Source organism: Mobula hypostoma, unplaced genomic scaffold (genome assembly GCF_963921235.1).
Source record: "Mobula hypostoma unplaced genomic scaffold, sMobHyp1.1 scaffold_42, whole genome shotgun sequence".
NCBI lineage: Eukaryota > Metazoa > Chordata > Chondrichthyes > Myliobatiformes > Myliobatidae > Mobula > Mobula hypostoma.
The window spans coordinates 1,027,735-1,090,058 of record NW_026948219.1 but is presented as its reverse complement, the minus strand read 5'-3'; the positions used below and the strand labels follow the sequence as shown (position 1 = coordinate 1,090,058).

General features: G+C 45.3%; 1 protein-coding gene and 2 pseudogenes across 1 annotated transcript; 2 read left to right on the top strand and 1 right to left on the bottom strand.

Annotated features, from left to right (window-relative positions):
- Positions 1-3,155: 3,155 nt before the first annotated feature.
- Positions 3,156-35,473, bottom strand: LOC134341936 (zinc finger protein 850-like; annotated as a pseudogene).
- A 12,274-nt stretch (positions 35,474-47,747) lies between these two features.
- Positions 47,748-58,630, top strand: LOC134341935 (zinc finger protein 585A-like). Its single transcript, XM_063039873.1, has 2 exons — positions 47,748-47,877; positions 55,275-58,630. Exon 2 carries the CDS (start codon positions 55,683-55,685, stop codon positions 57,222-57,224), a length of 1,542 nt encoding a protein of 513 aa, XP_062895943.1. The 5' UTR covers positions 47,748-47,877; positions 55,275-55,682; the 3' UTR covers positions 57,225-58,630.
- LOC134341928 (zinc finger protein 850-like) overlaps positions 47,841-62,324 on the top strand; it is a 64,284-nt pseudogene continuing 49,800 nt past the window's right edge.

Sequence of the window (62,324 nt, the reverse complement as noted above, 5' to 3'; positions counted from 1 at the left end):
GCTACCCCTGTGATAAGCTATCTTTTGGTGATAATCCATACGTGGATTCTGGTTGAGTGTCCTGCGGTCACCACTTTGGGATGACTTGTAGCTGAATTCGGGCGTGGTATTGTGGTAACCACCTGCGTCGAAAGGATATTCCGTGAAGATCACTGTAGGAGATATTTCGTGTGTGGATCTGGGAACGACAGAGATAAAACCTGCAGCTATTTTTATCCTGTTTATCATCGAGGAAAACAATGTAATTGCCTTCTCTCGACATTCACCTTTGGGTTACAAAGGTAGGGCTCTCAGTACCATTGACCTCTGTCTCGGGACTGCCGCAGGTGAAGTTTCGCCGAAGCCTTACTTGAAGTATGTGTCTGATATGAAGAAGGAGCTGCAAAGGGCTTATGATTTGGCTGGGGAGGCGGCCGCCAAGAAGAATCAGAGAAATAAGAAGAGGTGTGACCAGAAAGTGAAGTTCTCCCAACTCCTGCCGGCAGACCGAGTCCTCGTAAGGAATTTGGGATTTCCTGGGAAGCACAGATTGGCTGATCACTGGTCGGGCACACCCTATCTGGTGGAGAGTCAGTTGCTGACTTACCGGTTTCCAAGTGCGGCCCGAGGATGGGAAGGGGCCGGTCAAGATTCTCCATCGGAATCATCTGTCGCCCCTGGGGTGAGATGTACAGGTGGAGTGGGAGCCCCAGGTTCCGGCTACACCCAGTACGGGGACTCTGTGTCCACGCGGGGTGGAGGAAGAGCCCACACCGGGAGAGACGGGCCCGCTCAAAGGAGGATGATGACTCGGACAACTGGTGCATGTGGCTGTTCGCTGAGGCCCCCATGATGGAGGGGGAGGCTCCTGGCCCTTCCCCCACTGGGTTAGATGGGGTAAGGGTGGCTACTGATGGGCCGGCCAGGGTACCACAGGGCGTTGGAAAGGATGATGTGGGGTCCAAGTGAGAGATAGAGGGTTCTGAGGTGCAGAGGGGTTTGGGTGACCGCTCGCAGGAGGGTTCGCCTCATCGTTTCCATGAGTCTCCTGTAGTGCCCGAGGTGGAGGAGTTCGAGGAGGGAGTACACAGGTCACTGAGAAGTAAGGACCCCCCACATAGGTTGGCCTTGATAGCGCCCAGGGAACAGGGTGTGATCTCCACTGTTTCGGTGAGTTATGTCACTGCTTTCTGCACTTGGGTTGGGCTCTGTGTTTTGCATGAAGGGTTGGCAAATTATCTGAGCGTCATGAGGACATGACTGAATTCAGTGGGGGGAGAATGTAGGCTCTCAGTACCATTAACTGTGGTGTTAGCTGTTGAGGCTAACAGAATGGCTTCTCTGTAATGTTACTTAATGCTGTCATGGGTTTCTGTAGCCGAAATGTTTGAGTTAGATTATTTAGATTATGAGGACACTCAGTCCTCGTTTATTGTCATTTAGAAATACATGCATTAAGAAATGATACTATGTTCCTCCAGAGTGATATCACAAAAAAAAGGACAAACCAAAGACTAACACTGACAAGACCACATAGTTATAACATATAGTTACAGCAGTGCAAAGCAATACCATAATTTGATAATGAGCAGACCATGGGCACGGTAAAAAAAAGTCTCAGAGTTCCGATCGACTCCCAATAGCAGGCGGCAAAAGGGAGAAATTCTCCCTGCCGTAAACCTCCAGGTGCTGACAACAGCCGATGCATTGGAAGCATCCGACCACAGCCGATTCTGAGCCTGTCCGAAAACTTTGAGCCTCTGACCAGACCCTCCGATACAGCCTCCTGACCACCATCCTCTGCCGAGCGCTTCGACCTCGCCCACCGAGCAACAAGCAAAGCCGAGGACTCGGGGCCTTCTCCTCTGGAGATTCCAGATCACACGGTAGCAGCGGCAGTGAAGAAGGCATTTCAGAAGTTTCTCCAGATGTTCCTCCATGCTCTCACGTCTGTCTCCATCAAATCAGGATTGTGCACGGCACCCTACTTGACAGATTACAGATATCACCACCGGAGTGGCCGCTGTGCGCTGTGTCGCGCCGCCATCTTCTCCTCCTCCTGCCGATACGGGTGGAACTAATCAATGGAGAATTGTTATGTTATCTTGTATGTGCGAGCTGAGCGGGAGTTCGCCGTCTTTTCGGGAGGCGAGCGAGGAGGACGAACGTGTGAGGAGCGGATAGCGGTTCCAGGGTGGCGGATACTGGAAGTCGGCGGTTCGGACGGTGGCCGAGGGCTCGGAGTGTCGTTAGGGATGGAACCGGAGGTGTGAGCTCCAACGTATTAAAACATTATGTGCACAGACTGATAAACTTACTGATTTGGTTCCTTTATGTTATCTGTTTCTACTAACCCATCACTAAGAAATAACAAGTTGTAATTACTTACTCGCCTTTGGTGTATTGTCTGATATTTGTGTTGGGAGCGTTACACCGTATTTACACCGAAGTATTGCACTATTGGCAGGACGACGGCGGTTCACCCTAGGCGAACGGGGGTAAATTGGGGCACAGACGTTACACAAACATCTCTCATCAATTAACCTGAGGATTGAACTGAACTTCCTTACATAACATTGCTAACTTTTGATTTGCCTGGTTTAAGTTACTATATTAAGTAGTTACTAATAAATAGTGGTTTTTAACATTAACAACAGACTCCAGGTCTGCTCTATTGCTGCTGGTTCATTTAACCCATCACGGAGTACGTAACAAGCCTCTCCTTATCTAATGTCAGGGTGAGTTTGATCATATTAAGATCATTTGTCCCTATCGGTTCTTTGAACTTAAGTGACCTAATTAATTCTGGTTTATTACAATACCAATCCAGAATAGCTGATCCCCAAGTGGACTCAACCATGAGCTGCTCTAAAAAAGCATCTTGTAGGCATTCTAGAAATTCCTCCTCTTGAGACCAACATCATCCCAATTTTCCTAATCATCTGCATGACAATCCCCCATGATGACCGTAACATTGCCCTTTTGGCATGCATTTTCTATTTCTCATTTTAGTTTGTGGACAACATACTTACTACTGTTTGGGGGTTTCTATACAATTCCCATCAGCGTTTTTTTTTCACATTTGCTGTTCCTTAATTCTACCCACAGATTCTACACCTTCCAACCCTATGTCACCTCTTTCTAATGATTTTATTTAATATTTTACCAACAGAGCCACACAACCCCACTACCAGCTTGCTCTTTGAAGAAACATATAAGTTTCTGGGAAACAAGAGGACCTGCAGATGCTAGAAATCTAGAGAACTACACACAACGTGCTGGAGGAGCTCAGCATGTCAGGCAGCATCTATGGATGGGAATCAACATTTCGGGCCAAGACCCTTCATCGGGACGCTTGATACCCACCTATCTGGAATATCAACAAACAAAGACAATAGAAAGTAGTACGAAATGGGGAAAACCTATGACAAAATTTAGTTCAAGGCTTAAAAAAAACCTGCCAAACAGAGCTCAATAGTTAACAAATACAACAAAGGCAATAAACACTTTCATCAATACCAACATTGACATTTTTAATGAAAATATCTTGGTCCCATTTCAATCAGTAAAATTTACAAAGATAAACAAGAACTAAAATGACAACTTTAGAAAAGTCTATTTAGACTCAATCCCACTTGGATTAACACTACCATGGGCAGAAGGAGGAAGCTGAATAACACACATGAAAAGAAATCACATAACAGTCCGATAAAACTTCTAAATTCATATTTTCATCAAAACTGAACAGGATTCAATGCTCCATACGTGTATATGCAATTTTGATAAGAAATACAGACCAGAAAACTTAAATGAGAGGCCAACTCAGAAAAATGAACCATCACTATGGAAGAAAACATTAAGCAGTGGAATGAGTATGACCCTCCATGGGAGACATCCCAATGATCTGAGCAGACCAGATGGTGACAAGGAAGCATCGAGCACCTGACTGAGAGTTGGAGACCTCTTCCCAGAAACAGAAGGGTCCCTTTCAGAAATACAGGACAAGATGGTTAATAAAAATAAGAAAAAAATCAAAACTACATACAAACGTTGTACAATACAATCAAACAAGGCAATAAATGCAGGGAATAACAACAGAAACCAGACACAATCCAACACATTCCAGGATCCTGCAGCAGTTGAACTCAAATTGATTACAATCAAGTGGCAAATATCATTCACCAGAATCTTGCTTTAAAATACAAACTTATGAATGACCTTCATCACTTCATTAAGGCACCATAAATTCGAGTTTCAGATAGGACAATTCATGATAACCATCCAGATATAATATTACAGGATAAACAGGCAGGAACAACTCCCTCAATAGATAAAACCATTCCCACCACACACATGTGCCTCGACCAGTGGAGCACCTCACACCAGGTATTGTTTGTGTCATCAATGAGACGACTGAATTATTTTCTCTGCCAATTAGCTTCCAAATGTTGCTACTCTGTCATCCTTTGCCATGCACCACTGCTGATTCCCTTCTCCTCATCATACGTTCTTACCCCGACCATCGTCCAGAGCCCCAAACTCAGCCCTGTGCAGACCCGCCTCTGGTTTCTGACCCTGCTCTGTTGAACATCCAACTAATGGTTTCCCATTCTGCCTTCAGTCTTTAGAGGACAGTGGTGTTTTCTAACAACCCTTTAGAAGCAGGGAAAATGACCCATAATGTGGAAATGAGCCGTGAATAAGGAGGTTAACTCCCAGTGTCATTCTTCCTCAGCCCAGAGATTTGAGGAGCGAAGACCATCTCAGACAGAACTGCAGTCGGCTCGACTTCTTCAGTCTGCAGGAAATTCAAGGGAAACCTTTTCACCCACAGAGTGGTGACTGTTTGGAACCCTTCATCACAGGGAGAGCAAAAGGGGAACAGGGGAGGATTTAAAAGGACTGTCGTGGAACTGAATCACTGGCAGGGTCCAGCCAGCCTGAGTTGACCCTCTCCCGTATACTAGTTGTGTTATAAATTCACTAAGTACCAGAGACAGAGTTTCAGAACTGATTTATTTGCCTCAGATCCAGAATATTAAACTCCAGTCCCATTAAAGGTGAATATGCAGCAGAAGAAACTCCTCCCATGCCCAGTGACCAGGGTGTAGAACTGGGTGTGGTGAGCAGCAGCGATAATTTCAGAGTTCAGCACCAACAGTGACTCTCGAAATTGCATTCAGCAACGGTGATGCACAAATATCCAGCATGCAGCTTATTGAAACTTTCTCCCCGGTGTGAACACGGTAGTGTGTCACAAGTGTAACATGCTGTAAGGATTCACTGCTCATGTAATGGTTCTCTGTAATGTTTCACTGCTGAGGTAATGGGTTCTTTTTTTAAATTACTTTATTTACAATTTTCAATTTTACAAAGACAAAATGTATTGAAGATAAAACAATACCAAGGAAATACAGTACCAGGTGGATCACAGACAAAACAATTCAAAAACAGAAAACAAAAAGGCTGCCAGACAACTTACAAGATTACTTAAACTTTCAGAAAAAGAGTGGACACAATAGTAACATCACGGTTTCTCGGTAGCAGCAATGTTTAGGTTACGACTAGAGATAACAGGGTTTTGAATGCCAGGCCATCCAATGACAGAAATGTTCTCTCTTGTGAGTCTGGAAGGGAGATTTTCATGGTCTTTTGCTGGGGAGAGATGAGAAGACGTGAATGGAGAGAGTAGGCCCTTTTCCTTTTTTTCTTGTTTTCTTTACTAACCCTATAGTCAAAGTCAGAATTATAAAGCTCAATCGTTTAATCACATATTGTGTACTGTTTGTTATTTCAGGGTACTGATTTGTAACAGGGGAGACATCGCGCAGCATCCACCCAAACGAGATTTCTTAAGTTTGGTTGGGCTGGGGGGCTACCACCCCCTATATTAAGCTGCTAGCTGAAGCGATAGTTTTGTTAGGTAAGACGACTGAGAGAATCGCTTCCACATTCACAGCAGGTGAACAGCAACTCCCCAGTGTCAACCTGGTAATGTGTCATAAGGATAGATAACTGAATGAATCCTTTACCACATTCACAGCAGGTGAACGGCCTCTCCCCAGTGTGAACTCAATGAATGCAAATTTGGTTGATTTGGCTGAGAGAATCTCTTCCCAAAGTCTGAGCAGCTGATTGGCCTCTACCCAGTGTGAACTCGCTGGTGTCTCTGCAGCTGGGATGACTGAGTGAATCCCTTACCACACACTGAGCAGGTGAATGGCCACATCCCAGTGTGAACTGACCGGTGTGCTTGCAGGTGAGATGACCGAGTGAATCCCTTCCCACAGTCTGAGCAGGTGAATGGCCTCTCTCCGGTGTGAACTCGCTGATGTACCTTCAGTTGGGATGAGCAAGTGCATCCCTTCCCACAGACTGAGCAGGTGAATGGCCACTCCCCAGTGTGAACTGACTGGTGTCCCAGTAGCTGAGATGACAAAGTGAATCCCTTCCCACAATCCGAGCAGGTGAACGGCCTCTCCCCGGTGTGAACTCGCTGGTGTGCCATTAGGGTGGATAACTGAGTGAATCCTTTCCCACAGTCTGAGCAGGTGAACGGCCTCTCTCCAGTGTGAACTGACTTGTGTAACAGTAGGTCGGATGACTGAGTGAATCTCTTCCCACAGTCTGAGCAGGTGAATGGCCTCTCCCCAGTGTGAACTCGCTGATGTACCTTCAGTTGAGATGACCGAGTGAATCCCTTCCCACAGTCTGAGCAGGTGAATGGCCACTCCCCAGTGTGAACTCGCTGATGTACCTTCAGTTGAGATGACTGAGTGAATCCGTTACCACAGTCTGAGCAGGTGAATGGCCTCTCCCCAGTGTGAACTCTCTGATGTACCTTCAGTTGAGATGACCGAGTGAATCCCTTCCCACACTCTGAGCAGGTGAATGGCCTCTCCCCAGTGTGAACTCGCTGATGCACCTTCAGTTGAGATGAGCAAGTGAATCCCTTCCCGCAGTCTGAGCAGGTGAATGGTCTCTCCCCAGAGTGAACTGACTGGTGTGTCAGCAGATCGGTTGACCAAGTGAATCCCTTCCCACAGTCTGAGCAGATGAATGGCCTCTCCCCAGTGTGAACTCGCTGATGTACCTTCAGTGGGGATGAGCAAGTGAATCCCTTCCCGCAGTCTGAGCAGGTGAATGGTCTCTCCCCAGAGTGAACTGACTGGTGTGTCAGCAGATCGGTTGACCAAGTGAATCCCTTCCCACAGTCTGAGCAGATGAATGGCCTCTCCCCAGTGTGAACTCGCTGATGTACCTTCAGTGGGGATGAGCAAGTGAATCCCTTCCCACAGTCTGAGCAGGTGAACGGCCTCTCTCCGGTGTGAACTCGCTGATGTACCTTCAGTTGGGATGACCAAGTGAATCCCTTCCCACAGTCTGAGCAGATGAATGGCCACTCCCCAGTATGAACTGACTGGTGAGCCATTAGGTTAGATGATCGAGTGAATTCTTCCCCACAAATTCAGCAGATGACCAGCCTCCGCCCAGTGTGAACTGACTGGTGTGTCCACAGGTGGAAAGACCGACTGAATCCCTTCTCACACACGCAACAGGTGAATGGCCTTGTCCAGTCTGAACTTGCTAATGTACCTTCAGTTCAGAAGACCGACTGAATCCATTCCCTCTGTCTGATCGGATGAATGGGTTCCTCCCTGTGTAATTTGACGGGAATGCCAGTCGGTCTGATGATTGAGAGAATTCCTCCCTACAGTCTGAGCAGGAAGGATGATCGAGTGAATCCCTTGCTCCACTTCTTAAATATCTGGACAGAGACAGCAAAACTGGCGTGTTGTGTTCGAGATTCCAGTAGACAAATTCCTTGTCATTTTTAACCTGTAAAAGAAAGATTTACAAAATCCATCACACGGTGTTGGACAACCTTTCAGATGAGGTCACTTGAGTTGTCAAGGTTTGATCTGGCATCACACTGTTACAGTGAAGTTCAACACAAGTAGGAGAGCAAAATCATCTTCTAACAGGACACAGTACTGGTATCTGGAGTGACCATCAAATTCTCTGATGCTATTCCTGTCTCTATAAGAATGGAGCATTTCTGCCATCTCCAATCTGTGACCTGGCTCAGTTTGACTCTCTCCATTGGTATTATTCCCTGTTCCCACTGAGCTGCATGGGTTCCTGGCCCCACAGTAACTGAAACACTCTCACACAAATAGCCAGCAGTGTATTACACGCACCCACCATTCTCTGGGTAAAAAACTTACCCCTGACTTCCCCTCAGTATCTATTTCCAAGCACCTTAAAACTATGCCCCCTCGTGTTAGCCATTTCAGCCCTGGGAATAAACCTCTGGCGATCCACACGATCAATGCCCTCATCATCTTATACATCAAAAAAGTCTCCAAACATAATCAAGAAATTATACATTGCTTTGAGGATTTGGTAGAAGTATACAAAATTTTGAGGTTATAGATAGAGTAAATGCGAGCAGCTTTTTCCACTGAGGTTGGGTGGGATAACAACCAGAGGTCATGGGTAAGTGGGGAAGGATAAAATTTATCGGAAATATTTGGAAAAGCTATTTACTGAAATGGTCATGAGAGTATGGAATGCACAAGTGGTGAATATGAGCTCAGTTTCACCATTTAAAAGAAGTTTGGATGGGAGCCTGGATGGTAGGGGTATGGAGGGCGATGGTCCCGTTACTGGTAGTTTCATTAGACAGATTAAATGTTTCTTTCAGCGTTGACCAGATGGGCCAAATATCCTGTTTTCGTACTGAACTTCTCAATGTTTCTATCACAGATAAGATGACCAAACTTGTTTGGAAGGGAAAAATTGGGAGTGACAACGGAGCAGCAATGGCTGGAGTTTCTGGGAGCAATTCGGGAGCTGAGTGATCGACACATCCCAAAGAAGTGGAAACATTGGAAAGGCAGGAGGACATAACTGTGGATGAAATGAGAAGCCAAAGCCAAGATAAAAGCCAAGGAGAGGGCAAACAAAAAAGCAAAAAATATTGGGAAGCTTTTAGAAACCAACAGAAAATGACTAAAAAAAAATTGAATGACCTCGGGGGTGGAATTATGATATTGTAGTCATTTAACAGTCTTGGTTGCACCCAACAGTCTGAGGCATTTAGAGGAACAAAATATCTGGGGCCTCAGTATCTCTTGAAAACCAAGGTTCCCTGCACCAGTAACCTTTCAACTTTTATTTTGCAGTCACGTACAATCTCTGCACCATCAAAATTTCACTTCTGAAGGCCTCCCACTTACCAAGTACTCCTTTGCTAGAAAATATCTGTCCCAAACCACACTTGTCAGTTCCTTTCTGAAACCATTAAAATTGACCTTTCTCCAAGTTAGAATCTCAACCCATGGTCCAGACCACTCTTTTTCCAAATTTACTTTGAATCTCACAGCATTATGATCACTAATTTCTGTCACCAGCCCTGGATCATCAGCTCATTGCACACTTCTACGTCAGGAATTCTACGTACTGATTAAGGGCACATTTGACAAACTCTGCCCCAGCTAGTCCTTTTACAGTATGGGAGTCCCTGTTAATATATGGAAAGTTAAAATCACTTACTGAATCAACCTTTGTTTCTTGGCATGGTCTGCAATTTCTTTACAAATTTGTTCCTCTAAATCCCTCAGACTGTTGGGTGCAACCAAGTCCCAGTAATGGCTACAATATCATAATTCCCTGTCCTGAGCTCAGCTGGATTTCCTACGATGCTTCTTGCATTGTGATATACACAGCTCAGCACATTCATCTCACCATGCTCAACCATTTGATTGCTGACTCTATCTGAGGTCTGAACAACATCTGACTGGTGTCAAGAAAACAAACTCTCCCTCATTGTCACAAAAACAAAGGAGCCGATTGTGGACGACAGGAGGAATGGAGACAGGCTAAGCCCTATTGACATCAATGGATCTGGGTTTGAGAGGGTGAACAGCTTTAAGTTCCTCAGCATAAACATCACCGAGGATCTCACATGGTCTGTACATACCGGCTGTGTTGTGAAAAGAGCACAGCAGCACCTCTTTCACCAGAAGCTTGGGATGGGGCCCCACATCCAAAGAACTTTCTATTGGCACACACGTTCCAATAAATTTCCCACTACTGATGTCAGGCTCACAATGTATAATTTCCTATTTTATTTTTAGAGCCTTTCTTGAACGGTGGAACAACATTGTCTGTCTTCCAATCCTCTGGTACCTCACCTGTCACTCAGGATGATTTAAATATCTGTGCTTGTGCCTTGACAATTTATGCAGTTGTCTGCCGCAGAGTCCTAGGGAACAACTTGTAAGGCCCTGGGGATTTATCCACGCTAATTTGCCTTCAGACAGCAAACACCTCCATCTCTGTAATCTGTACAGGGTCCATGAAGTTGATGCTGCTTTGCCTCACTTCTATAGACTCTGTGTCCATCTCCTGAGCAAAAAAATAAAATCTCCCACATCTATTTTGTCTCCTCATATGGATTACCATTCTGATCTTGCAGAGTATTAATTTTTCCCTTGCAATCTTTTCACACTTAACATACCTGCAGAATCCATGAGCATTCTCCTTCACCTTGTCTGCTGGGGCAACCTCATGTCTGCTTTTATTTCTTTCATAAGTGTTCACTTAAATTTCCTGTATCTCGTAAGTACTCCATTTGTTCCTATCTGCCTGTACCTGGCATGCACCTCCTTTTTATTGATCTGGCAGATAAAAGCCAAAGGGGTGATAGAGCTGCTTGGTGTGGGGTGGGGGTAGGGGGAGATTAAACTAAAGTTGCAGGGGGAATGGGAGCCTGAACGAAGAACAGAGAGTGGAGAGGTTGTGGAGACAGATGTTGTTCAGTCCTCAGACAAATTCAGGAATGAAAAAGTTGAGCATGGTGCAGTGAATAAGCTGAGCCCTGTATATTTCAATACAAGGAGCAGCGTAGGAAAGGCGGATGTGTTCAGGGCATGGATCAACACCTGGAATTAAGATACTAGGATCTGGCAACTGTGGACTGGGACAGGCTGCTTTATGGAAAAGGGGTGCTTGGTAAATGGGAGGCCTTCAAAGCGAAGTTTTCAAAATAAAAAGCGAGTATGTGCTTGTCAGAATAAAAGGTAAAAATAGAAACTGTAGGGAACCTTGGTTTTCAAGAGATATTGAGACCCTGGTGAAGCACAAAATGCAGTTGCAGAACAGGGATAGGCAGGCAGGCAGTTATGGAGTATAAGAAATTCAAGAGAACACCTAAGAAATAAATCAGGATGGCGAAAAGAAGGCATGAGTCTCCCCCTGCAGAAAAAATGAAGGATAATCCTCAGGGACGCTAGAAATAGATCAAGAGCAAAAGGATTGCAAGGCACAAAGTTGGTCCTCTGGAAGACCGGAATGACAATCCATATGTGGATGGGGGAGATCTTAAGTATTTTTATCATCTCTATTTACTCAGGAGATGGACAAAGATTGTATGGGAGTAAGGAAAAGTGGCTTTTAAATCGTGGACCCTGTACAGATTAAAGAAGAGAAGTTATTTTGCTTTTCAACATAGAACACAGAACAGAGAAATCTACAGCATATTCCAGGCCATTCAGCCCAAAATGTTGTGCCAACCATGTAATTACTCTAGAAACTGCCCAGAATTTCCCTAGCGCATAGACCTCTATTGTTCTAAGCTCCATGTACCTATTGAAGAGTCTCTTAAATGACCCTATTGTATCTGCCTCGACCACCGCTGCTGGCAGTGCATTCCACGCACCCACCACTCTCTGTGTAAGAAAACGTACCACTGACATCTCCTCGGTATCTATTTCCAAGCACCTTAAAACTATGCCCCTCGTGTTAGCCATTTCAGCCCTGGGAGAAACCTTGGGCTCAATGCCCCTCATCATCTTATACACCTAGAAAAGGGTCGAAATGTAAACAAGAAGAGTATACATTGCTTTGAGGATTTGTTAGATGTATACAAAATTATGAGTGTATAGATAGGGTAAATGCAAGCAGCTTTTTCCACTGAGGTTGGGTGGGATGACAACCAAAGGTCATGGTTAAGGGGGGAAGGTGAAAATTTAACGGGAACATCTGGAAAAGTTCTTTACTGAAATGGTCGTCAGAGTGTGGAATGAGATACCAGCACAACAGGTGAATATGAGCTGGGTTTCACCATTTAAAAGAAGTTTGATAGGTACCTGGATGGTAGAGGTATGGAGGGCGATGGTCCCAGTGCAGGTAGTTGTATGAGACAGCTTAAATGTTTTTGACATTGACTAGATGGGCCAAATAGCCTGTTTCTGTCCTGAACTTCTCCATGTTTCTATGACAGAGAAGCTGGACAAACTTGTTTGGAGGGAAAAGGTAGGAGTGACAATGAAGCAGCAATGGCTGGAGTTTCTGGGATCAATTCGGGAGCTGAGTGATCGATACATCCCAAAGAAGTGGAAGCATTGGAAAGGCAGGAGGACACAACTGTGGCTGAAATGAGAAGCCAAAGCCAACACAAAATCCAAAGAGAGGGCAAACAAAAGAGCAAACACTATTGGGAAGCTTTTGGAAACCAACAGAAGACAACTAAAAAACAGTCCGATGAGCTCAGTGCGTGGAATTATGATATTGTAGTCATTAACGGGTCTTGGTAGCACCCAACAGTCTGAGGCATTTGGAGGAACAAAATATCTGCGGCCTCAATATCTCTGGAAAAACAATGTTCCCTGCACCAGTTACCTTTCAACTTTTATTTTGACAGGCACATACAAACTTTACACCCTCAAAATTTAACTTCTGAAGGCCTCCCACTTACAAGTACTCCTTTGCCAGAAAACAGCCTGTCCCAAACCACACTTGTCAGATCCTTTCTGATACCATCAAAGTTGATCTTTCTCCAACTTAGAATCTCAACCCGTGGTACAGATCTATCTTTTCACATATTTACTTTGAATCTCATAGAATTATGATCAATAATTCCTGTCACCAGCCCTGGATCATTTCCTAACAGATCACCGCACATTTCTATGTCAGGAATTCTACGAACTGATAAAGGGCACATTTGACAAAATCTATCCCACCTAGTCCTTTTACAGTATGGGAGTCCCAGTCAATATATGGAAAGTTAAAATCACTTACTGAATCAACCTTTGTTTCTTGGCATGGTCTGCGATCTCTCTACAAATTTATTCCTCTAAATCCCTCAGACTGTTGGGTGCAACCAAGTCCCAAAAATGGCTACAATATCATAATGAGGGGTTGAACTTTGGTGAAAGAGGGAGAGAGATCGTGCATTCTAAAAGGTTTACTAAAATGTTGCCTGGGTTTCATCTCCTAAGTTACAGAGAAAGGTTGAAAAAGTTGGGTCTTTACTCTTTGGAGCATAGAAGGTTGAGGGGGGACTTGATAGAGGTGTTTAAAATTATGAGGGGGATAGATAGAGTTGACGTGGATAGGCTTTTTCCATTGAGAATGGGGGAGATTCAAACAAGAGGACATGAGTTGAGAGTTAAAGGGCAAAAGTTTAGGGGTAACATGAGGGGGAACTTCTTTACTCAGAGAGTGGTAGCTGTGTGGAATGAGCTTCCAGCAGAAGTGGTTGAGGCAGGTTCGATGTTGTCGTTAAAGTAAAATTGGATAGCTATATGGACAGGAAAGGAATGGCGGTTTATGGTCTGAGTGCAGATTGGTGGGACTAGGTGAGAGTAAGAGTTAGGCACGGACTAGAAAGGCTGAGATGGCCTGTTTCCGTGCTGTAATTGCTATATGGTTATATGGTTATAATTCCCTGTCCTGAGCTCATCCGGCTTTCCTACGATGCACATTCATCGCACCATGCTCAACCATTTCATTGCTGACTCTATCTGAGGTCTGAACAACATCTGACTGGTGTCAAGAAAACAAACTCTCCCTCTTTGTCACAAAAACAAAGCTGATTGTGGACGACAGGAGGAATGGAGACAGGCTAAGCCCTATTGACATCAGTGGATCTGGGGTTGAGAGGGTGAACAGCTTTAAGTTCCTCGGCATAAACATCACTGAGGATCTCACATGCTCTGTACATACTGGCTGTGTTGTGAAAAGAGCACAACAACATCTCTTTCACCAGAAGCTTGGGATGGGGCCCCACATCCAAAGAACTTTCTACTGGCACACACATTCAAATAACTTTCCTACTACTGATGTCAGGCTCACTAACGTATAATTTCCTATTTTATTTTTAGAGCCTTCCTTGAACACTGGAACAACATTGGCTGTTCTCCAATCCTCCGGTACCTCACCTGTCACTCAGGATGATTTAAATATCTGTGCTTGTGCCCCGACAATTTCTGCACTTGTCGGCCGCAGGGTCCTAGGGAACAACTTGTCAGGCCCTGGGGATTGATCCACGCTAATTTGCCTTCAGACAGCAAACACCTCCATCTCTGAAATCTGTACAGGGTCCATGAAGTTGATGCACCTCTTTCACCTCAGATGGTTGAAGAAGTTTGGGATGGGGCCCCAAATCCTAAGGACTTTCTACAGGGACACAATTGAGAGCATCCTGACTGGCTGCATCACTGCCTGGTATGGGAACTGTACTTCCCTTAATCGCAGGAACCTGCAGAGAGTGGTGTGGACAGCCCAGCGCATCTGTAGATGTGAACTTCCCACTATTCAGGACATTTACAGAGACAGGTGTGTGAAAAGGGGCGAAAGGATATCGGGGACTCAATTCACTACAACCACAAACTGTTCCTGCTGCTCCCATCCAGGAAACGGTACCACAGCAAAAGGACCAACAGGCTCCGGGACATCATCTTCCACCAGGCCATCAGACTGATTAATTCATGCTGATACAATTGCATTTCTATGTTATATTGACTGTCCTGTGTACAAACTATTTATTATAAATGACTATAAATTACACATTGCACATTTAGATGGAGACGTAACGTAAAGATTTCTACTCCTCATGTATATGAAGGATGTATGTAATAAAGTCAATTCAAATCAATTCACCCTCCCCACTATCTGTTCTGTCAGTCTGACTCCCATTCCCCCTACAACTTATTTTAACCACATCACCCTCTCCCCACACTAGCACTAGCGAGCCTCACCACTGGGATATTAGTCCCCTCTTGTTCTGTTCCCCTCACTAACGAATCCCCTCTCACCCCTTTGACTTTCCTCTGTCAGTGATCCCCCCAACAGTTTCTAAAGTGGACCCACCTGTTGTTGTGTGGGACGGACACAAGATTACTCTGCGATGGCCATTTCACCTCATTCCCCTTCCCGACTCTCACCCAGTTTCCCGTGTCCCGCACCTTGGGTGTAACTCACCTCTCTTCATCTCACATGGGGGTAGAACAAAGGTGATTTTCTCAGCAGCTGATGTAAAAGATTTTGTTCCCTCGGAGGGAAATGGAAATAAATCAGAAAGCGGACATTTACTTCGGGATTTGTTCCGCTTTGACGGAGAGTTCGACGCCGGGTCGCGATAACGCCCTCACGGCTTGTCCGCCTCCGCTATTGGTTGTAACCAGTGATTGACATCGCTTCGCACCAATGGGAATAGCGCAGCGCCTGAACCTTCTGTTGACAGCAGTGGGGAAGGGGCTGGTCACGTGATTAGTAGCCCAGCCGTTAAACCGATGAAGCTCGAGCTCACCAGCGCGTGGGTGACACCGCGCACGTGAGGGCAGATCCCGCTGTGGGGAACCCATGTGTGACGTCAGGCGCATGGGTGCGCCTGTGTGACGTCACCTGTGGGGGAGCGCTGGTATTTAAAAACACCTGAATGGACGTTTCTGATGATTTCAGTGGGACAACAACATTAATCCCGGGTTTCATCACTGAATCCAGTGTTGTGAGATGTAAAGTCCCCTGTTATGTGTCCGGCTGTGCCGTGTTGTTGGTGGAGTGGGCAGCGTGGTGTTTGTCTCCATTCGGGTCACAACACCAGAATTGCCAGCGGGGTCCACACACAGTGTATTAGTCAACAGAAAACCTCCCGTCCCTGCAGTCTCTGTCTCCTGGTAAACTCAACACCCTGACAATGTGGACCATAGACACCCCTTCCTCTCAGAGTCAGGGGATCACTCAGACAGCTGATCACTGAGAGGAATTATATTTATTGGTCATTAAAGTTCACCCAGATTCGTGTGGACGGATTTGATGTGGAGTTCGGGGTGTCACAGTGAAAGGGCCGGACGGCCGAACTCTCTCCGTTGTCCAAACATCCTTCCAGGTGAGGCGACACTTCACCTGTGAATCTTCCGGGGTCGCCCGTTGTGTCCGCTGCTCCCGATGCGGCCACCTCGACACTGGTGACACCAGATCCTCCGCAGTTGTGCGGGGTAGGGTTGTTGTTTTTTGGATGGGGGGGTGTCGATGTTATTGTTCCCTTTTGTGCGGGAGGGGTGGGTTTTGTGGGTTGATGATCCGGATGCCGTTCTTTCTTATGCGGGGGTGGGGTGGGAGTTTGATTTTTCTCTCTGAACGACTTTCATGTTCTTTCTTTGTTTTGTGGCTCTCTGGAGAAGAAAATAATCTCGAGTTGTTTACGGATACCTGCTTAATAATAAATTAACGTTTGAACTATGGGCTCCAAGTGGGACTTCCCGGTGTCCAAACATTTTCATTCCGATTCCCATTCCTGTTCCGACGTGTCAACTCATCGCCTCCTCTTCTGCCAAGATGAGCCACCCTCAGGGTCCAGGATCAGTACCTTATATTCCGTCTGAGTACCCCCTCCCCAACCTGATGGCATGAATATCGATTTCTCCTTCTGGTGAACAAATCTCCCCCTCACACCTCCCTCTCACTCCCTCTCTTCCTCTATGACTTTTCACATCCTCTCACCTGCTGATCACTTCTCTCTGGGGCCACTGCTCCATCCCTTTCTCCTATTCTCCACTCTCCTCTCCTATCAGATTCTATTTTCTTCAGCTCTTCAGCTTTCCCACCTACCTGACTTCACCTATCACCTTCCAGCGAGCCATTTCCTCACCCGCCCCGATCTTATTCAGATATTTCCCCCATTTCATCTCAGTCCTGAAGGAGGGTTCAACTGGAAACGTCGACTGTTGACTCTTTTCGATAAATGCTGCCCGGCCTGCTGAGTTCCGCCAGCATTTTGTTTGTGTTGCTTTGGATTTCCAGCGTCTGCAGACTTTGTCGTGTTTGTGATTTACCTCTCCGTTGTCGCTCCAGCCTCCGGCCACTGGTGGCGCTGCATGGACCTCCGGTACTGGTGGCTCTGCATGGACCTCCGGCCACTGGTGGCGCTGCATGGACCTCCGGGCACTGGTGGCTCTGCATGGACCTCCGGCCACTGGTGGCGCTGCATGGACCTCCGGCCAATGGTGGCGCTGCATGGACCTCCGGCCACTGGTGGCGCTGCCGCTAACCCCCTGCTAAACGCATGCGCGGTGCCGAATGCAGCTGCCGTTGGCGGGTCTCCGGTTCGGGCGGCGGTGAGTGGAAACAAATCTCGGGTTTGTGTGAATCGGGGCCGATGGATCGGGAAAGTCCCGGGCCCGGGCTCTGTCTGACGGCTGGAGCAGGGGTGCAGTGACAATCTTTTAGGTGTTGGAGCTGAACGAGGGGTGATTGATAAGTTCGTGGCCTAAGTTAGAAGGCCTGAAGTTTACAGCTCTCGTTACATGTACGTGTAGTTCCACTCTGTGAGTGATCATGCAGAAAGTTTGAAGTTAATAACTTTTGTGTATTTTTGTTTCAGATAATTGAAAATTGACAGGTTTTCTAAAACTGACTCCTTCCACCTTAGGCCACGAACCTATCAATCACCCCTGGTATGTCACACCCGATGTGTGTACCTGCTCATTTCATGTACTGGGTAACTTCCTTGTCCCATTCATGTAATGAGCAGGTACACAAATTGGGTGTGACATTATATAATGTATATCTGCCTCCTTCTCCCTTCTCCCTTCTCCCTTCTCCCTTCTCCCTTCTCCCTTCTCCCTTCTCCCTTCTCCCTTCTCCCTTCTCCCTTCTCTCTTCTCTCTCTCCTCTCTCCTCTCTCCTCTCTCCTCCCTCCTCCCTCCTCTCTCTCTCTCTCTCTCTCTCTCTCTCTCTCTCTGTCTCTCTCTCTCTCCCTCTCTCACACACACACACGTGTGTGTGTGTATATTTATGTACACATACACACACACATATGCATATGAATATGAATAGGGCTTCTTATAATGTCAAGCACTAAAGCAAGATGAAAGAAATATATGAATTCCAGAGCTCCACAGAGATATAGTGATAGTTAAGACATTAACAAGATTATAGCCTATCAGGACATTTCAGTGTATAACTGGTACAATTAAACATGTAATACTTAATTTAATAATATGACAAAGTATTGCACAGTTGTACTCACTAATTATCATAAAATATAATTATCAGGCAAGTAAAGTAACGTTGTTTGCTTAGAAGCCACAGGGTTGTCAGTGAGAAAAATTTACTTTTGTATTAGCGAGTAATCCACGGACCACCACAGATGTAGCCTTACTAATACGACTGAGTCAGAGCAGACAGCAGGGCCCACAGCGCTTGGCAGTGTTCCTAAGCAGGTATAAAAATAACAGAAATAAAGCAAGTAAGCTTTTTACACTTTTAGCCACCTAAATTGGAACCAAGTAATCAAGTATGGAAAAAGCTCGTCGAATGAACTATTGCTAAAGCTACGAATATTGCTGAATATCAGTATAAAAAGCGGAAGGTTGGTAACTCTGCCTCGTACCGTTTCTCTCACAGAAATGGTTGGACAGGAAGTGTATCTGTGAGTGTCGATACTCACAATATCCTCACACGTCGGGTATTACCTTGTTAGACCAATACAGATTCTGTTTAGTCTTTAAATATATAAAAAGTTAAAGAAGCTTGAATGTTTACATAAAGTATTATCCAATCTATACGAATAGAAATATCGTATTTTTGAAGTGACAAATGTTAACGGGAGGACAGCAACCATTTGGGAGGTTTGGAAATGCGTTTCGTCTCGTTCATTGCCTCACTAAATTATTCTTTTTCCTATCAATGCAAAGAGAAAAAGAGCCTCTTTCCAATCAACTGTAGTTGGTGGAGCTCGGCCAAGGGGTTGATCTGCTATTAATGATAGTTGAAATGACGTAGAAATGTCTTTTTTCTCCATTTGGCTTGTTAAAAAAAAACTAAATTTATCCAGGTGTAGAAGAGGATTTTGGATGATTACCTTGAATATTTCATCAAAATCAGGCTGAAGATAGCGAGCAGTGAATTTTTCTTTCATTATTTTCAACTTTTAAGCATAGGTTTCGAAGTTCATTCCTTGCTCATTATAGCTCCTTCCTGGAATCCAATGGCATCCATTGGAAAGGGCGGAAAAATGCTCACACTTGTGTACAGGTATTTCCCAGCTTGCTGGGACAAGGGGTCGAGCGAGGAGGAATTTCACAAATACCTAAATAAGAAACAGTCACAGCTCCAGGATTTCACAAAACACCATCAAATATCCTAATGTTATTAGAGGTATTTTCCCCAACAGCCAACACCCCCTCTCCCCAAACCTCGCTTCTGTAAAGTTCCCTCTATTTAATATGCGGTCGCTGTTAAATTCCCCACTTGTTAATTTTATATTTTTGTCTGTTTCTTAAGTTTAGCCAAGTGAGATGTTATCTGACCTCGCAAATATGCTTTGAGTGTATCCCATGTAATCAATTTGGAAACATCTCTGGTATTATTAAAAAGAAAGAAATCTTTTATCTGAATGTGTATAAATTTAACAAAGTCCGAACTTTATAATAAATTTTCTGGAAAGCACCAAGGCAAGTTTACATTACTAACATCATTTAGCTCAAAAGTTAAGCTTAAAGGCGCATGGTCCAAGACTGCAACAGCATCATATTCACATTTCTGGACTTTGGACAAAAATCGGAAATCAGCTATAAAATAATCCATTCTCGACTATTTATTATGAACATGTGAATAAAAAGAATAATCTCTGTCATTAGGATGTAAATTTCTCCAGATTTCTATCAAACCATAATCAGTTAAAAAGGAATTAATTAGTGTCTCCGAACGACTTGAAAGCTGCTGATTGGTTGAACTTTTGTCAATCAAAGGGTTTAAACAACAGTTGAAGTCACCTCCCTTCAGCAGCATATATTCATTTAAGTCTGGTAATAAACCAAATACATTTTTCAAAAAAGAAGGATCATCTACATTAGGTCGGTAAAGATTAACCAGGACAATTTTTCTATTACAAATTGTTCCTTTGATAATTAAAAATCTACCATTATTATCTGAAACAATGTCTTCTTGAATAAATAAAATATTAGATTTAATAAAAATAGATACTCCCTTTGTTTTATTTTGACAAGTAGCATGGTATTGAAGGCCCTTCCATATTTCAAAAAATCTATTTTGATCGCCCGTTCTGATATGCGTTTCTTGAGCAAAAATTATATCGGGCTGGAATCGATTAATAACTTTTAAATGTCTTCTTTTGCTTTATAGGGTGATTCCAGCCACATACATTCCAGCTAATAACATTTATCTGTTTAAATACCATTGGATATTATTCTTAAACACGACAATAAACGCATACCATTGCGGGCTAAGCAAAGATGGCGGTGATGAACATAACCAAATAGAAAACGCGCATAATGGGAAAAAATACAAAAAGTGTGTGTGGAAAAATAATCCCACAATAAACCCTAAAGTACACAAATACCCCCAAACCTCCCACCATCCCCAAAGAGGGAAATCCGGCAAAAGAGAGTGTGAGGGGATCCAGGAGTGCCCCTATTAACTGTTTGGAGAGAGACATTCATCATTGATGGTTTGTTTGGAAAGGAGAGAGAGAGTTATTTGCCACCGATATGTTGCTTTTGGAAAAGAGAGAGAGACGAAGATTGACAGCTGGACTGTCACTTTAAGGCATTGGAAGTAACTTTGGATTTTTACTGAGTTGGGAGTTGGAGACAGCACCGAGCAGCTCGAAGGTTGCTATGGTGACCGAAGGCGGCGGACACTCGATGTTATGACTTTCAGCAGGTTGTTGATGTTACTTCCAAGGACTTGTTGCCTACTTATACTCCTTTACAGACAAAGGCAGGAGGGACTCTTTGAATGACAGGTGATGCTCAGCACAGAGAAATAAATAGGAGGTCAGATGATACAGACCTCAGGACGCATGATCTGGACACTGAATGAGCATTGTTGTGCCCGCAGAGAAAGTGGGTTTTGGAGGATGAATCAGGCGGATCGATCCAAATTGCTATTCCAGTTTGAGGAGAAAGGGTTGACTGGTGGGGAGTTGTCTATGTGTCCACCCTCGCCTGGGTGATAGCTCCACCACAGAAGACCGGTCCCCCTGGTTAAAGTCACAGTCGGTAACTTGTGAAGGATTTCGGAGGACAACGAGAAGACTCAACTCTCTCTCTCTCTCTTTCTCTCTCTCTCTGTCTCTCCCCTCAACTAAATACCATGAACTGAACTGAACTTTTCTCAACATGGTAAGACTGTATCTTTTTACCCCTAGACTTAAAGGAGCTTCGTTTTCATACATATCTCTTCCACACTTACTTTTATATATAATCATTGCTAACCTGTTTGATTTATCTACATTTATATTACTGTATTGCGTAGTTACTAATAAATATTAGTCGTTTTTAGCAATACGAGACTCCAAAGTGTTTTCCATCTCTGCTGGTTCTTTATCCCCGTCACTGGGTACATGACACTATTCCAAGCCTCACAAGGAGAGGCTGTGATTAAATGGGCTGTTCCGTGTTTACAACAGTAGAAATAGACCCATGAGTTTGGTGTTCAAACGGTGTTTGGAAATTCCCCCCTCAATGTCACCTGTATGTCAGGCAATGGAAATCGAACAGAAACTCAAGTTGCTGGAGATCTGTACTAAATTCTGAATCCATTCTGACAAAAGATTGTGAACCTGGATCGTTAAATTTGTTGCTGTCCCCACAGCAGTTCCTTACCTGTTGAGCGATTCTGGTGATTCCAGTTTCTTTTTATTACATTCACTCTGGAATGGTTTAAATTTCCTGATTGTCTGTTGTACTTGGGAATGTGTTCAGTGCAGTTGTTGTTCACAAGGTTCACATGAATAATCTCAGGAATGATCGGCTTTATGTATGAGGAGCATTTGATGGTTCTGGGGCTGTGCTCAGTGGAGTTCAGACGGGGTGGTGGAGGGATGTATGGTTAAGTAAACCTACTGAATGCTGAAAAGCCTGGATACAGTGGACATGGAGAGGATGTTTCCATTAGAAGGATAGTCTGTGATCTGACAGCACAGTCTCAGAATAAAGACGCTTCCCTCTAAAACTGAGATGAGAAAAATTTATTCGGCCAAAAGATGGCTGATCTGCGGAATTTGTTGCCACAGAGGGTGGTTGAGGCTGTCATTTGGGTATATTTGGGGCAGAGATTAATATATTCATGATTGCTAAGTACCTTCAGGGTTACAGGAGGAAGGCGGGAATATGGTGTTGGAATAAATCTCAGCCATGGTTGAGTGGTGGAGCAGACTCGATGGATCGAATCACCTAATTCTGTTCCTGCATCTTATATCTGACCATGACTGAACGATGACTCCTTCCTATCCCTTTTGTTGTGACGTGTCAGGGACAATTACAGATTTGTTCACTGAGATCATTACATTTGTCTTCAATGTTTAGATTTCAGTGAGCAGAAATATTTTGTTCTCCTTTCTATTGTTAACGTGCTTCATTATCTTTCATGTTAAAGTTAGACCTGCGGTGAGAGATTTATTGGAACAAAAGCCCACAACTGGAAGAGAACCACGACTGAAGATGAGGGAACAGCAACAAGTGAACCAGCCCGAGGACTGAGAGCATCAACTGGAGAGAACCCTTCTGACTCAGGGTTTCCATTGATTCAGTCCAGAGCAAGTTTCGTGAGTCTCATTTACCCAAACACTGGTCCTTTAGACATTACATTTCTGTACAAAGTAAGGTAGGGAATAGTTGTGGTGAGACTGAATGTGCCCTGAAATACCAGTTATGCCTCTGTCAGACCCAGTTGCAATCACTCCAGGTCTGGTAATGTACTGTCAGTATCCCAGCTCTTTAAACTCACTCACATTCCCCCAGTGTTTGCTCATTTGAAGAACTTGCATCTTAATTAAGATTGAGAATTAAGTTATCTTTTGAAAATTTAGAATGGTGGTTGAGAATTAAGAATGCAACAGGAAGTATTTGTACACTTCAGTGAAATCTCGCTCCAGAAGTACCAGATGAGAAGCTCAGTCTGTCTAATATTTCCACACAATTAAAGTGGGGAATCGTTTATTATTGTCATGTACCGAGGTTTAATGAAAATCTTGTCTTGCATCCCATCGTCTCAGATCCACACGTTACAGCAGTAGATTATGATAAAACATTAACAGTGTGTAACAAAGCAATGTGGTTACAGAGAAAATCCACTGCAGGTAGACATGGTGCAAGGTCACATCGAGTTACATTATGAAGTCAAGAGTCTATCTTATAATGCTGAGGAATATTCAGTTTGCTTATAACAGCAGAATGGAAAATATCCCTCGGTCCGGTGGTATGGTTTCTGTTTTTTGTTTTCATTTATCTTCGACCCGATGGGTGGTTGAGAATGAAGAATGTCTGGTCTGGGGTTCTGTGAACGTTTAATTAGATTATTAGATTATGAAGACACACAGTCCTCTTTTATTGTCATTTGGTAATGCATGCATTAAGAAATGATGCAATATTTCCTCCGGTGTGATATCACAAAACACAGGACAGACCAAGACTGAAAAAACTAACAAAACCACATAATTATAACATATAGTTACAACAGTGCAACAATACCAATAACTTGATGAAGAACAGTCCGTGGCTCAGTAAAAAGTTCAAAGTCTCTCGATGAGTGAGTGAGTCCGTGGAGGGGAGGCTTGTTTCCATGATGTGCTCAGCTGTGTCCACAGTTCTCTGCTGTTTCCTGAAGTCAACAGAAGAGAGTAGCCGTACAAAGGTGTGAAGTATCCGGATGGGATACATTTTATGGTATAAACTTAAATTCGCCGGACCAATAACCACACCACAAACAGTTCTTTACTTTATCCTTTTCACTAGTTTATTTGTTTGAACTCAGCCGGTGAGAAGCTCAGAGCCAAGCGTCAGAGAGACAGAATTCCTCTCCCTCTGGCGGCTCGTGACGAACCTCTGTCTAACATGCAGAGATGTTACAATTTATAGAACTAGCAAAACAAAGAGGACTTCAGTTCAACTGGTATTCCCACCTTGTCTGTTGGAGCAAAACTTAATTTCTGAGATAAGAGAGTCCACTAAATCAGGGTTTTAATAACAAATGAACGTTCTGTCCAATCCTTATCAGTTATTCTCTTTTGTTAGACATAGGAGGGAACTTAGTTCAATTCGTGTCTCATGAGAACTCAACTCTACGTAACGTTCCCAAGAGACATCTGTGAGTCGTTAATCTAAACAAGCTGCAAGCAGATTTCTCAGTGAAGGACAAAACAGAAATTTGCACACTATCCAGAACAGAGCACACATAATTTTGCACTTAATTTTAAACCGTTATTTACAAGAGTCCAGGAGTCATTTCTTATGTAACCCAATCCCCTTAAAACTTCATCACCAGAGTATGGAAGCAGATGGATCTTCCTCTCTGACTGGAAGCCTGTGACTAGTTGTTTGTCATCTATATCAGTAATGTGGATGATATGGTGGTTAACTGGATCAGCAACTTTGTGGATGACACCAAGATTAGTGGTGTAGTGAACAGCGAGGAAGACTATCATATCTTGCAGTGAGATCCGGACCCGCTGGAAAAATGGGTTGAGAAATGGAAAATGGAAGTTAATGCAGACAAGTGCAAGGTGTTGCACTTTGGTAGGACCTACCAGGGTAGGTCTTACACAGTGACTGGTAGGGCACCGAGAAGTGTTGTAGAAGAAATGAATCTGAGAATACAGGTCTATATTTCACTGAAAGTGGTGTCACAGTTCGATAGGGATGGAAAGAAAGATTTTGAGACATTGGCCATCTTAAACCGAATTACTGAGTACAGGAGATGACTTTGTTGACTTTGTACAAGACATTGGTGAGGCCTAATTTTGAGTGTTGTGTGCAGTTTTGGTCACCAACCTACAGGAAGATGTAGAAGAGGTTGAAAGAGTTCAGAGAAAATTTGCAAGGATGTTGCCAGGTCTGGAGGACTTGGGTTATAAGGAGAGATTGAACAGGATGGGGCTTTATTCCTTGGAATGTAGAAGATTGAGGGGAGATTTGATGGAGGTGTACCAGCATTATGAGGGTTATAGATGGGGTAAATGCAAGCTGGCTTTCACTGAGATTTGGTGGGACTACAGCAGAGGCCATGGATTAAGGGTGAACGGTGAAACATGAAGGGGAACATGAGGGGAAAATTTTTCACATAGACGGTCATCCATGTGTGGAATGAGCAGACAGCCCAACTGGTGCATGCGAGCTCAATTTCAACATGTAAGAGGTTTGTATAGGTACCTGGATGGTAGGGGTACAGGGGTAGACATTTTAAATAGTTCAACACAAACTAGATGGGCCAAAGGGCCTGTTTCTGTGTTGTACTTTTCTATGACTCTGTGACAAGAACATGAAATAACACTAATATTCATTTAATTCATTTTAACAGCTGTGCAGACCAATCATTCATCTGGGCAGAAAATGTTTTCATGGCTTTAAAACTGTGGCACTTTAAATTGACAGTAGATAAAAGAAAATCCCAGCTGTACGTCAACAGAGGGGGGAACCCATTCACCTCTCAGACGGTGGGAATGGATTGAGTCGGTCATCTCAACTGAAGGTACATCAGCAAGTTCACACTGGGACAAGGCCATTCACCTGTTCTGTGTGTGAGAAGGGATTCAGTCAGTCTTCCCACCTGTGGACACACCAGGTAGTTCACATCGAGCAGAGGCTGGTCGTCTGCTGAATTTGTGGGGAAGGTTTCACTCGGTTATCTGACCTAATGGCTCACCAGCGAGTTCACACTGGGGAGTGGCCGTTCACCTGCTCAGACTGTGGGAAGGGATTTACTCAGTCATCTAACCTGAAGGTACATCAGCGAGTTCACACTGGAGAGAGGCCGTTCACCTGCTCAGTCTGTGGGAAAGGATTTACTGTGTCATCTCAGTTACTGAGACACCAGTCAGTTCACACCGGGGAGTGGCCATTCACCTGCTCAGACTGTGGGAGCGGATTCACTCTGGCATCTGAACTGAAGGTACATCAGCGAGTTCACACTGGAGAGAGGCCATTCACCTGCTCAGACTGTGGGAAGGGATTCACTCGGTCATCTCATCTGAAGGTACATCAGCGAGTTCACACTGGGGATAGGCCGTTCACCTGCTCAGACTGTGGGAAGGGATTCACTCGGTCATCTCATCTGAAGGTACATCAGCGAGTTCACACTGGGGATAGGCCGTTCACCTGCTCAGACTGTGGGAAGGGATTCAAACTGTTCGCTCACCTACTAACACATCAGCGAGTTCACACTGGGGAGAGGCCGTTCACTTGCTCAGACTGTGGGAAGGGATTCACTCAGTCATCTCAACTGAAGGTACATCAGCGAATTCACACTGGGGTGAGGGTGTTCTCCCGCTCAGACTGTGGGGAGGGTTTCACAAAGTCATCTGCTGTACTGAGACACCAGTCAGTTCACACTGGGGAGAGGCCATTCACCTGCTCAGACTGTGGGAAGGGATTCACTTGCTCATCTCAGCTACTGAAACACCAGTCAGTTCACACCAGGGAGTGACCATTCACTTGCTCAGTTTGCGGGAAGGGATTCAACTGGTCATTTCACCTGCTGACACACAGGGAAACGGCCGTTCACCTGCTCTGAACGAAGAATGCTCTGAATGAAGGGATTTATTAAGTCATCTCAACTGAAGGAACATCAGCGCGTCCACACTGGGAAGGGGCCGATCACCTGGTCAGACTGTGGGAAGAAATTCTCTCAGCCAAATCAACCAATTGGGCGTCATTGAGTCCACATTGGGGAGAGGCCGTTCACCTACTGTGAATGTGGTGAAGGATTTGTGGTGGACATGGACTGTGCCTTTAAATGAGAGAGGAAAACTGTCTGCAGTACTGCTGCCTGCTTCTTGGTTGCCATGGTGAGAGAGAGGTGGAGTTATGTGATGGACAGTTCGATGTTTACAGTTGCTTCTTGGTTGCCATAGTGAGAGAGAGGTGGAGTTATGTGATGGACAGTTCAATGTTCACAGTTGGTTCTTGGTTGCCATGGTGAGAAAGAGGTGGAGTTATGTGATGGACAGTTCAATGTTCACAGTTGCTTCTTGGTTGCCATGGTGAGAGAGAGGCGGAGTTATGTGATGGACAGTTCGATGTTCACAGTTGCTTCTTGGTTGCCATGGTGAGGGAGAGGTGGAGTTATGTGATGGACAGTTCGATGTTCGCAGTTGCTTCTTGGTTGCCATGGTGAGAGAGAGGTGGAGTTACGTGATGGACAGTTCGATGTTCGCAGTTGCTTCTTGGTTGCCATGGTGAGAGAGAGGCGGAGTTATGTGATGGACACTTTGATGTTCACAGTTGCTTCTTGGTTGCCATGGTGAGAGAGAGGCGGAGTTACGTGATGGACAGTTCGATGTTCGCAGTTGCTTCTCGGTTGCCATGGTGAGAGAGAGGCGGAGTTACGTGATGGACAGTTCGATGTTCGCAGTTGCTTCTCGGTTGCCATGGTGAGAGAGAGGCGGAGTTATGTGATGGACAGTTCGATGTTCACAGTTGCTTCTTGGTTGCCATGGTGAGAGAGAGGTGGAGTTATGTGATGGACAGTTCGATGTTCACAGTTGCTTCTTGGTTGCCATGGTGAGAGAGAGGTGGAGTTATGTGATGGACAGTTCGATGTTCACAGTTGCTTCGTAGCGTGTTTATTTAAGCAAGGTCAGATGACTCCCAGAGACACACAGTGGGACACCGGTGACAGCGACCAGTCAGTGAAAGGAGGCCAGTGACAGAGGAGTCACTGGGTGAAACTTTCGAGTGCCCACAAGCGAGGGTTGAGGATCGATCAGGAGAATCGATCAGTGGCTATAACGGTGTGTGGAAGGGCTGACCCTGTGGAGGCTACCGGTGTGTCTACCCTTGCCTGGGTGGTAGTTTATCCTCGAAGATGGATCCCTTAGTGATAAGCTGCATTTGGCTAACTCGAGAGTGGATTCGGAGCCTGAGGACGGAAGATCAACGGGACCTGTTTACTCGTTCTTCTCCCAGTGTGGTTTTCACCTTGGATCACAAATACTTTCCTCACACACACCAATTCCGTGGATTGAACTGAACTTCCTTACATTTCCATCGTAAGACTTTAACTCTTGCCACCCAAGCTTTAACGAGTTTGGGAATTATATTTACACACATATAGATGTGTAACACTGCTGACATTTGATTTACCTGGTTTAAATTACTATATTAAGTAGTTACTAATAAACAGTGGTTTATAATATCAAAACCAGACTCAAGGTGTGCTCTATTGCGGCTGGTTCATTTAAACTGTTGCATTTATGTAACATAATTGGGGCCTGCGTCCGGGATATGAAGAAATTGGTTGGGGCTGAATTGATTGATTAATGATCGATCTGATTGGGGAAATCCCCTTTGATTTGTTTGAGTGGAAGATCAGCAGCAATGGAGGTTGATGGGTTTCTGACAAAACCAACCCCTGAAGCATTGGATGGCGCAAAGAGGGTTGTGCTGTTGGAAATTGCTCAAAAATTAAAACTTCAGGTGAGCACTAAAATGAGGAAGGCTCAGGTACAGACATTAATAGCGGAGTGTTATGTATCTGAGGAAGTGTTTCACGGAGATGTGTTGGAAATGTTTGCTGAAAGTAAACCTATTGGGGCTGAGCTGCAGCTCCCGTTAGAAAAATTAAAGAGGGAGGCTGAGGATAAACAAAGACAGCATGAGTTACGACTAAAAGAGTTCGAAGCTGAGGAAGCGGACAAACAGAGGGAAGAGGCAGAAAGACAGAGGTGGTTCGAGGTGCAGGGATGGCTGCAAGGAGGTTCAGTGCCAGATCTTGGTGACAAGTTTAGTGCCAGTCGAGAAGTTAAGTTGGTACCTGCATTTGATGAAGCAGAAGTTGATAAGTCCTTCTTGCAGTTTGAAAAAGTGGCTCAGAATCGAAGGTGGCCGAAAGACAGCTGGGCTGTTGTGTTACAAAGTGTAATTCAGGGGAGAGCCCAGCAAGCGTATTCTGCCCTAACACTTGAAGAGGCAGCTGATTATGACTCAGTGAAAGAGGCTGTGCTCAAGGCTTATGAGTTGGTTCCGGAGGCTTACAGACAAAAGTTTAAAGATTTGAGGAAATCTGGGAACCAAACGTATGTGGAATTTGCCAATGAGAAGTTTGTGTACTTCAGTCATTGGTCTACCTCCGATGGGTAAATGGGGATGTTCACAACTTGAAAGAGTTGGTTTTGATCGAAGAATTTAAGAGTTGCGACCCTGATGAGATGAAGACGTACCTGGATGAAAAGGAAGCTGCCACTTCGCAGGAGGCTGCTAGATTAGCAGATGAGCTTGTTTTGACCCACAAGGTTAAGTTTACCTCGGATGAGAGCTTCCAAGAGAGTAGCTGGGATGACCAGGGTAAACTAGAAGTGGAAACTGGGACTAGTGATGAAAGCCTGGAAGAGGAGGCAGTCCCAGTTGCCTGGGTTCAGGTTGTTGAAGCATCTGTAAATCCGCAGGATGCTGAGCATTGTGTTAAAGCTCAGTTAAAACCTGAAATGTCTGATTTGGTTGGAAAGGAATTCAGTCCTTTTGTGAAGTCTGGATTGGTTTCAGGACCTTTGACCTTGCTGAGAGAACAGTAGTTTGATGAGAAAGTGCATGTTAGTCTGCTAAATCATGTTTTTGGAATTTGAAAATAAACAAGTTGTTTCCCATGATGGGGGAGTCTAGTACGAGAAGGCATGGCTTAAGGATTGAAGGGCGCCCTTTCAGAACAGAAATGCGAAGAAATTTTTTTTAGTCAGAGGGTGGTGAATTTATGGAATTTGTTGCCACGGGCAGCAGTGGAGGCCAAGTCATTGGGTGTATTTAAGGCAGAGATTGATAGGTATCTGAGTAGCCAGGGCATCAAAGGTTATGGTGAGAAGGCAGGGGAGTGGGACTAAATAGGAGAAAATGGATCAGCTCATGATAAAATGGTGGAGCAGACTCGATGGGCCGAATGGCCTACTTCTGCTCCTTTGTTTTATGGTCTTATGGTCTAAGTTTGTGGTTTTGAGAGACAGGGCTTGGAGACTTCTCAAAACAAACTGGAGTGTTATTTTGACCAGGAGAGACCATCTGCGGATGTTGTCATGGGAACATATGGAACGAAAGGTCTTGGGGAATGGAACAAATGATTTGTTTGAAATTTGGGTTGAGTATCGATCCAGAGTATTGATAAGTGACTCTCACAAGCAGACACACACTGGCAGCGGGTGGAAGCCGTTGCAGAGAAGGGGAGAGGAACGTTTGAAACAAAGAACAGAGTGACAAGGGGTCACTGTTTGGACTCTCCCAACAGCCCACAAGGGTGGGTTTGGTTATTGAATCCAGCGAATACGAATGTGTGATTGTCACATAGTTTGATCCACTGGAGTGGGTCTTTCTGGTTGGGGAATACGTTTGTGAATACCACTTCTGTTTCACCCTTGCCTGGGCGTGGTAGCCCACTGGAAGACGGTACCCCGTGGCAAATCACTGCTGGAGTTACTTCGTATGTCGCGGAACTGGACAAGTGGCTATCACGTTGTATGATTGGGGCAACCCTGTGGAATCTACCTGTGTGTGTTACCCTTGCCTGGGTGGTAGTTCCCCCTGAACACGCTACCCCTGTGATAAGCTATCTTTTGGTGATAATCCATACGTGGATTTTGGTTGAGTGTCCTGCGGTCACCACTTTGGGATGACCTGTAGCTGAATTCGGGCGTGGTATTGTGGTAACCACTCGTGTCAAAAGGATATTCCGTGAAGATCACTGTAGGAGATACTTCGTGTGTGGATCTGGGAACGACAGAGATAAAACCTGCAGCTATTTTTATCCTGTTTATCATCGAGGAAAACAATGTAATTGCCTTCTCTCGACATTCACCTTTGGTTACAAAGGTAGGGCTCTCAGTACCATTGACCTCTGTTTCGGGACTGCCGCAGGTGAAGTTTCGCCGAAGCCTTACTTGAAATATGTGTCTGATGTGAAGAAGGAGCTGCAAAGGGCTTATGATTTGGCTGGGGAGGCAGCTGCCAAGCAGAATCGGGGAAATAAGAAGAGGTGTGACCAGAAAGTGAAGTTCTCCCAACTCCTGCCGGCAGACCGAGTCCTCGTAAGGAATTTGGGATTTCCTGGGAAGCACAGATTGGCTGATCGCTGGTCGGGCACGCCCTATCTGGTGGAGAGTCAGTTGCCCGACTTACCGGTTTCCAAGTGTGGCCCGAGGATGGGAAGGGGCCGGTCAAGATTCTCCATCGGAATCATCTGTCGCCCCTGGGGTGAGATGTACAGGTGGAGCGGGAGCCCGAGATGCCGGCTGCACCCAGTACCGGGACTCTGCGTCCACGTGGGATGGAGGAAGAGCCCACACCGGGAGAAACGGGCCTGGTCCCAGCTCCTGTGAGGGACACTGACTCAGAGGAGGATGATGACTCAGACAACTGGTGCATGTGGCTGTTCGCTGAGGCCCCCGTGATGGAGGGGGAGGCTCCTGGCCCTTCCCCCACTGCGTCAGATCAGGTAAGGGGGGCTAGTGATGGGCTGTCAGGGGTACCACAGGGCGTTGGAGAGGATGATGTAGGGCCCGAGTGAGAGATAGAGGGTTCCGAGGTGCAGAGGGGTTTGGGTGACCGCTCGCAGGAGGGTTCACCTCATCGTTTCCATGAGTCTCCTGTAATGTCCAAGGTGGAGGAGTTAGAGGAGGGAGTGCGCAGGTCTCAGAGAAGTACGGACCCCACACATAGGTCGGCCTTGATAGCGCCCAGGGAACAAGGTGTGATCTCCACTGTTTTGGGGAGTTATGTCACTGCTTTCTGCACTTGGGTTGGGCTCTGTGTTTTGCAGGAAGGGTTGGCAAATTATCTGAGCGTCATGAGGACATGGCTAAATTCTGTGGGGGGGGGTGGAGAATGTAGGCTCTCAGTACCATTAACTGTGGTGTTAGCTGTTGAGGCTAACAAAATGGCTTCTCTGTAATGTCACTTAATGCTGTCATGGGTTTCTGTACCTGAACTGTTTGAGTTAGATTATTTAGATTATGAGGACACTCAGTCCTCGTTTATTGTCATTTAGAAATGATACAATGTTCCTCCAGAGTGATATCACAAAAAAAACAGGACGAACTAAAGCCTAACGCTGACAAGACCACATAATTATAACATATAGTTACAGTAGTGTAAAGCAATACCATATTTTGATAAAGAGCAGACCATGGGCACGGTAAAAAAAGGTCTCAAAGTTCCTATCGACTCCCGCTAGTCCCGATAGAAGGCGGCAAAAGGGAGAAATTCTCCCTGCCGTAAACCTCCAGGTGCTGACAACTGCCGATGCATTGGAAGCACCTGACCACAGCAGACTCTGAGTCCGTCCGACAGCTTCGAGTCTCCGACCAGCCCCTCCGATACAGCCTCCCGAGCGCTTCACCCCACCCCGGCCACTGAGCAACAAGCAAAGCCGAGGACTCGGGGCCTTCTCCTCCGGAGATTCTGGACCACGTGGTAGCAGCAGCAGTGAAGAAGGCATTTCAGAAGTTTCTCCAGAAGGCATTCCAGAAGTTTCTCCAGATGTTCCTTCGAGCTCTTACGTCTGTCTCCATCAAATCAGGATTGTGCACGGCACCCTCCTTGACAGATTACAGATATCATCCACCGGAGTGGCCGCTGTGCGCTGTGTCGCGCCGCCATCTTCTCCTCCTCCTGCGGATACGGGTGGAACTAATCAGTGGAGAATTGTTATGCTATCTTGTATGTGTGAGCTCAGCGGGAGTTTGCAGTCTTTCTCGGGAGGCAAGCGAGGAGGACGGACGTGTGAGGAGCGGACAGCGGTTCCAGGGTGGCGGTTCGGACGGTGGCCGAGGGCTCGGAGGGTCATTGTGGATGGAACTGGAGGTGTGAGCTCCAACGTATTAAAACATTGGTTTCCGACCCTGCTCCGTTGAACATCCAACTAATGGTTTCCCATTCTGCTTTCAGTCTTTAGAGGAGAGTGGTGTTTTCTAACAACCCTTTAGAAGCAGGGAAAATGACCCATATGTGGAAATGAGCCGTGAACAAGGAGGTTAACTACCAATGTCATTCTTCCTCAGCCCAGAGATTAGAGGAGCGAAGAACATGTCAGACAGAACTGCAGTCGGCTCGACTTCTTCAGTCCGCAGGAATTTCAAGAGAAACCTCTTCACCCATAGAGTGGTGACTGTTTGGAACCCATCATCACAGGGAGAGCGAAAGGGGAACAGGGGAGGATTTAAAAGGACTGTTGTGGAACTGAATCACTGGCAGGGTCCAGCCAGCCTGAGTTGACTCTCTCCTGCATACTAGTTGTGTTATAAATTTACTAAGTACCAGAGACAGAGTTTAAAATAGAACTGATATATTTGTCTCAGATCCAGAATATTAAACTCCAGTCCCATTAGAGGTGAATGTGCAGCAGAAGAAACTCGTCCCATGCCCAGTGACCAGGGTGCAGAACTGGGTGTGATGAGCAGCAGCAATAATTGCAGAGTTCAGCACCGACAGTCACTCTCGAAATAGCATTCAGCAACGGCGATGGACAAATATCCAGCAGGCAGCTTATTGAAACTTTCTCCCCAGTGTGAACCCGGTAGTGTGTCACAAGTGTAAAATGCTGTAAGGTTTCACTGCTAATGTAATGGCCTCTCTGCAATGTTTCACTGCTGAGGTAATGCGTTCTTTTTTAAAATTACTTTATTTACAATTTTCAATTTTACAAAGACAAAATATATTGAAGATAAAGAGCACGGACAAAACAAATCGAAAACAGAAAAACAAAAAGGCTGCCGGAAAATTTACAAGATTACTTAAATAAACTTTCAGAAGAAGAGTTGACACAATAGTAACATCACGGTTTCTCTGTAGCAGAAATGTTTAGGTTACGACTAGAGATAACAGGGTTTTGAATGCCGGGCTATCCAATGACAGAAATGTTCTCTCTTGTGAGTCTGGAACGGAGATTTTCGTGCTCTTTTGCTGGGGAGAGATGAGAAGACACAAATGGAGAGAGTGGGCTCTTTTTTATGTTTTCTTTACGAACCCTATAGTCAAAGTCAGAATTATAAAGCTCAATCGTTTAATCACATATTGTGTACTGTTTGTTATTTCAGGGTACTGATCTGTAACAGGGGAGACCATGCAACATCCACCCAAACAAGATTTCTTAAGTTTGGCTGGGCTGGGGGGCTACCACACCCTATATTAAGCTGCTAGCTGAAGCGATAGTTACATTCGGCAAGATGACTGAGTGAATCGCTTCCACATTCACAGCAGGTGAACAGCAACTCCCCAGTGTGAACCTGGTAGTGTGTCATAAGGATAGATAACTGAATGAATCCTTTCCCACATTCACAGCAGGTGAGCGGCCTCTCCCCAGTGTGAACTCAATGATGCAAATTTGGTTGATTTGGCTGAGAGAATCTCTTCCCAAAGTCTGAGCAGCTGATTGGCCTCTACCCAGTGTGAACTCGCTGGTGTACCTTCAGTTGGGATGACTGAGTGAATCCCTTCCCACAGTCTGAGCAGGTAAATGGCCTCTCTCCTGTGTGAACTCGCTGGTGTGTCAGCAGATCGGTTGACCAAATGAATCTCTTCCCACAGTCTGAGCAGGTGAACGGCCTCTCCCCTGTGTGAACTCGCTGGTGTCTCTGCAGCTGAGATGACTGAGCGAATCCCTTACCACACACTGAGCAGGTGAACGGTCTCTCCCCAGTGTGAACTCGCTGATGTACCTTTAGTTGGGATGTGCAAGTGAATCCCTTCCCACAGACTGAGCAGGTGAATGGCCACTCCCCGGTGTGAACTGACTGGTGTCTCAGTAACTGAGATGACAAAGTGAATCCCTTCCCACAATCCAAGCAGATGAAGGGCCGGTCCCCGGTGTGAATTCGCTGGTGTGCCATTAGGGTGGATGACCGAGTGAATCCCTTCCCACAGTCTGAGCAGAGGAACGGCCTCTCCCCAGTGTGAACTGACTTGTGTAACAGTAGGTGGGCTGACTGAGTGAATCTCTTCCCACAGTCTGAGCAGGTGAATGGCCTCTCCCCAGTGTGAACTCGTTGATGTAACTTGAGTTTAGATGAGCAAGTGAATCCCTTCCCACAGTCTGAGCAGGTGAACGGCCTCTCTCCAGTGTGAAGTCGTTGATGTAACTTCAGTTTAGATGAGCAAGTGAATCCCTTCCCACAGTCCAAGCAGGTGAACGGCCTCTCCCCAGTGTGAACTCGCTGATGTACCTTCAGTTGGGATGACCAAGTGAATCCCTTCCCACAGTCCAAGCAGATGAATGGCCACTCCCCAGTATGAACTGACTGGTGAGCCATTAGGTCAGATGATCGAGTGAATTCTTCCCCACAAATTCAGCAGATGACCAGCCTCTGCCCAGTGCAAACTGACTGGTGTATCCACAGGTGGAAAGACCGACTGAATCCCTTCTCACACATACAACGGGTGAATGGCCTTGTCCAGTGTGAACTTGCTAATGTACCTTCAGTTCAGAAGACCGACTGAATCCATTCCCTCTGTCTGATCAGATGAATGGGTTCCTCCCTGTGTGAAATGACGGGAATGCCAGTCGGTCTGATGATCGAGTGAATCCCTCCCCACAGTCTGAGCAGGAAGGATGATCGAGTGAATCCCTTCCTCCACTTCTTAAATATCTGGACAGAGACAGCAAAACTGGCGTGTTGTGTTCGAGATTCCAGTAGACAAATTCTTTGTCATTTTTAACCTGTAAAAGAAAAAAAAGATTTACAAAATCTATCAAACGGTGTTGGACAGCTTTTCAGATGAGGTCACTTGAGTTGTCAAGGTGTGATCTGGCATCACACTGTTACAGTGAAGTTCAACACAAGTTGGAGAGAGAAATCATCTTCTAACAGGGCACAGTGCTGGTATCTGGAATGACCATCAAATTCTCTGATGCTCTTCCTATCTCTCTAAGAATGGGGTATTTCTGCCATCTCCAATCTGTGACCTGGCTCAGTTTGACTCTCTCCATTGGTATTATTCCCTGTTCCCACTGAGCTGCATGGATTCTTGGCCCCACAGTAACTGAAACACTCACACACAAATAGCCGGCTGTTCATTCCACGTACTCACCACTCTCTGTGTAAAAAACTTACCCCTGACATCCCCTCGGTATCTATTTCCAAGCCCCTTAAAACTATGCCCCCTCGTGTTAGCCATTTCAGCTCTGGGAATAAACCTCTGGCTATCTACACGATCAATGCCCTCATCATCTTATACACCAAAAAAGGCTCCAAACATAAACAAGAAATTATACATTGCTTTGAGGATTTGGTAGAAGTATACAAAATTTTGAGGGTATAGATAGAGTAAATGAGAGCAGATTTTTCCACTGAGGTTGGGTAGGATAACAAACAGTGGTCATGGGTAAGTGGGGAAGGATAAAATTTATCTGAAACATTTGGAAAAGCTCTTTACTGAAATGGTCATGAGAGTATGGAATGCACAAGTGGTGAATATCAGCTCAGTTTCACCATTTAAAAGAAGTTTGTATGGGAGCCTGGATGGTCGGGGTATGGAGGGCGATGGTCCCGTTACTGGTAGTTTCATTAGACAGATTAAATGTTTCTTTCAGCGTTGACCAGATGGGCCAAATATCCTGTTTCCGTACTGAACTTCTCCATGTTTCTATGACAGAGAAGCTGGCCAAACTTGTTTGGAAGGGAATAGGTAGGAGTGACAATGGAGCAGCAGTGGCTGGAGTTTCTGGGAGCAATTCGGGAGCTGAGTGATCGACACATCCCAAAGAAGAGGAAGCATTGGAAAGGCAGGAGGACACAACTGGATGAAATGAGAAGCCAAAGCCAATATAAAGTCCAAAGAGAGGGCAAACAAAAGAGCAAAAACTATTGGGAATCTTTTAGAAAACAACAAAAAACGACTAAAAAGAAGTTGGATGTCCTCGGGGGTGGAATTATGATATTGTAGTCATTTAACAGTCTTGGTAGCACCCAACAGTCTGAGGCATTTAGAGGACCAAAATACCTGGGGCCTCAGTATCTCTTGAAAACCAAGGTTCCCTGCACCAGTTACCATTCAACTTTTATTTTGCAGGCACGTACAATCTCTGCACCCTCAGAATTTCACTTCTGAAGGCCTCCCACTTACCAAGTACTCCTTTGCCAGAAAACGTCTGTCCCAAACCACACTTGTCAGATCCTTTCTGAAACCATTAAAATTGACCTTTCTCCGATTTATAATCTCAACCCGCGGTCCAGATCTCTCTTTTTCCATATTTACTTCGTATCTGATGGCATTATGGTCACTAATTTTTGTCACCAGCCCTGGATCATTTCCTAACAGCTTATTGCACACTTAAACATGAGGAATTCTATGTACTGTTTAAGGGCACATTTGTCAAACTCTACCCCATCTAGTCCTTTTACAGTTGGGAGTCCCAGTCAATATATGGAATGTTAAAATCACTCACTGAATCAACCTTTGTTTCTTGACATGGTCTGTGATCTCTCTACAAATTTGTTCCTCAAAATCCCTCAGACTGTTGGGTGCAAACAAGTCTCAATAATGGCTACAATATCATAATTCCCTGTCCTGAGCTCATCTGCCTTTCCTACGATGCTTCTTGCATTGTGATATACACAGCTCAGCACATTCATCGCCCCATGCTCAACCATTTGATTGCTGACTCTATCTGAGGTCTGAACAACATCTGACTGGTGTCAAGAAAACAAACTCTCCCTCATTGTCACAAAAACAAAGGAGCTGATTGTGGACGACAGGAGGAATGGAGACAGGCTAACCCCTGTTGACATCAATGGATCTGGGGTTGAGAGGGTGAACAGCTTTAAGTTCCTCAGCATAAACATCACCGAGGATCTCACATGGTCTGTACATACCGGCTGTGTTGTGAAAAGAGCACAACAGCACCTCTTTCACCTCAGATGGTTGAAGAAGTTTGGGATGGAGCCCCAAATCCTAAGAACTTTCTACAGGGACACAACTGAGAGCATCCTGACTGGCTGCATCACTGCCTGGTATGGGAACTGTACTTCCCTTAATCGCAGGAACCTGCAGAGAGTGGTGCGGACAGCCCAGCACATCTGTAGATGTGAACTTCCCACTATTCAGGACATTTACAGAGACAGGTGTGTAAAAAGGGCCCAAAGGATATTGGGGACCCAAATCACCACAACCACAAACTGTTCCTGCTGCTCCCATCCAGGAAACGGTACCACAGCAAAAGGACCAACAGGCTCCGGGACATCATCTTCCACCAGGCCATCAGACTGATTAATTCATGCTGATACAATTGCATTTCTATGTTATATTGACTGTCCTGTGTACAAACTATTTATTATAAATGACTATAAATTACACATTGCACATTTGGATGGGGACATAACGTAAAGATTTCTACTCCTCATGTATATGAAGGATGTATGTAATAAAGTCAATTCAATACAATTCACCCTCCCCACTATCTGTTCTGTCAGTCTGACTCCCATTCCCCCTACAACTTATTTTAACCACATCACCCTCTCCCCACACTAGCACTAGCGAGCCTCACCACTGGGATATTAGTCCCCTCTTGTTCTGTTCCCCTCACTAACGAATCCCCTATCACCCCTTTGACTTTCCTCTGTCAGTGATCCCCCCAACAGTTTCTAAAGTGGACCCACCTGTTGTTGTGTGGGACGGACACAAGATTACTCTGCGATGGCCATTTCACCTCATTCCCCTTCCCGACTCTCACCCAGTTTCCCGTGTCCCGCACCTTGGGTGTAACTCACCTCTCTTCATCTCACATGGGGGTAGAACAAAGGTGATTTTCTCAACAGCTGATGTAAAAGATTTTGTTCCCTCGGAGGGAAATGGAAATAAATCAGAAAGCGGACATTTACTTTGGGGTTTGTTCCGCTTTGACGGAGACATCGACGCGGGGGACGGACTCAGCGCGGGTAACGCCCTCTCGGCTGGTCCGCCTCCGCTATTGGTTGTAACCAGTGATTGACATCGCCTCGCACCAATGGGAATAGCGCAGCGCCTGAATCCTCTGTTGACAGCGGTGGGGGAGGGGCTGGTCACGCGATTCGTAGGACAGCCGTTAAACCGAGAAAGCTCGAGCTCTCCAGCGCGGGTGACGTGAGACACCGCGCACGTGAGGGCAGATCCCGGTGTTGGGAACCCATGTGTGACGTCAGGCGCGTGCGTGCACCTGTGTGACGTCACCTGTGGGGGAGCGCTGGTATTTAAAAACACCTGAATGGACGTTTCTGATGATTTCAGTGGGACAACAACATTAATCCCGGGTTTCATCACTGAATCCAGTGTTGTGAGATGTAAAGTCCCCTGTTATGTGTCCGGCTGTGCCGTGTTGTTGGTGGAGTGGGCAGCGTGGTGTTTGTCTCCATTCGGGTCACAACACCAGAATTGCCAGCGGGGTCCACACACAGTGTATTAGTCAACAGAAAACCTCCCGTCCCTGCAGTCTCTGTCTCCTGGTAAACTCAACACCCTGACAATGTGGACCATAGACACCCCTTCCTCTCAGAGTCAGGGAATCACTCAGACAGCTGATCACTGAGAGGAATTATATTTATTGGTCATTAAAGTTCACCCAGATTCGTGTGGACGGATTTGATGTGGAGTTCGGGGTGTCACAGTGAAAGGGCCGGACGGCCGAACTCTCTCCGTTGTCCAAACATCCTTCCAGGTGAGGCGACACTTCACCTGTGAATCTTCCGGGGTCGCCCGTTGTGTCCGCTGCTCCCGATGCGGCCGTCTCGACACTGGTGGCACCAGATCCTCCGCAGTTGTGCGGGGTAGGGTTGTTGTTTTTTGGGGGGTCGATGTTATTGTTCCCTTTTGTGCGGGAGGGGTGGGTTTTGGGGGCTGATGATCGGGATGCCGTTCTTTTTGATGCGGGGGGTGGGATGGGAGTTTGATTTTTCTCTCTGAACGACTTTCATGTTCTTTCTTTGTTTCGTGGCTTTTGTGGAGGAGAATTAAAACTCAGTTGTTCATAAATACCTGCTTTGATAATAAATTAACCTTTGAACTATCCGCACCGAGCGGGACTTTCCGGTGTTCAAACATTTTCAAGAGGAGGCCGCCCTCAGGCTCCAGGATCAGCACCTTATATTCCGTCTGAGTACCCCCGCCCCCTCACCTGATAGTATGAATATCGATTTCTCCGTCTGGTGAACAAATCTCCCCCTCACCCTTCCCTCCCACTCCCTCTCTTCCTCTCTGACTTTTCACATCCTCTCACCCGCTGATCACTTCTCTCTGGGTCCACTGCTCCATCCCTTTCTCCTATTCTCCACTCTCCTCTCCTATTAGATTCTATTTTCTTCAGCTCTTCAGCTTTCCTACCTACCTGACTTCACCTATCACCTTCCAGCGAGACATTTCCTCGCCCGACCCGATTTTATTCAGATATTTCCCCCATTTCATCTCAGTCCTGAAGGAGGGTTCAACTGGAAACGTCGACTGTTGACTCTTTTCGATAGTTGCTGCCCGGGCTGCTGAGTTCCGCCAGCATTTTGTTTGTGTTGCTTTGGATTTCCAGCGTCTGCAGACTTCGTCGTGTTTCTGATTTTCCTCTCCGTTGTCGTTCCGGCCTCCAGGCACTGGCGGCGCTGCATGGGCCACCGGCTACTTGCGGCGCTGCATGGACCTCCGGCCACTGGTTGTGCTGCGTGGTCCTCCGGCCACTGGTTGTGCTGCGTGGACCTCCGGCCACTGGTGGCGCTGCGTGGTCCTCCGGCCACTGGTGGCGCTGCGTGGACCTCCGGCCACCGGTGGCGCTGCAGCGAACCTCCTGCTAAACGCATGCGCGGTGCCGAATGCAGCTGCCGTCGGTGGTTCTCCGATTCGGGGCGGCGGTGAGTGAGAAACATACCCGAGTTTGTGTGAATCTGGGCCGCTTAAATTCGGAAAGCCCCAGGCCCGAGATCTGTCTGACGGCTGGAGCAGGGGTGCAGTGCCAGTTTTTTACGTGTTGGAGCTGAACGAGGGGTGGTTGATAAGTTCATGGCCTAAGTTAGAAGGCCTGAAGTTTACAGCTCTCGTTACAAGTACGTGTAGTTCCACTCTGTGAGTGATCATGCAGAAAGTTTGAAGTTAATAACTTTTGTGTATTTCTGTTTCAGATAATTGAAAATTGACAGGTTTTCTAAAATTGACTCCCTCCACCTTAAGCCACGAACCTATCAATCACCCCTGGTATGTCACACTCAATGTGTGTACTTGTTCATTTCATGTACTGGGTAACTTCCTTGTCCACTGAGCAGGTACACAAATTGGGTGTGACATATATAATGTCTGTCTCTCTCTCACTCATGTCTGTCTCTCACTCACTCATGTCTGTCTCTCACTCACACACACACACACACACACTCACACACACACACACATGCATATGAATAGGGCTTCTTATAATGTCAAGCACTTAACCAAGATGAAAGAAATATATGAATTCCAGAGCTCCACAGAAATATAGTGATAGTTAAGACATTAACAAACTTATAGCCTATCAGGACATTTCAGTGCATAACTGGTACAATATAACATGTAATACTTAATTTAATAATATGACAAAGTATTGCACAGTTGTACTCACTAATTATCATAAAATATAATTATCAGGCAAGTAAAGTAACGTTGTTTGCTTAGAAGCCACAGGGTTGTTAATGACAAAAATTTACTTTGTATTAGCGAGTAATACACGGACCACCACAGATGTAGCCTTACTAATATGACTGAGTCAGAGCAGACAGCAGGGCCCACAGCGCTTAGCAGTATTCCTAAGCAGGTATAAAAATAACAGAAATAAAGCATATAAGCTTTTTACACTTTCAGATACCTACATTGGAACCAAGTAATCAAGTATGAAAAAAGAACGTCTAATGAACTGTTGCTAAAGCCATGAATATTGCTGAATATTAGTATCGAAAGCGGCAGGTTGGCATCTCTGCCTCGTACTATTTCTCTCGCAGAAATGTTTGGACAGGAAGTGTATCTGTGAGTGTCGATACTGACAGTATCCTCACACATCGGGTATTACATGGTTAGAACAATCCAGCTTCTGTTTAGTCTTTAAATATATAAAGAGTTAAAGAAGCTTGAATCTTTATATAAAGTATTATCAAATCTATATGAATAGAAAATATCATAGTTTGGAAGTGAAAAATGTTAACGGGAGGAGAGCAACCATTTGGGAGGTTTAGAAATGCGTTTCGTCTCATTCATTGCCTCACTAAGTTATTCTTTTTCCTATCAACACGAAGAGAAAAACAGCCTCTTTCCAATCAACTACAGTTGGTGGAGCTCGGCCAAGGGGTTGATCCGCTATTAATGATAGTCAAAATGATGTAAAACTAGCTTATAGCCCAGAAATTTTTTTTTTACATTTGGTTTGTGAAAAAAAAAAATTTATCCGGGTGTAGAAGAGGATTTTGGATGATTACCTTGGATATTTCATCAAAATCAGGTCGAAGATAAGCGAGCAGTGAATTTTTCTTTCATTATTTTCAACTTTTAAACTTAGGTTTCAAAGTTCATTCCTTGCTCAATATAGCTCCTTCCTGGAATCCAATGGCACCCATTGGAAAGAGCGGAAAAATGCTTACACTTGTGTACAGGTATTTCCCAGCTTCCTGGGACAACGGGTCGAGCGAGGAGGAATTTCACAAATACCTAAATAAACAGTCACAGCACCTGGATTTCACAAAACACGATCAAATATCCCAATGTTATTAGAGGTATTTTCCCCAACAGCCAACACCCCTCTCCCCAAACCGTGCTTCCGTAAAGTTCCCTCTATTTAATATGCGGTCGCTGTTAAATTCCCCGCTTGTTAATTTTGACTTTTTTTTTACAGAGGTGCCAGAGTAACAGTCACTTCGCGCATGCTCACAGTCTCCAGGTGGGCGGTGTTTTCCTTTCCGCTCAGTGCTGAAGCGGATCTTCTGTGGCATCGGGAAAGGATCCTCGCCTCCTGGGTCGGGGAGCTGGGGGTTGGGATCACTGTCCGCAGGCCGAAGATATCAGTTTTCCCATCGGTGAGTATTGAGACCGATCCCGAGCGGGGAGATCTGATGTTGGCCGTGAGCCCCGAACTGAGGGCCAGTTACTCATTTAGTACCCAGTTATCTGGGCTCGAAAAAATGTGTAGACTTAACGTAATCTGCATTCAACGATCCAAACCGGGAGCCCAGGCTGTCTATTTCCGCAGAATTGAAATGGGAGACTCACCGACAGGTCATGTAGGCTGTTTACTGCCAATCTGCCCCGCCCTCTGCTTTGTGACACAAGGTCACGCGGTGAGTGCTCACAGTCCCCAGATGGGTGGTGATGTCTCCTCCACGTTGTGTTGGGGAAATCTGATGTTGCCCACTGAGTCCCGTTAACTTCCCCCAACTTGCCTCGCTTCCTGAGGCTTCTCACATTTGAGCTTTATGGCTGCTGTGTCTTCTACCTGATTGGGTTGGGTGAGAAGGGAGACCGTCCCAGGTTGTTGGGATCTTTGATTTCACTGCCTGCTTTACCAAGGGACTGGGAAGTCTAGGGGGGAGAATGGTTTCTGTGATGTGCTGATCTGTATCCAAAGGTCTCTGCATTTCCTTGCAGTCACGGGCAGAGTAGTTACCATACAAAAGCGTGAAGTATCCAGATGGGAAACTTTCTATGGTGTGTTGATAAAACTTCGGTGAGGGTCAAAGGGCATATGTCAAAGTTCTTATTGTTTGTTCTAACTTTGTCATTTTAGTATCTTTCATACAGTAGTATGTACTGTTTATTCAGTATCTGTGTATAGCTGGAGGACCATCAGTGATTGTCATTGATACCTTCTCCCACCTGGTTCCATCTGCTCATCCCTACCCATCTTGTTCCACCTCTGTCCAGTCTCCTCACCCCCCACCCCCTATTCAGTGATGTGTATCAACCATCTGGGTCAACCTCGGTCCACCCTGTGTCCCACTACCTCAATGTTACATATCAGCAATCTTTCCTCTAACCTTTGTCTTCATTGTGAAGTGTTCTTTTGCACCTTTGGCCTTGCTGAGTTATTTCCAGAATCAGTTTTTGTTAACTGGAATGCCCGAGGGTCTTCAGGTACCAGTTGTGTTGTGCATTGGTGTGGAGGTGCTGGTTTTTGAACTGTGACTGGCTGACACACTGCAGCATTTTACTGTCAGCAAAGAGTACTGGGGGAGTCCTGTGATCCACATTCCAGGCATATGGAACTGTCACTGTTTCGGTTTTGACTTTGGTTAGTGCTTCTACAGATGGGGCTGGATGGTCGTCCTTCTGCAATGAAGCAGAAATTTCGAGCAGCTGGACATTGGTTGTGGGGAAATCCTGGATTGCAGTACCCAGTCTGAGACATGGGGATGTTGTGTGAGACTCTCAGGGTTGGTGAGCGGCAGATTCAGCTCTGTGACTCTTTGAGGTTGGGTCCTGGGATATCACAGTTTTCATTCCATGTGAAATGGACCCGGGGATTAAGCTGCCCAGATTTATGAGGTGTTGAGTGAGTATTTCTGTTCTGGGATCAGATGTTTGTCTCCGGAGTTAAACCATAGAACCATAGAAACTACAAAACAGAAACAGGCCTTTTGGCCCTTCTTGGCTGTGCCGAACCATTTTCTGCCTAGTCCCACTGACCTGCACGCGAACCATATCCCTCCATACACCTCCCATCCATGTATCTGTCCAATTTATTCTTAAATGTTAAAAAAAGAACCTGCATTTACCACCTTGTCTAGCAGCTCATTCCATACTCCCACTTCCATACTCTCTTTCTGTGAAGAAGCCCCCCCTAATGTTCCCTTTAAACTTTTCCCCCCTCACCCTTAACCCATGTCCTCTGGTTTTTTTCTCCCCCTGCCTCAGTGAAGAGGCCTGCTTGCATTCACTCTATCTATACCCATCATAATTTTATGTACCTCTATCAAATCTCCCCTCATTCTTCTACGCTCCAGGGAATAAAGTCCTAACCTATTCAACCTTTCTCTGCAACCGAGTTTCTCAAGTCCCGGCAACATCCTTGTAAACCTTCTCTGCACTCTTTCAACCTTATTAATATCCTTCCTGTAATTTGGTGACTGAAACTGAACACAATACTCCAGATTTGGCTTTACCAATGCCTTATGCAACCTCATCATAACATTCCAGCTCTTATACTCAATACTTTGATTAATAAAGGCCAATGTACCAAAAGCTCTCTTTACGACCCTATCTACCTGTGACGACACTTTTAGGGAATTTTGTATCTGTATTCCCAGATCCCTCTGTTGCACTGCACTCCTCAGTGCCTTACCATTAACCCCGTATGTTCTACGTTGGTTTGTCCTTCCAACGTGCAATACCTCGCACTTGTCAGTATTAAACTCCATCTGCCATTTTTCAGCCCATTTTTCCAGCTGGTCCAAGTCCCTCTGCAGGCTCTGAAAACATTCCTCACTGTCTACTACACCTCCAATCTTTGTATCATCAGCAAATTTGCTGATCCAATTTACCAGATTATCATCCAGATCATTGATATAGATGACAAATAACAATGGACCCAGCACTGATCCCTGGGGCACACCACTAGTCACAGGCCTCTACTCGGAGAAGCAATTCTCTACCACCACTCTTTGGCTTCTTCCATTGAGCCAATGTCTAATCCAATTTACCACCTCAATGTCTAATCCAATTTACCACAGTTCCTGTGGAGGCAATGACTATTAATCTGAGGAGAGGATGGGTCCCCATTCCATCCTCGCAGAGAGAGGCTGCTCTGTGTTGGCACCAGTATAAATAGACCCAGGGTTCAGTGTTCAAACTGTGTTTGGAAATCCCCCCCACCCCCTCACTGTCACCTGTCTGTCAGGCAGTGGAAATCAAACAGAAACTCAAGTTGCTGGCGATCTGCACTAAAAACTGAAAATGTTTGAAGTCATTCTGACAAAACGTTATTAACCTGAATTGTAAAGTTTGTTCCTCTCCCCACAACTGTTCCTAACCTGCTGAGTGTTTCTGGTAATTCCAGTTTCTTTTTATTACATTCACCCTGGAATGGTTTATATTTCCTGAAACGGACCTGTTTTAACCTGGGAATGGAAATGGCTTGTTCTGTGATAGTAGCAGAGTAAAGAAAGCATAACTTTTCCCTGTAAATTATCCTGGTACCAATTTGTCTGTTATTCCTGGAAATGTGTACAGTACAGATGTTGCTAATGAGGTTTACAAGAATAATCTCAAGAATGATGGGCTTTATGTATGAGGAGCATTTGATGGTTCTGGACCTGTGCTTGATGGAGTTCAGAGGGACGGTGGTGGTTGTGGGGTGATGTGTGGTTAAGTAAACCTCCCGAATGCTGAAAAGCCTGGATACAGTGGACATGGAGAGGATGTTTCCATTAGACGGAGAGTCTGTGATCTGACAGCACAGTCTCAGAATAAAGATGCTTCCCTTTAAAACTGACATGAGAAAAATATTTTGGCCAAAAGATGTCTGATCTGTGGAATTTGTTGCCGCAGAGGTTGGTTGAGGCTGCCATTTGGGTACATTTATGACAGTGATTAATATATTCATGATTGCTAAGTAACTTCAGTGTTACAGGAGGAAGGCAGGAATATGGTGTTGGAATAAAAAGCAGCCATGGTTGAGTGGTGAGGCAGTCCAGATGGATCAAATCACCTAATTCTGTTCCTGTGACTTATGTCTTACCGTGACTGAATGATGCCTCCTTTTTGTGATGTGTGAGGGACAAGAAAAGATTAGATTAGATTATCATTAGATTTATTGTCATTTAGTAATGCATGCTTTAAGAAATGATACAATGTTTTTCCAGATTGATATCACAGAAACACATGACAAATCGACTTAAAAACGAACAAAAACCACATAATTATAACATATAGTTACAACAGTGCAAAGCAATTCCATAATTTGATAAGAACAGACCATGGCACGGTAAAAGTCTAAAAGTCTCTCGCAAGTCCCATCATCTCACGCAGACGGTGAACCTCCAGCACTGCAAACTTGCCGATGCAGCATCCTGGAAGCACCCGACCACAGTCCGACTACAAGTCCGTCCGAAAACTCCGAGCCTCCGACCAGCTCTCCGACAATGAGCACCGAGTGCCATCTCTGCCGGGCGTTTCGACCTCGGCCCCAGCAATAGGAAAAGCCAAGGATTTGGGGCCTTCCCTCTGGAGATTCTCGGTCGCACAGTAGGAGCAGCAGTGAAGCGGGCATTTCAGATGTTACTCCAGGCGTTCCTCCGTGCTTCTCACGGCTGTCTCCATCAGATCCGGATTGTGCACGGCCCCCCTAGTTATCACATACGATATTCATTTGGAACGGCCACGCACTGCATCGCGTTGCCATCTTCTCCTCCCATCACTGGGATCATTTCTGTATATCTGCTGTCAACGTTTAAATTTCAGTGAGTTTTGTTCTTAGTAAAATTAAGCAGAAATGTTTGGTTCTCCTTTTCATAGTTAATGGGCTTCATTATCTTTCATGTTAAAGTTAGACCTGCGGTGAGAGATTTATTGGAAGAAAAACCCCAACTGGAAGCAAACCACGACTGAAGACGAGGGAACAGCAACAAGTGAACCAGCCCGAGGATTGAGAGCATCAGCTGGAGAGAACCCTTCTGACTCGGAGATTCCAGTGATTCAGTCAGGAGAAAGTTTGGTGAGTCTCATTTACTCAAACACTGGTCCTTTAGACATTGCATACCTGTACAAAGGATGGTAGGAAATAGTTGGAGTGAGACTGAATGTGCCCAGAAGAACCAGTTATGCCTCTTTCAGACCCAGTTGCAATCACTCCAGGTCTGGTGATGTGCTTCCAGCAGCCCAGCCCTTTAAAACCACTCCCATTCTGTGGAAGTCGAATCCGGATAAAGTCACTCAGAGACCGTAGAAGTACAAACTCTTTATTCCAAGCACCCGGGCCTTACTCAGTATATGACTGTTCCTGCCGAATCCACTAACTGATTAACAATTCCCCCTACACCACAGATATATCCGTCCAGATACCACCCCCCCCCCTACACAAGACAGGCTGGAGCCAAAGTTACTTACTACATGACAGCCCCAAAAGACAAATTACAAAATAGTCATAATGGCTTATACACACAGAACAGACTGAAGCTGTCCTATCTCTACGCATGAGTGCACAATGAGATAAGCATCCTGAAACCCTAGCTAGCTACCCTCAAGAAGAAATATGGCTCAGCATGGCTTAGCACATCTGTTGATCATCAGCAGTTTCTTTCAGAAAAACAGACTGCTATTGTTTAACGACGTGTTAACCCTTTTACATAATTTATCATTCCCTCCTTTTGATCATTACATGATCAACAAAGCAGTAATTTTTTACAGAGAAAGCAACTGAGTACAGCATTGCCTTATCAGTGAGCCCTCTCAAAGACCTAAACACCAGAGAACCACAGAACACCACTATCAGCCAACACATTTTCCTTTAGTCCGAGAGAATCCTTCTACTCATTTCCTTCAGTAACACATTTGTAGTCTGTTCGATGTATCCATCGAGATTGCCCCTTCAGTTTCACAGCTGTGAGAGTGGTCAGTAACACCTGATATGGTCCTCTCCACTGAGGTCCGAGATTCCCTCGATCCCAGTTCTTAATCAGGACAAAATTCCCAGGTTCTATGGTGGGATAGTCACTCCTCTCTGGGGGGTAGTTCTCTTCCTTGTAAGCATGTCATAGCTGTGAATGTAATGCTTGGAGAATTTTGGTTAGTTTGCATATATATTTCCCCATCTCTTCCCCTAGGGTATGCATATCTAATTTTGCTGGTAGACTTTCTGGGAGCAATGGTACACAAGGTCTTGGTCCCCAGGGTGTCCTCATGGGCCATCCATAAATGATTTCAGCTGGTGACAACCCTGTTTTCCCCTGTGGGTTAACCTTCGTGTGGAATAGGGCTAACGGTAGGACCTTCAACCAGGTGAGTCCAGTCTCCACCGTTAGTTTGGCCAATTTACTCTTCAGAGTGCCACTGGCTCTCTCCACTATGCCAGTGGCCCGTGGGTGGTGTACACAGTGGAATTGTCGCTTCATAGCTAGTTCGTTTCATAGCTAGTTCGTTACATACCCCATCATTTACTTTCACCACAAAGTGTGGGCCATTGTCAGAGCTTAGCATCTTTGGCAGGCCGTACCTGTGAATTATTTCCCGTAATAATACCTTCACAACAGTCAAAGCAGTATTATTGGTAGTTGGAATAGCTTCAGTCCAGCTACTAAACGCATCTATAATAACTAAGCAGTATCTGTAGCATTGTACTCTAGGCAATTCAATAAAATCAACTTTTAGACACAAAGAAGGTTCACCTGTTAAGGGAGTCGTACTTGGTTTGCAGGGTACAGGTTACCAACCATTCCCTCCTTTCCCAGGTGTCTATAATCATGTATATAGTCAACCAATATTGGTAAAAACTGTGTAGGAACTCAAACCTGTCCCACTGGGGTGATCCAAAAACCTGGGTTGGGGTCTTTCTGACACCCCATCTGGGACCACAGTTTGAGCTCCTCCTCAGAGGCGCCCCCCTGAAAAGTACGTACCTCCTGCATGTCTGGCAAACCCATTCTGCTTCAGTCACGGAGGGTTGTTTGACGGGAACCTGAGGGGACTACAACTACTGAGGATTGTGACGCACTTTTTGCTGTCTTTTCTGCTAAAGCATTGCCTTTAGTGACCCAGTTGGACATGCGGGTGTGGGCTGCAAATTTAATAATGGCCAAAACTCGAGGTAGCCATAGAGCGGTGAGTAAGTCGTTTACAAAGGTGGCATTACTAATGGGGTGGCCAGAGGAAGTTAGGAATCCCCGATGTTCCCAGAGAGCCCAGCAGTCATGCGGAACTCCAAATGCATAATGGGGATCTGTGTAAATGTTCACAATCTTGTCTGTTGCTAGGATACAGGCACGAGTCAGGAAGCAGCTCAGCTTTCTGAGCGGAGACAGCTGACTCAAAAGAGGCCTGCTCAACTATGTCTGTGTAAACGTTCGCACTTTAGTCTGTTGCTAGGATACAGGCACGAGTCAGAGCAAACAGCTCAGCCTTCTGGGCGGAGACAGCTGTTTCAAAAGAGGCCTGCTCAACTACTTCACTGTCCATCACTATCGCATAGCCAGAATATCGTTTTCCTGCTGGATCCACAAAAGAGCTTCCTTCCTCATAAAACGTTGCCTCGGGCTTGAGGGGGTATTGTGGAATAGATGGGAGAGTCTGTCCTTCTTTCACGGTGATCCGGACAGCGGGGCAGTTGGTGTGGCCAACGTCATGGCCTGAAATTGCCCTGAAATTGTCTTGGATTCGGTCAATATTAAAAGAGTGTCTTACCAGATGTCCCGTCTTCACCTCAGACTCTTTCCAGTATCAGAAATGTCGCATCGGCAAATCTTGCCAGTCTCCCTTGGTGTTGGAGGCTTGTTTCATCAGCGTGCAGGCAATGAACCCGAGGCTCTTTGGCTCAAACTCAGGGCAAACCCTAACGGTGGTATGGGGAACCACCAGTCCTGTCTGTCGCCAAAGGAAATCCAGAACTTCAGCCAGTGATGCACTGCCCTCCCTTCCTTTAACCTTTCCAGTCACCGTGACTAGGAACTTCTGTCCCTCGAGGGGTGCATAATATTGGCTTTCCTCAGTTGATCACCCCTGAGGGTCATAGCAGAGTCACATGAGGGTCGACCGCTGGCAGTGGGGGTTCAAATGCAGTGGAGTCCAGATTAAGTGCCCACCACTGGGGGGTCAGAAACTGGGGAAGCTGCCAGTTGTTCACTAGCCCCAGGGTGACACCCTTGTCTGTGCATAGAATCTCGACTTCCAACGGACAGAGCAAGTCTCTCCCTGCTAGATTACACCCCAGACTGGTGGTGGCTGTAAATGAAACCTCACACTGGGTCCCCCTGCAGTTCCACCTGCAGTGGTTGAGTATGTGAATATGTACTTTCCTTGCCTTCGAACCCAGACGGAGTGATTGTAGTGTCTGATAGCTGGAATCCCTTTTCATTCCTGATTTCCTGATTGAGAGTGGTTGTGATTGCCCCCATATCAATCATAAATGGAATTGGAATTCCAGCAACTTGCAATATTACATTGTCAGGCCAATCCATATTATTTGTTCCAATCATGTTGGCTAACTTAGTTGGTAAGCATTGGAGCAGTAGGCATTAAACTGGGGGAGGATGGATTCCCATCATTAAAGGCTTGGTCTCCTGTGAACTTGCCGTAGCAGGCCACACATTGCTCCCAGTAGTCTGGTCCTGATTCCCCAGGCTTAGGTTTGCATTCAAGTACTTTAGTGATGTTTCCAGGTTGTTGGAGAGCCCTTTCCGAGGCTTGAATAATCTGGTCTGTCTGTTCATTCTCATTATAGTTTCCCGCTTGTAACTCTTGATAGGTTTGGCATCTCAATTCTGCCTTAACATGCGGCAGAGACTGAATAAATCTTGCGGGGTTGCATTAAACATTTGTATAGTACTGCTGACATACTGAGCAAACTGTGCTGGTTTTTCTTTTCTATCTGGGGCCTGATTCATGATCATTATCATTGCTTGAGGCTTCCAGGGTGCAAACACAGGAATCACTGAGGGCTGTCCCTCCTCCTGCTTGTGGATTGGGCAGCATTTGGGTGGGCAATAGTCTTAGTGGAGCCATTAGCTCTGGGGTTTTATTGGATTCTTCCCACTGTATTTCCTTTCTGGATCTCAGAGTATAGAGCCTCCCCTTCCCTGCCGCCGCTGTTTGACCCGAGCGGCCACCGTATCTGAGTACTGGGAGGATTGGGGTTCAGGGGCACTGGGTGAACTTGGCCTCTGGTAAGGTGGAGGGGTACAGTGGGTGCCCACTCCTCATCATGGCCACTATCCTCAAACAGGGTCGGTACGCCAGACATGGGTTCGGGATCCCTTGTTTCCCTATCAGTTGGAACTTTAGACTGATGTTCCTGCCCTTCTCTCCTATCTAGGCCAGCCTTGGTTTGCTTACGTTGTTTTTCCTGCTCTCATTTTTGATGCCCATCCACCCATTCATGCTCCGCTTTTAGCGTCTCCCAACCTTTGGTGTTCCTTCTGCAGTACATACCTCTATCCCTTTGTCACATGCATTATTCCACCAACTTGCTCATAATATACTGCTCTACTTTACATCTGCCTTTTCCTTCCATTCCCTTTTCAACAATTTCCACTTCTTTCCACAGTTCTTTTTCCATATCAAATTTACTGCTTGTTCTCATGAGGTAATATCCCACCACAGTCTGCTTGGCACTCCCTATATTGGGATCCTGTTCGTGACGCCAAATGTTCAAGTTGTGTCTGAATAAAACTTGGGAGCCCAGCTTCTTATCATCTCCACAGTTTATAGCGCATTCTCCTGCAGGAGTTTGAGACCCAGTTGTCAAAGGGAAGGCACATAAGCACTACCACCATCTGACAAGTGGACTGACTTAGTCAGGTTACAGCCGTATATTTATACACAGTAAGTCCCATACATTACTATTGCAAGATGTTATTTGAACTGGTACGCCCACCAAGTCTGTTGGTGCAAAACTTAATTACTTAAATAAGAGTGTTCGCTAAATCAAGGTTTTAATTACAGACAGATGTACTGTCCAGTCCTTATCAGTTAATCCCTTTGCAAGGCTCTGATTTAATTACAGACAGATGTTGATTCCTGTCCTTATTGATGAGTCCTCCTCTCTTTACTCAAACGAGGGTACAAGGTATAATGTATCAACTAACCAGGGTACAATGTATAATGTTATCAGCTCTCAGTGTGTCTCCCTGCAAGCCACAGAGAACTGGCAATGAACCTGTCTTTGCTAACTGCTGATGACAGAGTTTACTTCAGTTCAAAAATTCCTATTCAGTCCCAATTATTCTTTTAACCCCAGGTTACACAGGTTCAAAATAATGTTTTATATATATCCTCAATTCCTCATGAGGGTTCAGGGGAAATATTTATGTCCAATATAGAAACTGGTGTTACCTGTGTGTATTGTGGCCATGCAAAAGTTGCTGGAGAATTTACAGGTGGGAAGAAGTGGAGTGATATCTGGAAATCTGACTTTTTAAAGCATAATTTAGCAAGCAAATCACATATGGACAATGTGCAAAAGCTCTGGTGAGAAAATCCTTCATTTCCCATTACAGGACTGCTACATAGGTTGTGTGAGAGTGCAGATGAACTCGATCGAAGCCAGGGGAGATCAAAGTTCTCACTGACAGTGATTTGCTAGCTGTTAAAATGAATACCTCTCTATATAAAATTCACTGTGCACGCGTTGTCACTGGGTAAAAAAAATGCACAATACAAGATTTATGTGCACACTGGTCATTACAAATTAGAGGGGACATTGGTGGGAAGGTGGGGAGACTTCCAGTGTCCTTGATGCCCTCACCTACAAGATGTGCATCCAGCTGCAGCTTGTAACCATCACACAATAGAACATTACAGTACAGAAACAGGCCTTTTGGCCCTTCTTTGCTGTGCTGAATCATTTTTCTGCCTAGTCCCACTTACCTTTACCCTGACCATATCCCTCCATACACCTCTCGTCCATATACCTGTCCAAGTTTTTCTTAAATGTTAAAGGTGAGCCCGCATTTACCACTTCGTCTGGCAGCTCATTCCACACTCCCACCACTCTCTGTGTGAAGAAGCCCCCACTAATGTTCCCTTTAAACTTTTCCCCCTTCACCCTCAACCCATGTCCTCTGTTTTTTTTCTCCCCTAGCCTCAGTGGAAAAAGCCTGTTTGCATTCGCTCTATCTATACCCTCATAATTTTGTATACTCCTTACAAATCCCCAAAGCAATGTATGATTTCCTTGTTTATGCTTAGTGCCTTTTTTAGGTCTGTAAAATGATGAGGGGTACATGCAGGGTAAATGGTAAGGCACTGAGGAGTGCAGTAGAACAGAGGGATCTGGGAATACAGATACAAAATTCCCTAAGAGTGGCGTCACAGGTAGATAGGATTGTAAAGAGAGCTTTTGGTACATTGGCCTTTATTAATCGAAGTATTGAGTATAAGAGCTGGAATGTTATGATGAGGTTGTATAAGGCATTGGTGAGGCCGAATCTGAGTATTGTGTTCAGTTTTGGTCACCAAATTACAGGAAGGATATTAATAAGGTTGAAAGAGTGCAGAGAAGGTGTACAAGGATGTTGCCGGGACTTGAGAAACTCAGTTACAGAGAGAGGTTGAATAAGTTTGGACTTGAATGCAAGCAGGCTTTCTCCACAGAGGCAAGGGGAGAAAAAAAAAACAGAGGACAGGGGTTAAGGGTGAGGGGGGAAAAGTTTAAAGGGAACATTGGGGGGGCTTCTTCACACAGAGGGTGGTGGGAGTATGGAATGAGCTGCCAGACGAGGTGGTAAATGCGGATTCTTTATTAACATTTAAGAATAAATTGGACAGGTACATGGATGAGAGGTGTATGGACGGATATAGTCCGTGTGCAGGTCAGTGGGACTAGGCAGGAAATGTTACAGCACAGCCAAGAAGGGCTGAAAGGCCTGTTTCTGTGCTGTTGTGTTCTATGTTTTCTTATGGTTTCTAGGGGCATTGATCATGTGCATAGCCAAAGGTTTACTCCCGGGGCTGAAATGACAAACACGAGGGGGCATAGTTTTAAGGTGCTTGTAAATAGATACCGAGGGGATGTCAGGGGCAAGTTTTTTACACAGAGAGTGGTGGGTGCGTGTAATACACTGCCAGCTATTTGTGTGAGTGTTTCAGATACTGTGGGGCCAGGAACCCATGCAGCTCAGTGGGAACAGGGAATAATACCAATGGAGAGAGTCAAACTGAGCCAGGTCACAGATTGGAGACGGCAGAAATGCCCCATTCTTATAGAGACAGGAAGAGCATCAGAGAATTTGATGGTCATTCCAGATACCAGCACTGTGCCCAGTTAGAAGATGATTTCTCTCTCCAACTTGGGTTGAACCTCACTGTAACAGTGTGATACCAGATCACACCTTGACAACTCAAGTGATGACATCTGAAATGTTGTCCTACACCCATTGATCGATTTTGTAAATCTTTTCACAGGTTAAAAATGACAAGGAATTTATTTACGCGAAAATTGAACACAACACGTCGGTTTTGCTGTCTCTGTCCAGATATTTAAGAAGTGGAGCAAGGGATTCACTCGATCATCCTTCCTGCTCAGACTGTGGGGAGGGATTCACTTGGTCATCAGACCGACTGGCATTCCCGTCATTTTACACAGGGGAGAGGCCGTTCACCTGCTCAGACAGTGGGAGTGGATTCACTCGGTCATCTCAGCTGAAGGTACATCAGCAAGTTCACACTGGGACAAGGCCATTCACCTGTTCTGTGGGTGAGAAGGAATTCAGTCGGTCTTCCCACCTGTGGACACACCAGTCAGTTCACACTGGGCGGAGGCTGGTCATCTGCTGAATTTGTGGGGAAGGATTCACTCGATCATCTGAACTAATGGCTCACCAGCGAGTTCACACTGGGCAGAGGCCATTCACCTGCTCAGACTGTGGGAAGGGATTCACTTGCTCATCTAAACTGAAGGTTCATCAGAGAGTTCACACTGGGGAGAGGCCGTTCACCTGCAAAGACTGTGGGAAGGGATTCACTTCATCATCTCACCTGAAGGTTCATCGGAGAGTTCACGCTGGAGAGAGGCCATTCACCTGCTTAGACTGTGGGAAAGGATTCACTTGCTCATCTAATCTGAAGGTACATCAGAGAGTTCACACTGGGGAGAGGCCGTTCAAATGCTCAGACTGTGGGAAGGAATTCACTCGATCATCAACCCTACAAGCTCACCAGTCAGTTCACACTGGGGAGAGGCCATTCACCTGCTCAGACTGTGGGAAGGGATTCACTCAGTCATCCAACTTACTGGTACACAAGTCAGTTCACACTGGAGAGAGGCCATTCACCTGTTCAGACTGTGGGAAAGGATTCACTTGCTCATCTAATCTGAAGGTTCATCAGAGAGTTCACACTGGGGAGAAGCAGTTCACCTGCTTAGACTGCGGGAAGGGATTCACTCAGTCATCCAGCCGACTGGTACACAAGTCAGTTCACACTGGGGAGAGGCCATTCACCTGCTCAGACTGTGGGAAAGGGTTCTCCCGGTTATCTCAGCTGAAGGTACATCAGAGAGTTCACACTGGGGAGAGGCCATTCACCTGCTCAGACTGTGGGAAGGGATTCACTCGGTCATCTGAACTGAAGGTACATCAGCGAGTTCACACTGGAGAGAAGCCGTTCACCTGCTCAGACTGTGGGAAGAGATTCACTCTGTTATCTCAACTGAAGTTACATCAGCGAGTTCACACTGGGGAGAGGCCATTCACCTGCTCAGTCTGTGGGCAGGGATTCACACAGTTAACTAGCCTACAAGCACACAGGTCAGTTCACACTGGGGAGAGGCCATTCACCTGCTCAGACTGCGGGAAGGAATTCAGACGGTTAACTAGCCTACAAGCACACCGGTTAGTTCACACTGGGGAGAGACCGTTCACCTGCTCAGACTGCGGGAAGGGATTCACTCAGTCATCCTACCTACTGGTACACAGGTCAGTTCACACTGGGGAGAGACCGTTCACCTGCTCAGACTGCGGGAAGGGATTCACTCGGTCATCCTACCTACTGGTACACAGGTCAGTTCACACTGGGGAGAGACCGTTCACCTGCTCAGACTGTGGGAAGAGATTCACTGAGTCATCTAAACTGAAGGTACATCAGCGAATTCACATTGGGGAGAGGCCGTTCACCTGCTCAGACTGTGGGAAAGGATTCACTCAGTCATCCCACCTGCAAGCTCACCGGTCAGTTCACACCGGGGAGCGGCCGTTCATCTGCTCATACTGTGGGAAGGGATTCACTCAGTCATCTCATCTGAAGGTACATGAGAGAGTTCACACGGGGGAGAGGCCATTCACCTGCTCAGACTGTGGGAAGGGATTCACTTGGTCATCTCAACTACAGAGACACCAGCAAGTTCACACTGGGTAGAGGTTGATCACCTGTTCAGACTTCGAGAAGAGATTCTCTGAACCAAATAATCCAAATGTGCATCATTGAGTTCACACTGTGGAGAGGTTGTTCACCTGCTGTGAATGTGGGAAGCGATTCACTCAGTCATTTAACCTTATGTAACTTTCACTTCAGCTAGCAGCTTAATATAGGGGGTGATAGCCCCCCCAGCCTGGCCAAGCTTAAGAAATCTCATTTGGGTGGATGCTGCACGATGTGTCCCCTTTTACAAATCAGTACCCCGAAATAACAAGCGGTACACAATATGCAATGAAACAATTGAGCTTTATAATTCTTAATTTGACTACATGGTTCCTGAAGAAAACAAAAAAATAAAAGAAAAAGGGCCCACTCTCTCCATTCGCATCTTCTCATCTCTCCCCAGCAAAAAAAAACACCAAAATCTCTCTTCCAGACTCACAAGAGAGAACATTTCTGTCATTGGATAGCCCCACACTCCAAAACCCTGTTATCTCTATTCGTAACCTAAACATTGCTGCTACAGAGAAACCATTACCTCAGCAGTGAAACATTGCAGAGAGGCCATTACATTAGCTGTGAAACTTTACAGCGTGTTACACTTGTGACACACTGCCGGGTTCACACTGGGGAGAAAGTTTCAATAAGCTGCATGCTGGATATTTGTCCATCACCGTTGCTGAATGCAATTTCGAGAGTGAGTCGGTGCTGAACTCTGCAATTATTGCTGCTGCTCACCACACCCAGTTCTGCACCCTGGTCACTGGGCATGGGAGGAGTTTCTTCTGCTGCACATTCACCCTTAATAGGGCTGGAGTTTAATATTCTGGATCTAAGACAATTAAATCAGTTCTAATTGAATTCTGTCTCCGGTACTTAGTGAATTTATAATGCACCTATTGTACAGTAGGGAGACAACTCAGGCCGGCTGGACCCTGCCAGTGATTCTGTTCCATGACAGTCCTTTTAAATCCTCCCCTGTTGTTCCCTTCTTGCTCTCCTTGTGGTGATGGGTTCCAAACAGTCGCCACTCTTTGGGTGAAGAGGTTTGAATTTCTGCAGCCTGAAGAAGTGGAGCTGACTGCAGTTCTGTCTGAGATGTTCTCCGTCCCTCTAATCTCTGGGCTGAGGAAGAATGACATTGGGAGTTAACCTCCTTATTGATGTCTCATTTCCACATTATGGGTCATTTTCCCTGCTTCTAAAGGGTTGTTAGAAAACACACTGTCCTCTGAAGACTGAAAGCAGAATGGGAAACCATTAGTTGGATGTTCAACAGAGCAGGGTCAGAAACCAGAGGCGGGTCTGCACAGGGCAGAGTTTGGGGCTCTGGACGATGGTCGGGGTAAGAACGTGTGATGAGGATAAGGGAATCAGCAGTGGGCCGTGGCAACGAATGACAGAGTCGCAACATTTGGAAGCTGATTGACAGAGAAAATAATTTGGTTGTCTGATTGATGACACAAACAATACCTGTGGTGAGGTGATCCACTGGTCGAGGAACATGTGTGTGTTGGGAATGGTTTTATCTATTGAGGGAGTTGTTCCTGCCTGTTTATCCTGTTATATCTGATGGTTATTATGGATTGTCCTATCTGAAATAATGTATTGGTTATCTATAGTTTGTGAGATTTTGACTCTAAAACTGGAACAGGCTTGAATGTACGGTGCCATGATGAAATGGAGGTCAGTTTGTATTTTAAAGCAAGATTCTGGTCAATGATATTTGCCACTCGATTGTAATCAAATTGAGTTCAACTGCTGCAGGATCCTGGAATGTGTCTGGTTTCTCTTGTTATTCCCTGCATTTATTGCCTTGTTTCTTGGTATTGCATGTAGTTTTGATTTTTTTCTTATTTTTGTTAACCACCTTGTCCCGTATTTCTGCAAGGAACCCCCCTGTTTCTGGGAAGAGGTCTCCAACTCTCAGTCAGGTTCTCGATGCTTCCCTGTCAACATCTCGTCTGCTCAGATCATTGAGATGTCTCCCATGGAGGGTCATACTCATTCCACTGGTTAATGTTTTCTTCCATAGTGATGATTTATTTTTCTGAGTTGGCCTCTCATTTAAGTTTTCTGGTCTGTATTTCTTATCACAATTGCATATACACACATGGACTGTTGAATCCTGTTCAGTTTTCCTTAGAACTTTTATCTGACAGTTCTGTGATTTTTTTATGTTTCTTATTTCTCATCCTCCTTCTGTCCAAGGTAGTGTTAATCTAAGTGGGTTTGAGTGTAAATACACTTTGCTAAATTTTTCTGAAGTTCTTATTTATTTTTGTAAATTTTACTGATTGAAATGGGACGAAGTTATTTTTATATATATAAAAAAAGTCAATGTCAGTATTGGTGAAAGTGTTTATTGCCTTTATTGTAATTGTTACCTATTGAGCTCTATTTGGCAGGTTTTTTTAAACGTTGAACTAAATTTTCTCAAAGTTTTGCCCTATTTTGCAGTAGTTTCTACTTTCTTTGCTTGTTGATATTCCGGATATGTGGGTATAAAGAGTCCCTATGATTTTGACTCTAAAACTGGATCAGGCTTGAATTTATGGTGCCTTTATGGAGTGATGGAGGGCATTCATGAGTTTGTATTTTAAAGTAAGATTCTGGTCAATGATATTTTCCACTTGATTGTACCTTTGTAAGTAATCAGATTGAGTTAAACTGCTGCTGGATCCTGGAATATGTTGGATTGTGTCTGGTTTCTCTTGGCATTTCATGTATTTTTTGATTTTTTTTTTCCCTTTTGTTAACCACCTTGTCCTGTATTTCTGCAAGGAACCCCTCTGTTTCTGGGAAGAGGTCTCCAACTCTCAGTCAGGTGCTCGATGCTTCCTTGTCAACATCTCGTCTGCTCAGATCATTGAGATGTCTCCCATGGAGGGTCATACTCATTCCACTGGTTAATGTTTTCTTTCTTAGTGATGATTCATTTTTCTGAGTTGGTCTCTCATTTAAGTTTTCTGGTCTGTATTTCTTATCATGATTGCATATACACACACATGGAGTGCTGAATCCTGTTCAGTTTTGAAGAAAATATAAATGATTTTTTTTTCATGTGTGTAATTTCTCTTCCTCCTTCTGTCCAAGGTAGCCTCAATCTAAGTGGGTTTGAGTGTAAATAGTCTTTTCTAAAGTTCTTATTTATCTTTGTAAATTTTACTGATTGAAATGGGACCAAGGTATTTTTATAAACAAAAAGTCAATGTAGGCATTGATGAAAGTGATTTTTGCCTTTTTTGTATTTGTTAACTATTGAGCTCTGTTTGGCAGGTTTATTAAATCCTTGAACTAAATTTTGTCAAAGGTTTTCCGTATTTCGCACTACTTTCTATTTCCTTTGCTTGTCTGATCTGATATCTGATATTCCAGATATGTGGGTATCAAGAGTCGCTGTGAAGGGTCTTGGCCCGAAATGTTGATTCCCATCCATAGACGCTACCTGACATGCTGAGCTCCTCCAGCACTTTGCGTGTAGTTCTCTAGATTTCTAGCATCTGCAGGTCCTCTTGTTTCCCCAGATATTTATAAGTTTCTTGAAAGAACAAGCTGTTAGTGGGGTTGTGTGGCTCTGTTGGTAAAATATTTTAAAAAATCATTAGAAAGAGGTGGCATTGGGTTGGAAGGTGTAGAATCTGTGGGTAGAATTAAGGAACAGCAAATGTAAACAAAAATCCTTGATGAGAGTTGTATAGAGACCACCAAACATTAGTAAGTATGTGGTCCACAAATTAGAATGGGAGATAGAAAATGCGTGCCAAAAGGGCAATGTTACAATAGTAATGGGGGATTGTCATGCAGGTGCTTAGGAAAATTAGGATGGTGTTGGTCTCAAGATGAGGAATTCGTAGAATGCCTGCAAGATGCTTTTTTAGAGCAGCTCGTGGTTGAGCCCACTTGGGGATCAGCTCTTCTGGATTGGGTGTTGTCATGAACCAGAACTAATTAGGTCACTTAGTTTTAAAGGACCCTTAGGGAAAAGTGATCTTAATATGATCAGATTCACCCTGACATTAGAGAAGGAGAAGCTAAAGTCAGATGTGGGATAAAGAGAATTAGAGAGGCATGAGAGAAAAATTCGTCAAAATTGATTTTAAAAGAATATGGGCAGGGATGAAACACAGCAGCAATGGCTGGAATTTCTGGAAGCAATTCTGAAGGCACAAGTTGTATACATCACAAAGAGGAAGTAGTATTCGAGAGGTAAGGGAACAAAACCGTGGCTGATAAGAGATACCAGAGACAACATAAAAACCAAAGAGAGGGCATAGAGCAAAAATTACTTGGAAGTTAGAAGATTGGGAAGCTTTTAAAACCAATAGAATGAAACTAAAATAATTAAGAAGGAAAAGATGGAATACATAGGTGAGCTAGCCAGTAATATTAAAGAGGAGACCAAATTTTTCTTCAGGTACATATAGTGTAAAGGAGCGGCGGAAGTGGATATCAAACCACTGGGAGATGATGCTGGAGAGGTAGTAATGGGGCGGGGGTGCAAGGTGAGGGCAGATGAACTGAATAAGTATTGTACATCACTTATCTGTCGAAGACACTGGCAGGAATATGGAAGTCACAGATGTCAGTGGTCAGAATGTGTAAAGTTACGTTACTCGGGAGAAGGTTCTTGGGAAACAGAGATGGTCTGAAGATAAATAGGTCACCTGGACCAGATGGTGCACACCCCAGGGATCTGAAAGAGGTGGCTGAAGAGATGTGGAGGCATTAGCAATGATCTTTCGAGAATCGTTAAGGAAATTGTATCCTAAAAAGTTTTTTTCCTTCACTACTCCCCCTCTCCCAGTTTCACCTATCACCTACCACTTCTTCCACCCTTCCAACCCCCACACTTCTTCCTCTGATGTCTCATCTGTTTTTCCTCCAGTCCTGATGAAGGGTCTTGGCCCGAAACGTCGACTGTTTACTATTTCCCATATATGCTGCCTGGCCTCCTATGTTCCTCCAGCATTTTGTGCATGTGTTGCTTGGATTTCCAGCATCCACAGATTTTCTCCTGTTTTTGATAATGTTACATGCTCAAGGAGATCTGGTTTTTTCTTTGTGAGAATGATGTAATGGTCTTTTGGAGGTCACCTG

Excerpts from the sequence above, each read along its gene's own strand:
- LOC134341935 (XM_063039873.1), top strand. The coding sequence starts at position 55,683 with ATGGCTCACCAGCGAGTTCACACTGGGCAGAGGCCATTCACCTGCTCA.